Below are 70779 nucleotides of genomic sequence, written 5' to 3'. Positions count from 1 at the left end.
TCAGTTCGTTAATGTAAATGGCCATTCCTCTCAGTGCACTCCAGTTAACTATGGAGTCCCACAGGGCTCAGTCCTGGGACCGATCCTGTTTACGCTTTATATGCTACCCCTAGGAAACATAATCAGGAAACACAGCATTAATTTTCATTGTTATGCCGACGATACGCAGTTGTATTTATCTATTAAACCTGACCAGAATGAGGATATAGAGAAACTGAACGCCTGTATCAGAGACATCAAGGCCTGGATGACACTTCTTTACCTCCTCTTGAACCCAGAAAAAACTGAGGTCAACATACTCGGTCCTAAAAACCTCAGAGATGCTCTGTCTGATCAGATAGTCTCCCTGGATGGCATAAGTATAGCCCCCAATTCCACAGTTAGAAACCTTGGGGTTTTATTTGACCAGGATTTATCATTTAAGGCTCACATATCTCAGGCGTGTAGAACTGCCTTTTTTCACCTGCGGAATATTGCCAAGATCAGAAATATACTTTCTAATAGTGATGCTGAAAAACTCATCCATGCGTTTGTTACGTCTAGGCTGGATTACTGTAACTCCTTGTTAGCAGTGTGTCCTAAGAGTTCCTTAACCCTTGTGCTATCTTAGATGACCCCCCCCCCCCCCCCCTTACATTGACGTGTTCTCCCTACCATGACAAAGGTGGATAAAGGTGGAAAGATTTCATGTAATCCATGGACACCAGTGAAGATCACAAATCATTGAAGAAAAAAGGTTCAGAGCAGTGGGTTTAGCGGGTCTGGATGACCCCACTCCCAATGTTTAGTGCTTAGGATAGCACAAGGAAGAGAATTCACAAGGTTGTGAATTCTCCCAAGGTTGGGAATTCTTCACAAGGTTGTGAAGTCTCCAGCTTGTTCAGAACGCAGCAACTAGATTGTTAGCTGGAACCAGCAGAAGAGATCACATCACTCCTGTGTTAGTTTCGCTCCATTGGCTCCCGGTTGATTCTAGAATCAAGTTCAAGATTCTCCTGTTAACCTATAAGGCCTTACATGGAATGGCCCCATCCTATATCAAAGACCTCATAGTCCCTAACCATCCAAATACAACACTTTGTTCCCAAAATGCAGGACTGCTTGTGGTTCCTAGAATTAGTAAAAGTACGGTTGGAGGTGGAGCGTTTAGGCACCAAGCCCCTGTTTTATGGAATAAAAGGCCGACTCAGTCTCTACATTAAAAGTTAGACTGAAAATATTCCTCTTTGGACAGGCTTATTGTCAGACTAGATAGTAATCAGAGGATGTTTAACTTACTACTAAAATGTTTGTATTAAACTTAATACCAATAACAATAAAGTTGTTAGTAGGCTGCTAGAAGTTGAAGCTGGGATGACTATGGTGCACTGGGGTTCTGTCCTCTTTTCTCATCTACTTCTACTCTCCCTCTTTTCTCTATTCTTGATCATTTTTTATCATTCATCGTGGTAGAGTGGTGCAGCGATAGGGCGGTCGACCCATGATCGCAAAATTGCAGGTTCGATTCCCGCCTTACACACCCTTGAGTCAATGTGTCCTTGGGCAAGACACTGAACCCCACCTTGCCTCTGGTGGTGGGCGGGCGCCTGTGTTCGGCAGCAGAGCTTCCACCAGTGTGTGAATGTGTGTGTGAATGGGTGAATGGGTCTGTGACTGTAAAGCTGTTTGGGCCTTGTAGGTAGAAAAGCGCTATATAAGTATATGCCATTTAGTTCCCTCTGTTTGGTGCAGTGCGATTCATGTAATGTCCCTCTATCCCACTCCTCTCCTGGGGAGTGGGAGTGCTTCCAGATTCCAGTTGGCTCATCCGTGGTTCTCTACCTCGCCTCTACTACTGCTTCTACACCTGGCTGTGGATCGTGTCTCCGGCTCGTCTCGTGCCCCCAGCCATCCCCCCACTCCATCTGGATGAAGCTCATTTGCTGGACTTTAAATATGTAGTTGTAGATTTAGATAAGTTAATTCTTCTCTATGAGTGCTGGTGCATCGCCTGTACATCCTGGGGGAGGATCCCTCCTTCATGTGGACACCCCTGAGGTTTCTTCGTTTTTTCCGGAATCCGTTTTTTTTAGGAGTTTTCCTTACCGGGAAGGAGGGTCTAAGGGCAGGGATGTCCAGTTTAGTTTACTCTGTTCAGTTAGTTCTATTTAGTATTTTCCTATTGAATTCTATGTATTCATGATCCTTTTGATTTTATGTTTTACTTTTTCAATTACCGATACAAAGGCCATCGAGACGTCTGTTGTTGTGAATTTGGGCTATACAATTGAAATTGAATTGAATTAAATTGCCACTGGGGTCCATTTTTAGGACATATAATGTGTCGTTCCCCTGCTACGCTGATGACATTCAGATCCACCACATAATTACGTGTGCCAGCATTTAAAATCTGGAGGAGCTGAGGGTCTTGGTAATCTACAATCTTGGATGGAGCTTAACTTCCTCTGTCTGAGTTAAAACAAGATAGAGGTGTTTGTTTTTGGAAAGACTCACCTGCTGAGGGGTTGCTGTAATGCTGTTGGTCCCCTGGACCCTTCAGATGCTCCTTTCATTAGGTTTGTTGGGGTAAACCTTGACAGGCATTTAAATTTGACAAACAGGTCAGGGCTATAGTCCAGTCTAGTTTTTATCACTTAACGTTAATCAGCAAAGTCAAGCCATACCTTCCTCCTCATGCTTTGGAACAAGTGATTCATGTTTTTCATATTCTCCAGACTGGACTACTGTAACTTTCTGTACAGTGGCATTGACCAATCTCTGCTCCGCTGTCTCCAGCTGGTTCAAAATTCAGCGGCCCGCCTGTTAACAGGGACCTGACAGTGTGAGCATATCACTCCAATATTACGCTCTCTTTACTGGCTGCTTGTCTCTCTAAAGGCCTGTTCACACCGGGACGAATTTCGCCGGCGATTTTCGCCGACGTTTAACGCCTCGTGACTAAACAAAGGGCACCAACGAGAGTGTGCACACCGACGCGAAAAAACGCCAGGCGTTAAAGCGTCAAAAAAAAAAAACGCCTCGGGTTCGTTTTTTTTTTCGACGCGTCGCGTCGAAATCTACTCGACCAATGAGAATGGCGCTTTTGCTCACGTGTCTGGAGCTTCTGAAGTTACAGTAAAACACAACTTGGGGGCGCTCAAACACAAAACTGCCTTGCTGAGCACACATACCAGCGAAGAAGATAGACGCCAAGTAGCGTCTACACTGCCGCGAAGAAATAATGACGGACATTCTTAAATATCCCCTTACCAAGCACCAGTTGGAGCTACTGGTGCTTGAAATATTCATGTTTTCTTTGTTTGATTCTGACAAGCGTGTAAAAACTTGCTCTCTTCTTCTGAGTGAAAAGCGACTTTAAGAAGCGTAAAGTTGCGCAGCGCCACCTTGTGTACAGGAGTATTTCTGTTTTACATTAAGCGCCATCTAATGTCAGGGAATGAAATTGCATGTTCACTCCACTCATCGTCAGCGAAAATCGCCTGGGTGTGAACACAAAAAACGTGGCGAAAAACGCTGGCGAATAACGCCTGGCGAATATTCGTCCCGGTGTGTACGGGCCTTTAGAATCATTTTTAAGATTTTACCTCTGGTTTTTAAATGTTTAAATGGTCTGGCACCTCTGTACCTTTCAGAGCTTTTACATGTTTTTTGTCCTTTGTCCACGTCGAGTCCTAAGATCTGAAGATCCAAGGCTTTTAATGGTTCCCAGGATTGTGACTCGGGGAGACAGAGCCTTTTCAATTGGAGCTCCTAAACCCTGAAATGCCCCCCCCCCCCCCCCCTCTTTTCTGTGAGGTCTTCCAGAACCGTCAGTGATTTTAAGTCACTTTTAAAAGCTCATCTTTTTACTCAGGCTTTTAACTCCAGTGAGCAGATAGTGGGCCAGCCTGTCAATTTTTTCACTTTATTGTTGTGAAGAATAGTTAGAAACAGCCCATTGCTTTATTGCTTTTATTGTTTAAATGATTTTATTGCTTTATTGTTATTGTTTCTTTATAGTATCATATTGTTTAGTGATTTTATCTACATTTGATTTTACGTTCAGCACTTTGGTTGCGTCTGTTTTTACGAGTGCTCTACAAATAACAAAGTGATTGATTGAACCTCACATTGCTCCTGGTGGTTAAGAGCTGCCATCAGTGTGTGAAAGTGGATTTGCATAAACGGGAACTGTGACTAAAGTGCTTTGGCCCTTCTAAGACGGTAAAAAAGCAATATATAAGTGAAAACCATTTACCATCCGTCTCTAAAATCTGCATCTGCCAAGTGCTAACATGCTTGTTCTTACTAATGTTTGAAATGTTCTTTTATATATTTGAAAGGAACTGTTTAGCATTATGAATAGGGCGGTCACATGATTCCTTATTTGGGAGGGTAAGTTTGAAACTTCTGGTGGTGGACTCAAAGTGCAAGAAAGCACTTAAACATGACAAAAAAAACTACGGACTTAGGGAGGGACAGAGGAGATGACCTGACAGTGATGGAAACCAGACACGTCTTTATCCTGAGGACAATAAACAGTAACAAAAACATCTGTGGATGATCATGAACCTGAACCTGGACTGACTGTGACAGCACCACAAAAACAGACCCCCAGGAAAAAGGTTTCTTTAAATAAGCAACAAAAAAAAATCAATCTGCCGCTAGGGTAAGAAAAGTGGTCTTGGCAAGAATTTTTATTTTAAGGAGAAAATTCTAGTCTTAATCTTATTTTTTTAAATAAAATCATTTTGCTATTAAAAAATTTTCTTGGGTGGCCGTGGTGCAGAGGTAGAGCGGCTGACCTCTGATTGAAAGATTTCAGGTTAGGTTTCTGCTCACCCATGTGTCGAAGTGCAAGACACTGAACTCCACGTTGCTCCTGGTGATTACAGGTTGGCTCAGTGTTTGGCAGCAGAGCGGCCATATGTGTGTTTTTATGGCTGAATGGGACTGTAACCGTATCGCTCTGGGCCTTCTAAGAAAGTATTAAAGCACTATTATAAGTACACACAATTCACCATACAAATATTTTTATAGCAAGACAGAAAAAAAGACAATTTTTCTTGAAACACGTCTTTTTACTTTCCTAAGATTCAGTTTTTGCACAGAGAGAGAACTCAAAACAGAACATGATCAAAATACCACTAAAAAAGCAAACTGAAGCACAATCCTCCATGGATTTTGTCTAAAGGTCTCCTGTATGTCAGTCCTTTTCAGCTGATACAATTTATTGATAAACAGATGGACTATTTGGACATTGTAAAAGGTTAATGATAGGTCCTCTAATGAGCAGTCAGTTTGTTCATAAAGGAACTTTCACAAATCTTTCACAGACCTATTGTCATTTGTCATAGGTGCAGAAAAACAGCCAAAACAAAGGCTGCAGGCGTTTTTGTCCAGATGAGCAGAAACAAGTTGAAATGTCAGGAAAGCAGAGCAGCTTGTGGAGCCTTGCAGGTTCTTAGTGAGGTGACTGGCATATGGAGTCTACCACATAATTATGTGTGCCAGCAAACTCCCTTATCTTTAATGAACACTTGCTGACCGTTCAAAAGCCCCCACATCAGTGCCGGCATGGAGGGTGGCTGATTGCAGACTGAGTCAAAGCTGGCAGTCTTGCAGCCTCCTCTGAGCTGCTCCTGGAATCTGTCCTTTTCTATTAAAAGCTCTGTTTTGGAGTACTTTGAGAAGATTTTTTTTCTGTCATAAAATGTGAAAGGATCAGTCTGCCTGTTCGACTCATTAAGGGTTTCCTCAAGTCGTGCCCTGTTTTGAAAGGTGTTGCAGCTTTTCTTTGTGGTTCTACCAATTTAAGAATAATAATCCTCAATCTTTTTATCACTACGTTTAATTGTTGTGCAAAACCCTGTTTGAAATGCCTTTTTTTTCTATGGTACATCAGCTCATTAGAGTGAATTAGTGTGGAGTCAGCAAAATTAAAACCAAATTTAGGGTTCCGTTTAAGCCAGATTACAGGCAAATCTCAGAGCAGGCCTTTCTCCCGCCTACAAGGGAGCCAAGAGACTGAGGGAGAGCAGTGTTTTATCTCAATGAAGGCTGACTGGAGGGGGGGGGGTTGACTGTTGTAGGATGCAGAAAAAGCGAAGGTCACGCTGCTGGCCGGATGTAGGGGAGACCAGATGCCCCCTGAACCCACCTGAGAAGGTGTCCTGTGCAGACTCCACAGGGTCCTGGACTGCTGCTTTGTCCACATCACGCTGATGTCAGCGCTTAGTCTGCTGGCTGGACAACAAAGGACTTATAGATGTTGAAGGACAACGAATGAACCCATCGTCATATGAAGTAAAGGCAGTGTTTTGGTCCTGGTCAGCTGGCATCTGGAGAATGTTAATGTCAATAAAGATGAGATATATTGAGTGTTTTGTGCTGGCTGCTTTGAAGATCCAATTTCTAAAGCCTCTGTAATTCACAATGTTCACAGAATTCATGAACAGGTGGGTGAGGCTGATCACTGCTGTTTGACAGAAACAGCAAAGATGAAGCTGGTTGTTCTCATCAGTAACAGCAGAACATTGCAACATGGTTATTAACGGCCTTTCTCCTATTCTGTAATCCACAATGTCCTTTTTGCCAGGTCAAAAAGCTTTCTTTACAAGCGATTATACAATTTCCAGAAACAATCATGCTGTCTTTGTGACATACACATATTTGAACCTAGTTTCATTCAGGATCAGAACAAATCAGGGCCTTGGCTTCATGTTTTTATATTTGCCGCCAACTGATTGGCTGTCTCCACTTATGAATTCTCCAGATCTCTGGCACTTCTTAACCCTTGTGCTATCTTAGATGACCCCCCCCCCTTCCATTGACGTGTTCTCCCTACCATGACAAAGGTGGATAAAGGTGGAAAGATTTCATGTAATCCATGGACACCAGTGAAAATCACAAATCATTGAAGAAAAAAGGTTCAGAGCACTGTCTAGTGGGTCTAGATGACCCAACTCCCAACGGTAAAGTGCCTAGGATAGAACAAGGGTTAACCTTAAAAGATGTTCAAAGCCAACCTTGTTGTCCTATTATCTTGGCTTTGTGATGTCTGATAGATGATGAGGGGCACTGGGCTTTAAATGAGACCTGTCACTTTTACAGCTGACCTTGAGCTGTGATTTATGTCAGATAATGTTCTTAGGAGTCCCATTCTTCAAGATTCACTGTCAGTTGTGCTCAGCCATTGGTTGGAGTCAAAAAACCATCAGCAAGCTGGACACGATGCTCTGGTAAATAGATGCACCGTGACTCTGTGTCCTGCATCAGTGTAAGAGACGATTCAGTGTCTGTAACTGTGTCCATTCTCTGAATGCCCCCTGGTGTAGGAGGCAAATAACTCCCATTCCTTCATTTTTCTCAGTATTGATCTGGAAGTAGTGCTTCTGACACCAGTCCACAAACCGGAATTAGCTGACAGTCTCTGTTCCAGAGCCTTTTCTTTGGATTCAGAGTAGAGGCTGATGGGAAAGGGGGCCATGATTCTTTCCTTGGTGCTGCAGACGAGGTTGTCTGACACAGAAGCTGGTCATTTTTCATTAAGTATTTCTTAAAAAATCTTCTGATAAAAACATTGGAGGACATGATTCTCATAGTATTACCAGGCTTCTCCAGAGACCACGCTTGATGAAAAGGCTTGTTTTGTAGTCAATAAATTGTCATTTGGGAAGTACTTTTGGATCATTGTCATCGTTTGTTGAAGATTCCCGAAAGTTTTATTTGTTTTGGAAGAAAAAAACTGTCAAACACATTGATGCATGAATTAAATCACCCTGTGCAGCATTTTAACACTCATTTCACAATTAATAAGTCTAATTTCTGTTAAACTGCAGAGTTTTAATACTATCTACCAGGCTGCTTGTGTATATGCAGATATTGTTGTGTTTTTTTAAACTGAACATAACCTCCCATGTGCTTTCTTGCAGCACAAACAGTCCTCATGACTTTAGCTCTGATGAAACCAGCAAAGTCTCACACATTAATAATTACAACTGTCACACAAGGACATCTGTTTCCCAAGGCTGCATCAGCACTTCCACAGGCCGCTGATGCAGAAATGATTAGTGGTGACTCTGCACTTTTTCACCCAACAGCTACTTTTTTTGTTTTTCTCTTAGCTTTCTCTGAGCCATGCGTTAACATGTCAGACTTTTTAGGGTCTAATAACCTCACATAAACGATCTTTAAGAAATACATTTTCATCTATGGAACTGATAACCTGCCCATGAAAAAGTAACACACAAACTCTGGCTTTCAGAAAACTTTTATTTGTTTGAATAGAAGTAAACCTGGAAGTATTACATGGAATCACAGTCATGCATGCAAACAACTTCTTTGTATTGACAAGAACTAAATGGATTTTAATTGGTGGTAAATTGATTTTGTTTGGGTTTTACACTGACAACATACAGTTATAAATGTAGACCTTTGTGTTCTGATTTTCCGAATGTCTGCTCTGTGGGAGTGTTTTTACTAGAAACGGTGTCACAAGAGAAATCAGTTTACTGCTTTCCATGCTCAGCAGCACCCAGGTCTCCACACCTCAGACTCTGCAGCATCATAGATAGATAGATAGATATAAACTTTATTAATCTCCCAAAGGAGAAATTCAGGTGTCCGGTAGCAAAACACACAACCACACACAACAAACAACAGTAAAAAGACAGTTCACAAAATAATATCAGTTCATATCAGGCAGGTTCATTAAACAGCCTGATAGCTGTAGGGACAAATGAGTGCTTGTTCTTCTCAATCATCATGGTTTTCCTCCAGCTGCTCCTCTCAACGTTGAGTCTGCAGAGTTTAGGATCTAGAAGTTTTCTTGGAGGAAGATTTTTTTTTTGGTCCTGGAGAAGTCTAACTCTGGAAACAGCTTTACCTAATCCCCTATCCTGCTATGCAAACCAGGTTTCTGCTTCATAGGTTTTTCAGAAAGCAGGTTGCTTGAGAAAGTTGTAAAGATGAGATGATCCAGTCTAAAAAATAAGAAAACCTCACACTGTTCTTTTACTTTGAACTCACTCATTTGTGCTTAATGTCAGCCAAACGAACAAAGAACCACATGTTCTAAAGATCTTTGGCTTTATCATGAAAGAAATAAAAGGGTTTCAAAGATTCTTTTTTACAAAATTAATTTTTAATAATTCACAAAGTCTTTTTAAAAGAAGACCACAACAACAGAACAGTTATAAATAACAATGTAATGAAATATCAAAAGATAAACAACAATTCTCAATAAAGTGTTAAGCTGTTAACAAGCAGCTTCTAAAAATAAGCTTGAATAAAGAACTATCTACAAAAATGACTGAACTTTGTACAAAAACATTAGTTTTAAGTCTTTGAGAACAGTGGAGGAGGAGGGGCGGAGCCTGAGTTTTCTGGCCTTCTGCATGGCCTCTTGGCCTGGTGAAGGTTTCCAGGTCCAGACTCTGAAACGCAGGAAGAAAACTCTTTGAGTTGATGTAAAATGAAGAAGTGGATGTGAGCGTGAAATAGTTCAGGTGTTTGTGTGACAGAACAAGTGAAGCTTCGGGAGATTTGTGAAGGAAGCACAGCTTTCAAGAGAGGAGGAGCTTCCTGAAAAGTCTGGAGACTCCTGCTCTGATCACATCCACCACCTGATTCCTCCATCATGGGAACACAAACTGTCTTTGACTTCCTGTCTCACCTTCACCTCTGGCGTAAGGGGGAGCGGCAGCAGCAGCAGCAGCAGCAGTCCTTTTCCTCTTTCTCTTTCCCTATAAACAGTCTCCATGTAACCAAGTGTCTTTGCAGTGACTGCACACATTTGTGTGTGTGTGAGTGTGCAGAGTACACCTACATAGTTTTGAGCGCTGCTCCACCCAGGATGCCTCTGTTGGAACAGCTTTCTCTCCTGGTGGGCCTCCTGGAAGTACTTCTCCTTGTTGTCAGGAGACAGAGACGTCCACTGTGGACAGAAGACTTCCTGTCAGCTGCTGAACAAACACCTGAAGAAGATCTTTCTGAAAATCAAACATGGCCGCCGGCTCTTACCCTGTCACCCAGGACTTTGTTCAGAGCTGAGCTGTTGGTGATGTTCAGCTCTGCTTTGACCTTTGCCCTCTGCTCCTTTAAATAGAGCATGAAGGCATTGGGAGGCTTCTTAACGTATTCCTGGTTGCTTCTGCAGACAAACAGAACAGGTGAGCTGAGAGCTGACATGCTGCCTCTGTGACAATCTGACTGCAGACTGGAAGCTGCAGAGGAAACTCACGGCGAGCTGCAGCAGCTCAGAGGAGCAGGAGGCTGGTGGACCTGCTGGACTGTGGAAGGAGGATGGACCACATACATCGGGTAGATGATCAAGTGTGGAGCGTTGGCCTCCTGCAGACAAACAGAACAGATGACTCCACCTGCAGTCGCATCCTACTTCCTCCAGGTGGCATCTTTCTTGTCATTACATGTAGATGTTGCTGACCAGAGCTCAGACTGGTTGGAAGCTCTGACCAGAGTCTGCATGAGAGAACAGTGACGGACGCTGTCCTCTGCTTAGACTCTTACCTGTCCCTGCATGCTGCCAGGAGGCAGAGGATGGAACCACGATGCATTGGGGAGGTTCTGAGACCCACCAAGGCTGAGCTGAGGAGCTGGAGGTTCAGCAGGTGGTGCTTGACTCAGCTCAGCCTCGATGACCTCCATCAGCATGGAGACCACCTCCTCCCACTCCATCCCCTCAATAATCCTTCTAATATCAGTGAACAGTTCAGAGCTCGGTCCATCACTCATTCTGGATCTGTGGCAAACATTCATGCACAGCAGCTTTCAGTCTCTCACCATTTCAGTACAAATCCATCAAATGTTTGCAGGTTCAACCATTCAGTGACTTCTGAGCTCATGTGATGCTTTAATGAACATTTTCTATCATAACCATCCAGATTAAAGAGCAAAAAGCCTCAAAGTAGATTTTTGGATTCAGTGATCCACAAATGGAAGAAGTAACCAAACTTTGACTAAATTAGGAGGATTCATATTCTTTTAAGTATTTTTACTGTACAAAGTAATTGAAGCAAACAAGTTTTCCATCTGTAAACAAACATTTATGGATCTTTAATAAAAATACAAATGCAAAATAATTGGATGTTTTTGGAAAACCAAGTTGTCCTTTGGTAAAGATCTTTGGATTTTTTAGGCAGACTAGATGAACATTGGAGTAAAATCAGAGTTGGCGTCTTTACACTAAAGTTAGTTTCTCCTAATCAGAGAAAGTTCAGCACTCCTGATTTAAAACCTCTTTAAACAAAGATAAACATTGAAAAAAAGACATAATTAAAACAATAAAGACGGCCCAGAAGTTACTCAGGTCTGGAAATGATTTAAACTCATGTTTCTACCTAATTTCTCTCAATGAAGATGAAGATGAAGATGAAGGTGAAGGTGAAGGTAAAGATGCCAGCAACACAACTCTGACGATGTTTGGACTTCTGGCACCGCTTTAAGTATTTTATATGTCTAGAACCTTTTTGAAGAAAAACAATCAAGAAAAACAGCAACACCTACTTTAGAACTTTTCTGAGTGTTGCCTAGGCAACCAATATTAATATCTTTTAAATGTAGGTGCGTTCTGCATCAAAAAGGCGTACTGTCGCCCCCTAGTGGATTAAAAAATACGTAATAATGTATTGTCTGTGTGTATTTATATTATATATCTATTTAAAATTGACAACACATAAGCCACTCTTCAGCTAAGAATTTCCAATGAAAATCACCAAGATATGTTTCAGATTTACCACATTAACATGTTTTTCTTGTTGTTTGCATTTCTCCAAACTGTTCTGCAATCAAAAGGCCACATTTCTTTATTATTTAATTTGATCCTCCCAATCTAAGTCATTGAAACTTTATCAATGACTTTGGAAAAAGAGGATGTGAGCCAGACTAAAGTACCTGGCAGAACATGCTGATCTTTTAAACAGGTATTATAGTACTTTAAAAGGGAGACACCTTAGGAATACAACAAAGTAGTTCTGCAGAAACTCTGAGTCTATGATGTATGTGTGGGATAAGCTCACATCACAAGTTCAAACTTGGTACATTCTCTTAAATGAAATCCTATAATGGAAAAGTTATTGCAAAGTTTACATGTTACAGAGTAAAATTCACATTTTCTGGGGTCACCAGATGTGCATCAGTGTCTGTTACCTAGCAACCACTAAGCTAATGATGTCAGGCACAGTATCAATTTAGAAATCCATTAACGGTAAATCTAAAGTTTTTAAACTATTCAGAGGGGCAAACAGGTATTTATTCAGCCACATAATGTGCAGGTTCTCCCACTTAGAAATGGAACAGAAGCCTGCAATTATCATCATGCGTACACATAATGAGAGATTGAATGAAAAAAGAAATTCATGAAATCATATTGTCTGTTTTTAATTACTTTATTTGCAACTTAAGGTGCAAAATAAGTCTGTCAGAAGTCAGAGCTGAAAGTCAAAGACAGCTTTATTTGTCAAATATACTAAATTACTAAATATACTAAATTTGTCAAATATTCAAAATATACTAAATTTCCCCATTGTGGGATTGATAAAGACATCTATCTATCTATCTGTCTGTCTGTCTCTCTGTCTGTCTGTCTGTCTATCTATCTATCTATCTATCTATCTATCTATCTATCTATCTATCTATCTATCTATCTATCTATCTATCTATCTATCTATCTATCTATCTATCTATCTATCTATCTATCTATCTATCTATCTATCTATCTATCTATCTATCTATCTATCTATCTATCTATCTACACATGACATACAGCACAGATGAAATGTCTTTCAACCCACAATAATAGTAACAGCAGTCTAAATAGGTCAGTGCAAAAGTTGCAATGAGATGGTTCAAAGTGACAGTTTAAAGTGACTGCAGTGCTAAGATACAGTAAGTAGACGAGTGGGTTATGGCAGTCTTTGGTGAAGATGATGTTCTGATGCAGGCGGAAACGTTTTCTTCATAGTTTCAAAGTTCATAGCAGTGGAGTGGAGGGGGCATAGGGGGTAGGACAGGGAGGGAGTTGAGTTTCCTTATCGCCTGTTGAAGGAAACTCTCCTACTGGTTCTGGCCTGCAGACTTGGCAGTCTCCTCCCTGATGGCAGGAGGCGGAAGTGTCTCTGGGATGGATGTGATGGTTCACCTGTAATCCTGATGGCTTTGCGGGTGAGGCGAGAGTGATAAATGTCCTAGAGGCCAGTGAGAGACACCAAAGATGCAGAGACTTCCGGCAGGATGCGGTGCAGGCTCTGTACCACACAGTGGCACCACTGTAGAAGGTCTGCAGAATGAGGGAGGAACTCCGGCCCTCTTCAGTTTGCAGAGGAAGTACAGGCGTTGTTGGGCTTTCTTGGCCAGTGACAGAGTGCTGTGGTTCCAGCTCTGTCTCCCTCTGACGGGAACTGTCTCCTGAGTCCTAACCACACTTCCTGGATGCTGCACAGCAGACTTAAGCACTGCACTGAGCTGAGCTCAGTGGAAAGAATTGTTCGTGCCGCTCTGCCTTCATTACCGAGCGTTGTGTTTGGATTGGATCTGATCCTTTTTGTTCTGACCCTGACTCTGTTTGCCGGTCGACTCCCCCGACTCACCTGGATCTTGACTACCCTGTCTCACCTCTGATGATCTCATGCCTGTCATTGTCTAGAGCTGTGATGTTCTTGGGACTGTTGCTGGGCAACACAGACTTTCAACTCCCTCCCAAAATTTGACTGGCTAGACCACTCCAGGACTTGAAATGGTTCTTATGAAGCTGCAGCTTTGTTGCCCGGGCGATGTGTTCATTGGGGATCATTGTCAGGCTGGAAGAATTAGCCATGTTTCATCTTCAATGCTCTTGCTGATAGAAGGAGGATTACACTCAAAATCTCGCAATACACTGCCTTGTTGTTTCTTTCCTTTACACATACAAGTCATCCAAGTCCCTTTGCAGAAAAGCATGATGCTTTCACCCCTATGCCTTACCAAAAAGTTTTATTTTGGTATCATTTGACCTTGCAGTATTCTCTGATCTTTTTCTGGATCATCCAAATGCTGTCAGCAAACTTCAGATGGGCCTGGACGTGTAATGGGCCAAGCGAGGAGAGACATTTAGCAGTGCAGGGTTGGAGTCCATGGTGGCGTAGTGTAACTGATGGTAACCTTTAATATTTTGGTCCCACCTCTCTGCAGATCATTCTGGCCCATCTGCGTGGTTGTAGGATTTATTCTGACCATTCTTGTGTTCATTTTGATCCTGCAGGGTGAGATCTGGTGTAGACACCCAGATGGAGGGAGACAGTGGTCAGTGGTCTTGTTTCTATTTACAGTTTTTCTCAGTCGCTTTAGTACAATTCTCAGATCAGAATTGAAGTTTGCAAATACGTGTGTGCATTTCTCAAAACAATTTGTACAAACAGCAAAACACTATGGATTTCTTGCAAAAGCCTGTAACGTGCTCAAAATCTTTAGTTCATCTCTCAAAAGTAAGTCTTTATGTCATTGAACATGTCAGTGCCATCAGAATGTCAAGTCCTTGTGTCATTGTCTACGAACAAGATAGTCAAATGAATTAGTCATGTTGTCAATATAACTGTGTACTTTAGAGGGAGGTTCTGATGTAAACTATGGCTAAAGTTTGGATGACAATTATTGTAAAATGTAAGTTACACCTTTGTTTGATTGCAAGAGACTAGATAAGATTCACATTTACACTTTTATTGTTCATATTGTAATTTGTTGACAGACCATGTCATACCAACATAGAAAAAACCCACTGCAAACAGTAACACAAAGGGGAAAAAAGATAGGACAATATTCTGTACAACAGCACAGGCAGTGCAGTAGGAATTGGTGTGGTCTTCCTACACCTCTTGTCGTTCCTGTATGTTAGGCCACAAATTCTCATCCACATCACAGAGAATATCCTCTGTTGCGATGCAGCGTGGAAAGAATCTTTTAGAGTGTCTTATCCAGCCTCTGCAGGCGTCTGCTGTGATGTCATCACACGCTGCATCCATGGCAGCCAGGAGGGTCATTTGTGTATGTGGCTGACGATCATAAACTTTCCATCTCCATCCTGAGAAAAAGTCCTCAATAGGGTTAAGGAATGGAGAGTAGGGTGAAATAAACTCCATCCGCATCCTGTTGTGGGCTGCAAACCCTTGCCTGATGATGTTGGAGTGATGAACTCACATTGTCCCAAACCATCACACACGATGGCAGGTGATCTCCACTATGACCCCTCTCTTCTTCAGAGATTAGATCTCTGTAGAGAACTTCTAGAAAGGTTATAAGATGTTCTGTGTTGTATGTACCTATTATGGGAATATGAGTAAGCACACCATTGTCACAGATGGCAGCACCCATGGTTATGTTCCCGCCCCGTTGGCCTGGCACATCAACTGTAGCCCTGTGGCCGATGATATTTCGGCCACGCCTTCTGCCTTTTGTTAGGTTGAAGCCAGCCTCATCCATGTAGATGAAGCTGTGCGGTTGTTCACTTGGTTCAAGTTCCATCATACGCTAAAAACAGAAGACACAAAATGAGTTTTATGAATTACAAGAATTTACATTTTGGCCAAGATAGAGTTACATCAAATGTATAAATCACATATTGTATTACTTTTCTACAGCCATAGCAAATGTGTAAAGATTTGTGTAATGTGTAAAAACACGCTTACTGTAATGTATATCGTTGTATGATATACATATTGTTTACTGTGCAGTACATTTGCTGCATGTCCATGCATGTTTTTTTTTTTTTTTTAACTTGTCCTGTCCAACAGCTGGGCAGACAGATGAGAGCTGAGGGCCTCTTGTGTTGGACATATTTTACTTTAACAAGAGGGGTTATTAATCTTCAGACAAACCAAAAGTATGTCTGAATAAACCCCTTTTGTAATTGAGGCCAAACTTTATTAATTTCAATCATGTCTGAAAATCTTTGGTGTTGGACCGGACGGAAAAGGAAAGAGGGGAAGAAGAGAGAGGGACGTTAGAGAGAGGGGGGGTAGGGGGATAAGACCATGAAGCAGCATAAAGCAACAAGTTTACTGGTTGTTAATCATTATGGTAAGGTTCAAATGTAGAAAAAAATAATAAATAAAAAAAAATAAAAGGGGCGGAGCCTGTCCACACACACACTCAAATGTTATAAACACACCTGCTAGCTGCAAAAATGTCCACCTGTCGACATGTACACAAAACAGATAGTGTTCAAACGCATACTTATGCCTTCAAACCAACTAGTGTGAAATATTTCAGTCATTCAGTCATGCAAACTGTTAGTGCAAAGGTGAGCTAACACCAGTGCTCAGGTGAGTGTTTATGTTCTTCTAAAATGGATGGTGGAACGTGAAAAGAAGGAGGGAGAGTGCCCAGCCATCCCCACCCCAAGACCCCCACCGCAGCAGCAGCGGCAGCCGGAATCCCCCCAACGCCACACGGGAACCGGCAGGGAACAACCGCCGCCCGGGCGACCAAGCCCGCCACCCAGGCCAGGGCCAGCAGGGCCGCCGCAAGGCCCCCAGAGCCAGAGGCCAGGGACGCATGTTTTACCTGTACATACTGGTAGCGTAGTCCCTTCACTCTTTCACAATTTCTTTCAAATGGAACAGTGTAAAGCTGCTTCATTTTCATCTGGTGTCCTTGCAGCACTCTGTCAATGGTTGAGATGCTGACTGTTTGGATATTGGGTGGGTGGGTTCTGGCCCTTGTCCCTAAGTGCTGGGCCTCACCAAATTTCCAACTGTGGTCGAGCCTGGTCGGGCCATGTTTACAACACCACTCGTGGGCCACCCTTTTCCCCAGGGTGCCCTGGCTCGTACCTGGGGTTGGGGCGGGGGGATGCCCAGAACTCCTGGGTGGTGATGGGGTGCTCGTCTGGGGCTGTGGGCACCCCTCTCGGGTGGGGCCCTACGTTGGGGCCTCCCGGCGCGGCGGGGGGGCTGCCCTCCTGGTTGGGCTGGGGCGGCGCTTTCCTTCCCCCCGTGCCTCCCTGCTCTCTGGCTCTGGGGGCCTTGCGGCGGTCCTGCTGGCCCTAGCCTGGGTGGCGGATGTGATCTCCCGGGGGGCGATTGTTCTCTGCCTGCTGCCGTGTGGCGTTGGGGGGTTCTGGCTGCCACTGCTGGTGCGGCGGGGGTCTTGGTGTGGGGATGGCTGGGCACTCTCCCTCCTTTTTTTTTCACATTCCATCATCCATTTTGGACATAAACACTCACTTAAGCACAGGTGTTAGCTCACCTTTGCACTAATAGTTTGTATGATTGAATGAAATATTTCACACTAGTTGATTTGAAGACATAAGTATATGTGTGTGAACACTATCTGTTTTGTGTACATGTTGACATGTGGACATTTTTGCAGCTAGCAGGTATGTCTGTAACACTTGAGTGTGTGTGTGGAAAGGCCCCGCCCTTTGAGATTTGTATTACATCTGTACCTTACCGTAATGATAAACATTCAGCAACCTTTTGCTTTATGCTGCTTCATGGTTTTATCCCCTCCTCCTCCTATGATCACCCTCCTATCCCCCCCTTTAGATCCTCTCTCTTCTTCCATCCTTTCCTTTTTTCGTCTGGTCCAACACAAAAGATTTTCAAATATAACTAAAATGAATAAAGTTTGATTCCAAAAGGGATTTTCCAAAAGAATCTTCAGACATACCTCTGCTTTGTCTGAAGATTCATAACCCCTGTTGTTAAAGTAAAATATGTCCAACACAAGAGGCCCTCAGTTCTCATCTGTCTGCCCAGCTGTTGGACAGGACAAGTTAAGAAAAAAAAAAAAGAACATTAAGTCCGATGGGGCACCAGCTCACAGCTGTCCAATGAAATGTCTTTCCACATGTATTTACCGGTCTTTCTCATTGCTGTTTCCACTGTAATAGTTTTTCTTTCAAGAGTCTCAGTGCAGAAAGATCCTTCATTGAAGTGTTAGGGCTCACTGCTTTCTAGCCTACAGAGGAGATGTTGACTAAATGCGATAGAAAGAGTCTGGGTTCTTTATAAAAAAATGGTCAGAAAAAGGATGTTTACTTGCGAACTGATTTCAAATGTGAGAGCTGGGGAGACAAGAGGCTACTGCTGAGTCATGATTGCAATTGGTGAAAGCACACTAAAGAGAACTTGCAGTAATGGCTCCAGAAAAGAAGGGGGGAGACAGAGGAGCAAGATTGTTCTCTTCATGGCTCTTTCATCCTTTCCATGCCAGATGGTGCAGCTTTCAGCATGCACACCACAAAAGAAAAATTGTTTCAGTCAACAACTGGCTAAATGAAATATTTTCATTTTTTTCAAATGGTACTGACATATTTTTTTGTACCCATTATAGATCCTGGATTTGCAGGTGATAGACGGTTCCAGGTGTGAAGCTTCACCTCCAGCATCATGGGGAATCAAGGGTATGTACTGATCTGTCACCATGGTGCTCATTACTGAAGAACCAGCTAATTATTCTCAAGTTAAAGGGAAGAATGTTCTGCTGCTCACAATATAAGTACAAATGTTTAATGAGTCCATAACTATGTATTAAGTATTCAATTTTCAGGTCTTGACCACAATAAGATGCTGTGCAGGTGCACATCTTTGCCAGATTCAGGTCATGGAGATAAGCCACATTGAAAGTATTTTCTGACAGCTTTGTGAGTTTTTCAGTCAGCTGGCAGAGTCTCAATATTGTCTCTATCATTTGGACTTGAATTATGGGCTGTAAAGGGTCATTGTTTGACTAACGTTGGGTAAATTATGTTCAAATGTGTGTGTTTGTTAAATCCTTGGGGAATCCGATGGTGATCTTGGCCTGTTGATAAAAACTTGCAACATCGTGACATCATCAGCAAATGTTCAGATTTTATTCAGAATATTCTTTGAAACATGCAAATGGCAAAGTAGAACTCAAACAACTCTATTACAGGCTGTTTTTTTGCTCAAGAATGTAGCTGATTAGGCTGGAGATGTGGGTTTGGTCTTCTGGTTTGGTATTTTCCTATAGTGCAGACCTCAGATGGAGTGAAAAAGGTAAACTGAGAATTAAATCTACATCACACTGATCTTTCAGCTGCTCCGAGTCCCAGACTTTCTCCCACTGCCCCTGCAGTTCAGAGGAGGTCCGTCGATGCAGACACACACTCCCTGTGAGGCGTGATCCTTCTCGCTTCCCATACATTTTCAAATGCCTCTGTAGCTCCACAGCTTTATGGGCTCGTTCACAATGAAGTGACACCTCGGCTTTGGAATATCACCAGATAGAGAGGGTTGGCATGTGTAAACAAATGTGAAAACAAGATGACAATGAGCTCCCATTCAGACAAAGGTCTTTATCACCAAACAGTCTGTCTAACCAGGGTTCAACTTTCTGGAACAGCACACTCACTAAAGATATAGAAAATAACAAGTTTTCATCATCTTTAAAAGACGATTAAATCAGGGGCTTCTGAAATCTCAAATGTAATCCCAAATGACCAGGAACCAGAACATTTTAGTACTGATTTTAAAATATCACCATTGGTTTAGCTTTTACTGTATTTCTTTTTGAATTTTGTATATTGATTTTTACCTCTGTTCCACATTCTCTTTTATATCCTTATTTATAGTTTCTTACTCTTAAAATCAGTTTTATTTCTTTAATAACATCGACCTGCCGAGGGACTGCAGATGGAAATTAACCTGTGGCTCAATTTTCATTAATATGCAATGTCCCTTTCTCAATAAATACATCTGTATGTTTAAATATCTACTTTCTACAGTGTTATGCCCCACTTATGTGTTTCTCTTTGAAAAGACATGTTGTCATTGTTAATAAAGTTAATTCATAAAGTTAATTTAAGTTAGTGAGGTCACTTCCTGTAGAAGCCAGAAAGGGAAGGAAAGGCACATGGATCACAGGTTCTCTTCATCCAATGCCATCTGCAGTTAAGATTGACACACAAATGTCGTAAGTGTGATTTATTGTTTAATTACATGTTAAATTGAAGTATTGCTACTTATTACAAGGAAGTTGGAATCTGTACATTGATTTTTATTATTTCCTTTGTATTTTAGTTTTTACTCCCTGTTCACTGAAAGAGTCCAGTAAAACGGCTAAACTTTACTACGAAGACTCATCTCATTCTTTGAAAGGAGTTAAGCTTGGTGTTAAGTCTAAGGATTCACACGTCCTGATGAGAGCACTATATACAGTGTAGCTATCTAATTTCTAGGTCCTTGAAAAGTTTGTGAAAAACAAAATCTCCTGGAAAGTTTTGGAAAAGTCATCAAATTTCAATATTTTAGATTCAAAAACATAAAATATAATGGTTTAACATGAGACTCCATTTTAAATTGTGTCAGAAGTTCAACCTCAGTCTATGGGTGATGGGAGTTTCTGTTGCTGGAAAGCAGATTGAGTTCAGTTCAGCGTGTGGAGCTTTCAGCTTTGCTCTGGTGAAATGTAGCTTCAACAACGAGTGTCTTTTTAAGGAGAAGTATCAACTGTGGCTCCTGAAAGACCCTGAAACACATTTTCCCCCAGAAACCTGCAAAATGCAAACTTTGCTCCAAGTCATCAGCAGCATGAGAGAAGCAGAAGCAGGACGGCTGCTGAACGCTGCAGAAACCTCAGAGAAAACTGCTAATGAAGACATTACTATGGAAGCTCAATGCATTCAAGATTTACAAAATATGGGTGATCTTTTCAAATCTGTTCCGTGATTTTTGTTCTAATATTTTTATGAACTCCAAACAGACTGGATGGACTCTGACCTCATCTGTTCATGAAAACTAGAAGATGAGCTGCAATTAAAAGTAAAATGGCCACAAAGTGTCCGTGTCACAGACAGGAAGCGTTTAGTTTATGTGCTGGTATCCCCAGTCTGTTCTTCCTACTGACTTTATCCACAAATATTACAGAAAACAGTGAGGAAGTATTAAACATTACCAAGTATGAACTGTTTCTTTACGTATTTTGTTTGTGAGTCGATCCTGACAACAATAACGGCCACAAAGCAGCAGACAACAAAATGCAGACAATGACTTACAAGGAATAAAGGTTGACAGTCTCTAGTCAGAGGACGCTGCAGGTGTGTGGAAGATGTGGCAGACATGAATAAAGAAGGCAAACGTGAAATGGAGCTGTAAAGATGGAAGGTCTCTGCAAACTGCAGCTTTGTCAAACTCAGAGCACAAAGAAATCCCGGTAGCTCTATGATGCGAGTGCACATATGGCTCAAGATAATGTCTGCATCTCTACTCCAGAGATCCAGCTGCTCCTCTGTGTTTGAAATATCACCTGTCAGCACAAATTTAGACGGATCCTCAAGCAGCTGAAATTTGAATTTTCAGATCAGCTGCACAGCAGTAATCAGCCACCAACCCTCCATCCACCATCATCTGTCAGGAAGTACAAGCAGCAGCAGTGTAGCTATTAATTCCCTTCATTTCCTGAACTGTTTAGTTCTAAAAATTACCATCTGGCTTGCAAATCAATGACTAGCATGACAAATCTACCAATGTGTCCCCCTATTTTCACAGATGAACAAGTATGTATTCCCCTTCTAAAGATTTTCACTTGTGCTGTGGGAAGTTTTCATGTAAACACGGAGAGCAGCAGGTTTGTCACAATCTTTCATTTTTTTGTATAACCATATAACCTCTTTCTTTGGGGTTGTTGGTTGAATAGGATTAGCCACATAAAGCATTTTCGATGTATCTTCAAAGTTGCAATGACCCAACACCCCGTTTGTAAATAATGACAGGTGTACCGGTACTCCTTTTCTTCCAAACTGTGAAAGATAAACAAGGAAATGCGGGTCAGACAAACTTTAAGAATAAGAAAGCACGTTGTGTAACAAAACACGCCGTCAATGTTCAAACATAATGTTAGAAAAAGGTTGTTATCATTAAGTATGTAACTTTACTCCGAATAATACATAGTTTGACACTTGTACCACACTATACACATTCCAGAAAGATAATATTCTGCACACAACGTCCATTTGTGTTACAGCAAAAGCACATGTATGATCCTGCCTTCAATAGTCACTTATTGAAGATGGTTACATTGATTGGTTTATAATTATATTACTTCACTTGATCCAAAAATGGATTCATGATTTTTCCTAATGAAACATAATTTGCAAGTATTTTTAACTTTTGATCAATTTATGCTATGAAGTTTTTTTGAAACAGTGTTATGTCTAATTTACTGATATAGTATAATTTTTTTAATCATATACATGATTTATCTAATTAACATAATCTGCATATATTTTATATAACTGATCTGCCTTTTTCTATGTTGATTTCTAAAATAGTTATTTTTTACATAGTAATTTAAGTAATTCTTCTTTGTCATGTGCTTTATTGATACTTCAGGTTTCTTCATTCTGTCTGATAAAAGCTAGGAACCAGATAATGATAAATTATATAATAAAATGGTTACAGTAGAACTGGGGTGGGATTATATAAGGTCGCTTCCTTCCACTCCCTTTCATGCAATATTTATTAATGTGTCTAATCATCCTAAGTTTGATTAGTTATTGTATGAATGTATAACTGATAATTGTATTGTTTTTTTGTATTATTCTTGTTTGATTGCTTGAAATAAACCATTTCAAATAAAAAAAATCAAAATATTTCAAGATAACAATTCTCCCCCCAATTATACATTCATAAAATATATTTCAGTTCATGTTACTCAACAGGAGCATCTGTTGATGCTTCAAACTGCAACCTGGTGTGATACTGGGGAGAAACATGACCTAAAAACTTCATTTAACCTGAACTCCGCAAACATGACCTAACCCACATCAAAGTTTAAGGAGAAGGAATAACACGTCCTCTTTGTTACAAAGTTTGGTTGTGTACTGCAATGGTTCTACTCTATTTTTAGATTCCTGTACTGAGAGGCAGGTGGAGCTACTTCACTGTAATATTTCTTACTGGACTATTAATGTCCCAGGAATCTAACTCCAGCAGCACAGCTCCCAGAGGACAAGAGAATAAAAACATTTACTACACAAACAGGTTTTCATTGTAAATAAAGCTGAAAAAATATAACTGATGGAGTTTCTTAGTTTACAGCCCCTCTAACCATCACTGGAACATTGATGCACATTCACACAGCAGCGGGGCCATGCTGGAGGCAGGGAGGGCGGGGTGTGTTGCCCAGGAAACTGCGACGGTTGGGTGGGGGAGCAGCGATCGCGGCGTGAATCCTTCAATCATAGGCTGACCTGCTTACCCCTTGTGCTATCCTAGGCACTTTAACGTTGGGAGTCGGGTCATCTAGACCAGTGTTTTTCAACCAGTGTGCGGTGTGCCGCGGCACACTGGTGTGCCGTGGGAGATGGTCAAGTGCGCCGTGGAGAAATTGCCCTCATTCACTGATCTAAAAACATTTTCCATCTCCAGGATTTCAGCTCTTTGTTCATCCAAACAGGCCCTGATAAAACACTGAGTAGTTAGGAATATAAAAGATCTTAAAATTACTTTTTCTTTGTGTTTATTTAATTCTATTAAAGACATTTTGATAAGAATCACGGTACCGCGATTTAGCTGCAACTATAACTGTGTAAGGAAAAGTCCCGCCCCTTTAACTGTCTCCGCCAATCATTCTTGAAGGGTTAATCACATGTCATCAGTCTGACCAATCAGAAGTGGTTAAAGTCTTCACTTCCTTGTTCTTAATTCTGCTGATAAAGTCGCTCGTTCTAACAAAAATACCAGCTAAAGCTCGTCTTTAGACGTTCATCTCTTAGAAAAAAACAGCCGCAACTTCCTGCTTTTTCTGCCACTATTATCACAAAAATCCACGTGAGATTGCGCGGGGGGGGGGGGGGGGGGGTCGATCAATACAGACCATGAATTTCTGCTTTTTTTATTTTTATTTTGGATGCTGGTGTGCCGCGGGATTTTTGTCAGGGTTAAAGTGTGCCGTGGCTCAAAAAAGGTTGAAAAACACTGATCTAGACCCACTAGACAGTGCTCTGAACCTTTTTTCTTCAATGATTTGTGATCTTCACTGGTGTCCATGGATTACATGAAATCTTTCCACCTTTATCCACCTTTGTCATGGTAGGGAGAACACCTCAAGGTAAGGGGGGGGGGGGGTCATCTAAGATAGCACAAGGGTTAACCCGAGCCACGGCTGCCCCACTGGTCTAAAGAAATTATAGCTCAAATCTGAAGGCGCTTACTTTACAGAGGCTTGTAAGGAGACCGTTTCAATGCTTTAAATGCTCGCTGCGGTTTACACTAGCATAAAAAAATGCCTATTATTTTCACATTTATGGTGGCACTTTCATGGTTGCACCCCTCTTCACTTGCACCTCATGTCTGCCTTGTAAAACTGTACCCAGTTAGTGCGGTCACATGAATTATTAATTTTAACTAGAAGGAGCTGCATCTACAGAGGACAATGCAGGGTTGAATGCTATATTGCTGAATGAAATGAAACTTAAAGGGTAATATTTGGCAAAAAAAAACAAAAATACAATGAAGAAATGAAGTTGGCCAAAAATAAAAACGTTCTATGGCGGACAGCTTTGAGTGGCAAATCTGCATGGGTTCTTCAGGTGATTTACGAGGTAAGACCGCCGGGGACTCTGTGAGATGGATAGAGGATGGAGACTGGTTAGCAATAAGCGGAGTACTAGGCTGAGAGGTGCGCTCGAGTCTACTTTCACGGAGGCGAGTATTAGATCGTACAGCAGCGTTGACTAAATCTTCAAAAACTGTAGCTTCTGGCTGAGTGCACATATGATCGTTGATGTGGTCATTCAATGATTGGTAAAAAACACCTCTGAGTGCAGGGTCCGTCCACCCCGCTTCCAACGAATCTTTCGAGGGGGAGTTGAGGAATATAATTGACCGCCAGGAAGGCTTGGGCCCATCGCAGAGCTTTACTCCTGAAGGAGTTGACGATTAGCATTATTTTGCTGAGATCTGAGTGGTAGAAACGTGGAGAAAGTTGGAAAAGGAGTTGACATTGTAACAGAAACCCCCCACACGCTTCAACATCACCGTGAAACGGCTCAGGTTGTAACCGGAAATTTTCCGGGGTAGAAGCGGAAGTAAACAGATCGCTGGGGGACAGGAGTGAAGCTGGAGCTGTGGTGTTTAAGGTCTGAAGAGTCCGTGTGATTTCCTGGATTCAGGAAATAAGGTCCTCCTGAACAGAAGTGATGCGAGAGAGTACATTGGAGTGGAGTCCCAAGAAAATACTTTGTTTTTGCAAAGCATGGCGAAGGACTTCCGGGTCAGCTAATTCGGGGTTCTGGCCAGTCCGTTCTGTCATGACTAGAACGCGGGGCAGACCCAGATGCTGAAACCCAGAGGCTGAGACTGATAGATGAGAGGTAAGTAAGAAGTTTATTAGAGTTCTTGTTGGTTCCTGGCGAGGCTGTGGGTAACGTGGCTGCGGCTCTTGATTGAAGACTCTGGTACCGTTCGTGTGGAACTCCAAGAGCGAGGGACCAGACAGAGTTCGTGGCTTGAGTTCTTGGTGCGTGGCGTGGCTGGAGATCTTGATGAACACAGAGACTGTGGCTCACATTCACAGGTGGCGTCAGCAAAGGAAAGCTGTGACTTCTGCTGCTCGAGGTGGTAAGGTTCAGGTGACACTCTTGGCATGAGGTGAAAACCTGAAGTGCAGAAAACAGACAAAGTTTGCTCAGGACGAGACCAGTAGCCAGACGTAGTGAGCTTCTGGAGACTAAGCACCATCAGGGTTAACGGACTGGCGAAGATTGATGAAGCTGGATCCCCCTATGTAGCAGGTGGCTTGATGAGTTGAGTAGTCACAGCTGAGAAGAATGAGCAGCAGAGCTGGAGGGGGAGGAGTCTGACAGGCCACCACGACAGAACATTTGAATAGTTGAATGGTTGAAATAGATGAAAAACTGTAGGAGTTAAGCACCAAAAAATGGCGGAAGATACTAGAATAAAGAAAGAGAAGGTTGGATGCTTTAACCCTTGTGCTATCTTAGATGACCCCCCCCCCCCCTTACATTGACGTGTTCTTCCTACCATGACAAAGGTGGATAAAGGTGGAAAGATTTCATGTAATCCATGGACACCAGTGAAGATCACAAATCATTGAAGAAAAAAGGTTCAGAGCGCTGTCTAGTGGGTCTAGATCAGTGTTTTTCAACCAGTGTGCCGCGGCACACTAGTGTGCCGTGGGAGATGGTCAAGTGTGCCGTGGAAAATTGCCCTCATTTACTGATCTAAAAACATTTCCCATCTCCAGGATTTCAGCTCTGTGTTCATCCAAGCAGGTCCTGATAAAACACTGAGTTAGGAATATAAAAGATCTTAAAATTACTTTTCTTTGTGTTTATTTAATTCTATTAAAGACATTTTGACAAGAATGACGGAACAGCGATTTACCTGCAGCTATAACTGTGTAAGGAAAAGTCCCGCCCCTTTAACTGTCTCCGCCAATCATTCTTGAAGGCTTAATCACATGTCATCAGTCTGACCAATCAGAAGTGGTTAAGTTAAGTTGTTGCAATGACAATAAAGACAACTCCGTCTTTCATCTACCATCGATCTGTTCCTCAAACTGAATTTTTCTCGACGCCCCACTGGATGACCTGTCACTGTCATTTAAGTCATTGTAGCTGTCAAGTACAATCCTGTATCATGTAATATTAATACTTTTAGAGACTTATTCACAAGGTCAGTAGATTAATTCCTGCTTCAGACAAGCTATCCATCACCAGCTGAACATCTCCACTGTCCCGAATAAAAGGCTAAGATTTTCCGCGCTGGTGCTCAGGATTACGCCTGGCTGTGACTGATGTGAAAGGAGGGCTTCTCCATTCAGATCAGTGCTAAGATGTTCTCATTAGTATTTGACCGAAGCAGGTGATCAGGTTCTGTGCAACAAGTCAGTGATCCAGCAGCAGGCTGCTTGACAGACTGAGTCTGCACCTCTCTGCTCCTCTTATTGAGTTGGGGGATTGTCGGGGCTTTCTCTCCTGGGGGTGGGGTATCTCTGCAGCAGCTGTGATCCTGCTGTTGCACCAGCAGCTGTTTTTACTTAATGTGATAAGGGATCATCTCAGAGGTGAGCAGCCTCTGGTTCCGTCCTCTTCACATGTCCTCCACCAAATTTCATTAGTGAGAGGCTAAAAACAAAACCTTTCTTGCTTGATTGTGTTATTCATTCCAGTGACTGTGTCACATCAGCATAAAAGACACCCCCAATTCTTTGAGTAACCTCATTACATTCAATTCATCTTCATTCAATCAAACTTAATTCAATTCAGTGCAGTTTATTTATGAAGCAGCCATTAACAATGGAGGTTGTTTCAACCTGTTATCCAACAACTACCAGAAAAATCAAAGCAAGAATGAAACTATAATGATTATTTTAGGATAATATAAGGCCAATAACTTAAAACTGTTTTAATTCCATTTAGTAAAACCAGTAAAACTAGCTCATCTTGTTTGAAATTTAATAACAACCTATTCATTTAAATGACTAACACATTGGTCATAGAGTTTTAGTGCCATTCCCTGCACTGAACATATACTGGACTAGGACAACTGTGGAGAAGAACAACTGTTTTTATATGAATGAATAGGACCAGCCCATTTCCCATACAACAGGGGGGAGACATTTGCTGAGTAACGGCCTAGTCACATGCACACATACGGTGGTTGGCCCATACGGGTGCATGTGTTCCCTTTAGGCTCATACTGCCACCTTAAGGGACCTCATGACGACTGTAGGTGTAGTAATTACATAATGAAGTATTTGTGAGGATATTAAAAGTTACACACGCTTATGACGTACAGGTGACGCTGTCATGTGCGGCCCTCCAGTCGTTGGTAAGGCACAAATAGTGGTATTTTTTCTGACGCCACCCATATGCTGCATCCAAGGGGTGTGCAAGTGAGGCGTAAGTACCAGTAAAAAGGCTTTAGGACCCCAATAGGATGCCCCCACAAACTACGGTACATACCGATAGTTTAATATCCTAAATTCTAACTGTCAGTCTGCAGGTAAGGGAAGAGCAAAGAACGCCTTGAACAGCACCAAGGCTCCCAGCGCAGAGTTTGGGGGGGGTTTAAAAAATATAAAAACTGTACAATATGCCTGTATCTCACCTACTTTACCGTTACATGTTCAAAAAGTGTTTATTGCAACCTGATGCCGGCAGCATGCCCATAGAAAAAATGCGCGTGTATATTATTGGGAGGTCCACGACTTTGATATTTCCTGTGGCCAGATGCGTCCCCCGTAGATGTTTGCCATTTTTTGCTTGCAGACAGCCCATGTCTACCCTTTAGGGCAGTTATGACCAATGCTAAAGTCATGCATGCTTATTCTATTCTACAGGTATGCTGCCAGCATCAGATTGTAGTGAACACTTATACAACACGCAAAGAAGAAAAGTAGGTGAGATGCAGGTGTGTCTTACAGAATTTTTCCTTTTTTAACCCCCCAAAATCCTGCGCACTGTGCAGGTAGCCTGTTAGGTCTGTTCCAAGACAAAGGAGGCTTTCAGAGATGAGGAAGTTAGACAATCAGATGGTACATATCACACGCAGATGTACTGCATGCAGCACATGCCATTTGCACGCGGTCAATAAGGAACCAGTACACGCATTTCACTGATGGCTAGTGTAGTGTAAAGACACCATGCGACAGCATTAGCCGTATGTTATATCTAGGGGATAACGACCGACGGAGTGTGCATTATCAGAAATTAACGCACGCTGTGGAAGCCATCACGTTGGATGGTTACTTCAACGAAACGCGTTAATTTCTAATAAAGCACTCTTCGTCTGCCTTTATCCCGCTTATACCAGGGTGACCTGCAAAAGAAATACATTGTTTTGAGTGCTTTATTCTTGTTTTATTTTAGGTTTGGATAGCTTTTTTCACAAAAAGCAGACTATTTGTTACATTATTACACGGCAACATGAGCTGCCTGAGCCAGCACCAACCTCGACTGCAGCGACAAAAGAAGCAATATCTATGCTGGTCGTCACGACGGGTTAAATAAAGCATCAGTTCAGAGAGAAAGTTCACCTCTTACTGCTTGTTTTTGTCCAGATGATGAAGGTAAAGTTTGTTTTAAAGAAGCCAGCGCATTGATACAGAACATTTAAGCTAGGTGACAGAAACTTCTGTCTTAGGTGTGTGTTATCATGGTATAAGTGTGTGTAACTTCCATTCTCCTCACAAATACTTCATGGTACACTTACGATACGCACAAAAGTCGCACATTTCATTTTTATGACGTCCCTTAAAGACCCACATTGACCAAATTGTGTTTTTTTGTGTTTTTACCATGTTCTTTTAACATTTTCCTCATTATGGCATAAATGGTAAATGGCGTATACCTATATAGCTTTTTCCACCTTCTTCATAGGCTCAAAGGGCTTTACAGTCACAAACCCATTCAGACTCATATTCACACACTGATGGCGGCTCCGCTGCCAAAAACACTGGCGCCAGCCTTCCACCAGGGGCACTTCGACGCATGGGCAGGCAAGGTGGGGGTTGACCCTGCAATCTTCCAATCAGAGGTAGCATTATGGAGGACATATTACGATTTTCATAACCTGTTGACTTCTGTCAAATGTAGAAGCAAATCTGGCTTGCCTCTTAAAGGTAAAATATCCATTAAAAGGGAAATAACCCTGCAACCATTTTTTTTTTTTTGGTCAACCTATGTTTCTTCAGGGCAACATCAACTCTGCAGGCATGCATCTGCCAAAATTCAGGTAACCGTCCAGCAGCTGTGTCCCAAACCTGCATCCTTACCGGGCATTTATTTAATCCTTTAATTCTGCAACAATAGAATCAACAGAAACAAACCTGCAACAAAAACAATGATACCAGCCTATCCACATTTTGGTTAACAAAAATGTAGTAGCAGGGAAAAAGTAGAACTAAGGGGAAGCTGAAGACTCTGGGATCTGCAGTTAGAGGACATAAATAATGTACCGCAGGTTTAATATCACAAACGGAAGTCCGGGGTAGCAGAGCTTAAGGCTGAAAGTTGACATTTTTTTCTTTCTCATAGAGATGGATGCCTCAATATAAACACACATATATGTGAATAACTCAGCAATGTAATTCTATCTGTTCTCTCTCTACTGTGTCTCTAGATGAATGCTCAGATTGTCTTTGACCTTTTACTTTCCAAAAAAAGAAACAGACGCAGCTTTTTGTGGGCACAAATGTACATTCCTGTACCCTGGCTTTCTCAAATATTAAGGTTGAGATATTTTTATATATGTAAATCTTTGACCTTAAAGATCCTTTCGACTTATTAGCTATGCAACAAAATGTTATTTTTTACAAATAAAAGGAATTTTTGTGCCAACTGAGACAGAACTCTCATTTACAGGTTGACCTTGAACTTAATTTTCTTTGAACACCCATTTTTTACCCATATTTTTATGTTATTATGTTTTTATTGAACTATGTATTTATTTAAGTGTTGATTTAAAGTCATTTGACTTATTTTCACAGCCTTTTTAATGAGGATTAACAGAAAAACACAGTGGCTTTAAATATTAGATTTAAATAGATTTTAGAAAAGGTGTAAATGTGCATACCTATTACTATGTTTGAATTAAATGAATGATTCACCTCTTTGTATCAATGGCATTTTTAGAAATTACACTGTAGAGGCCGATGTTGATTTATGATGACTAATTTGTAGAAACTGTGGTCTTTAACCCTTTAAGTCTTCTAATTCCCAAGGTAATATTTAATAAAACACCATAATTAACAATAATTCCAAATTACAATCCTTTTTGACAATTAACTGATAACTCTAAAGCTTCTTGAGATGCAGAAGTTTGATTTAAAAAAGCCACCTTGGTCCTGCATGTGTGGAGTCCCTGCAAAGCTCCTCCTGTCCCTTCTGCATGCTGTTGGTGCTGCTCCTGCATCCTTGAGTCTGTTCTTGACCTCCTTGGTCATGTGGAATAACAGGCAGTGTGAAAGGGTTAGTGCTGGATCCAGTGATGGAAGCAGGGTGGAGAACAGCAGCAGCCGTACATCACACGAGGCAGCCATGTGTCAGAGAAGCTCCGTCAGTGTGATGAGTCCTCCCAGTCCCATTGGACAAATAGACAGAGACAGGATGATCTGTGACGACTGATTTTAGTTTTATATTTTTTTAATTGCAAATATTTCTTGCTTTATTTTATATTTTCCTTTTAATGCCATTTTTCTTTTATTCGTGTATTTGTTTTATATTACCATAATCTCTTTTCACGATGATGCTTAAGTTTAGTTCAGGTTTCTTTGCTAATAATAAAGTGATAATCTATTGAAGTTATTACTTTTTCCAGTCAAGCAGTAAATGGAAGCATGAAAAAAACAAGCAAAATAAAACCTCATTTGTATTTTTAATAGACTGTCTCTCAACTGAACATCTTTCAGTGATGTGCAAAGGCACTTTTTTATTAAGCTCATATATTTCATGTTCCAGCATTTGGCTACTAATTACAGTTGTTATCGTGCTTGTAAACAGCAGCACAGTGAGTAATTTAATTGCTGACTAAAAAAAGCACAGTCAGCAGCTCTGTAAGCTCCATTGCTCACTGAGGTTTCTCCCTCAGTACTATTTAGTGCCTCAGTTCTAACGGATTCCTCATGTCAGGAGAGAAGACCCATGTTACCTATGAAATGAATCCAATTCCTGGTAGGAAGAACACATTAAAGTGTAAGGATGGGGTCATAGGATAGCACAAGGGTTACATTTCTTTTAGTATTCATTGTGTGTGGGGTCATGGGTCACATGTGTTAAGGGTGGGTTGGGTTTTTATTGTTACCCTGTGTATGTTTTTTGTTTTAAATGATATAGCACTTGGAGTTGCTTGCAGTTTTTATAAATAAAGTTTGATATGATGTGATTTAGAAATAGGCTTTAAAGTCCCCCTCTGATGAAGATCATGCTTTTTGAGTTTTTGACATGTACGTAGGGCATTTTTCTTATTTCATTTTTGCATTTCTGAGTATCTCTCCTTTTAAATTGCTGTCAATCAAGCTGTCACAAAGGTGCTCAGTTTGAATTAATGAGCTGTTGTGATGTCACAACGGCACATGTGCATTGCACAAGCTGCCTGATCTGCCCCGTCCAGCGTGCACAAGCTCAGGTTCAAGGAGAAGAGAAGATGGCACATTGCTGCATTCCCCTCATGCATATCTGGTGCATCCATGGCTGGATTTTGTTGTCTGCCGCACATATTTAAACTTAAAGTTAAAGTCCCAAATGTGTTCTCCACATTTGTGTTCTCGCTCTGACGGAGATGGAAGGCATGCTGCCCCGCATTAACTAGAGCAGTGTTTTTCAACCAGTGTGCCGTGGGAGATGGTCAGGTGTGCCGTGGGAAATTGCCCTCATTAACTGATCTAAAGACATTTTCCATCTCCAGGATTTCAGCTCTGTGTTCATCCAAACAGGCCCTGATTAAACACTGAGTAGTTAGGAATATGAAAGATAATAAAATACTTTTTTCTTTGCGTTTATTTGATTCTATCAAAGACACTTTGTTAAGAATGACGGTACCGCGATTTAGCCGTAGCTTCAGCTGTCTTCTGAAAAGTCCCGCCCCTTTAACTGTCTCCACCAATCATTCTTGGAGGCTTAATCACATGTCATCAGTCTGACCAATCAGAAGTGGTTAAAGTCTTCACTTTCCTTGTCCCGATTTAGCTCATAAAGTCTCTCAGTTCTAACAAAAATACCAGCAAAAGCTCGTCTTTAGCGTTGTAGCTTTCCACAGAGTCCGGTGTCAGACCGTGGAACAAGTGAGCAAAACAATGAAGCTCAGAGACGAGTCTGTCTGCGTTGGGCGGCTGTTTGCTCTACATCTCCCATGATGCATTGGGTTAAAGTGACAGCGTCTCAGCGCACAATGAGTCTGTCCTCTTAACGTCTTAAACAACAACGAACACACATCAAATAGTTTTTAATCTTCTAACTTAGCTTTTATTACATCTTTTAGAAAAAAACAGCTGCAACTTCCAGCTTTTTCTGCCACAATTATCAAAAAATGTGTGTGAGATTGCGAAGGGGCTGTAGATCAATACAGACTATTAGTTTTTCCTTTTTTTATTTTTGGATGCTGGTGTGCCGCAGGATTTTTCTCAAGGTTAAAGTGTGCTGGGACTCAAATAAGGTTGAAAAACACTGAAAAACACCCTTTTTTATTATTGCCTCGACAAAAATAAGAAAAATATCATAAATTTCAAGAGGCCTGAGCAGGCTGGCTCCACAGCTGCACCAGTCGCTCAAATCGCGTTTGTGTCATTGACTTAGCAATTTACCCCAAAGGGCCAGTTTGTAAATCTTCAAATCTTCAACTCGGGGATCTTCTTTGGCAATTTTCCCTCACAATTAGAAAGATGGTGCCCTGAGGATAATTTTATAACATTTTGAATTTAATGAAATAAATTATTTTTTTGAGGTTACATTTTCCCCATATTTCTCCTATTGTAATCTTTAAATTCTTCAGTGAGTCGGTTTAGCTCGTGCTGGTTTTGCGGCGCCTTTCGTCCGTGAAACCAGGGTTCGAATCCAGGCTGCTCCCTGTTCCCTTCTCTATCTCTGTGCCGGTCCCAAGCCTGGTTGCTTTGAGAGGGTTGTGTCAGGAAGGGCATCTGGCGTAAAACATTGCCAAGTTTACCATGCGACTTGTTCGCTGTGGCAACCCCTGATGGGAAAAGACAGAGAATCTTTAAATTCTTCACTACCACAGTACACACAAGCTCAAAATCATAACTGTTTTAGAGTAATTATTTTTATCGAGCAACAATTCAAAAGTAAAATTTAGTGTTTGTGTGTTTATTTCTACCAAAGGTTTGTTTATTTCAGTGACTATTGTTGCTTTTTCTTTCAAAACAGATGGGTACCCACTGTTTTCTCCATGTGTGTAGCTCAGTATGAAGCACATGTTGAGGATGTTCCCTGTTGGACATGATCACCTGTATCTTTTGTCTCATAACCTTCTCCAGCACACCCCCAAGAGACTCCACTCCACCTCAACCCAGCGCTCCTCGTCTGTATGTCCAGCTTTTTTCTGACAACAATCCCAACAGACAAAGACCAGGAAGAGATCTGGTGCCACCTACTGGACGAAGAGGAAAAACTGTTGATCCCCTTCATGATGATTGCATAATAGATAGTACCACGTGATATATAAAAACCACATCCTTCTAAAGTGAGGAAGATACACATTTATAAAAATAGAAGATACAGAATATAAAATTGAACTGTCAATTTTCTTCAGTGATAACATGCTCCTTTTTTTATTATTTTTATCCAGTTTGTATTTGTTTTGTTGAAACCTTGTCAGGATCTCAGGGTTGCTGAAGCCTATCCCAGCTAGTGTTGGGCAGAGGCGGAGTACACTCTGGACAATGTGCAGAGCCACACACTCACATAAGGGTCCGTTTAGAATCTTCAATTAGCCTATTATGGCTACGCTACGTTCACACTGCAGGCTGAAACGACCCTATTCTGATTTTTCTGCACCTATGTGACCTGTATCTGATGTTTTCATGACAGTCTGAACGACACAGATCAGATCTTTTCAAATGCGACCTCCGTCTGAACGGCCAGGCCACATGAATCCGAACCGTACGTCATCAATACGCTACCAAAATCATAATTCTGCATTGAAGTAGGCGGAAACGAGAACATAAACATCAATCATGGCAGACGATGCTGCTGAGACCAGTCAGTGGAAGGGAAGCGAGGTCACCGATTTGATTCATATTTGGGGCGACAGCTCCATTCAGGCCAAACTCAAGGGCTTTTATGGCAACCTGGCGATTTTTGAAAAGATTTCCAGCGAAATGGCCGAGCGTGGTGTTGAACCTTTCCCGTGATGACTTTTTCTGCCCTTTCCAACCGTGGTCAGAAGCGCGGGGGACCGAAGGCAGATCCTCCTTCGAGGTTTACTTCCCCGTTCTGACCCTCAGATTCTCCATGGCGGGTTAATAAATGGTAAATGCCATAGACTTAAATAGCGCTTTCTACCTTCTTTCGAAGGCCTCTGCTGGTCGCCAGTGGCCACCTTCCCAGTCGGGCGGTTGGTTCCTGCCGCCTCCCCCAGTTTGTCCTTGCTAGGGCTGGCAGGCAGGTTGCCCGGGTGTGCAGTGCGGGCTGGCGATAGGTTATCCCTGCCTGCCTCTGGGAGTGGTAGCTGGTGGGGGCTCAGAACTCCTGAGCGGGGGCGTGCCTCTCATCTGGGCACCGGCGTAGGTCTTGAGTGGTCAGGGCAATGGGTCTGAACCTGGAAAAAGGCTTGGGGTAGGACGGGTCCCTGGCCTGGCGGGGGCTCTGGCTCTGCACGCTCTCTCTTCCTCCTTTTTCTTGGCCGGGGGGCTGCCAGATCTTGCCCTCCGTCTCCGTGGTGGGGTCCGGTGCGTGAGAGGGTGGTTGCTCCCTGGTGTTAATCTGACGGGGGGGCTCTTGGATGCCTGGATCGGCCGAGTTGCTGCGCTGTCTGCCCCTGGCTGTGGGGTGGGGGGGCCTCCTGCCTTTGCTGGAGCATTCAGTGTGATGAAGGTTCACTCTCAGAAGCACACATTCCTTCAACCCACCTGCTTATTCACTGTAGCCCAAATATGGGCATGGGTATTGTTTTTACAGCCCCCTTCAAGAATATTGGTTATGCAAATCTTGTGTGTAGCTGACTGTGTGCATAAGTCTTGTGAGATAAATCTTCCATCACTAATGTCTGAATATTCTTCAAACCTGTAAATAGCTCTGTGCAGACTGTGTGTTACTGTGTGTAGCTGAGTGTGTGTGAGAACTAAGTCATACAATTGACTTATAATACTCTTATGTTATGACAGTGATATCGACTGCCACCCCCACATTTCCCTGATCTTCACCTCTTACCCCCCATCTCTAACATCCCTCTCTCTCTCTCTCTCTCTTCTTTTTTTACCGTCCAACAAGGAAAACATATAAACGTGATTATTATAAATAAAGCTTAGCCTCAAACACAAACAGGGTTTATACAAATATACACTCAGTCTGTCTGTAGATCCATAAACCTTTATTGTAACAGTAAAATCTATCCAACACAAGAGGCCTTCAGCTCTGATCTGCCTGCTCAGCCGTTGGACAGAACAAGTTAAATCCCATTTTTTTTAAACGGGAGAGCAGTTACAGATCTGATAATAAAAAAATGTAATGTTATTATTTCCTATAAATATTGTCATGACACTCTTGTCATGTGATCCAGAATCAATTTCATTTTTTCAAAGCATTTCAACACATCAGAGGAAATCTCTGTTCCTCTAAAATAAATAAATAGTCCTAGGATTATGGTGCTTGGCCTACAGTGAGCAACGCAGAACTCAGTGTGAGTGTGGCCGGATCACTTCTATAGGCATTGGTTATGTGCTGCTGAAGTGAGGCTGAGGTCGGCTTTTGTTTCCTGGGCTTGCTGCAGGCTGAAGACACAGTCCTGAAGATTGATGGAGGGCCATGCTGTTCAAACAGCAGGCACTGCTGAGACAGAAGCTCTTCGTACTGGGCAGTCTTGCTATTGGAAGTGTTCTCTACTTGGTGGCCCGGGTCGGGACTTTGGATAGGTGAGTCATCTGTGTCACATTCTGAAACATACTGATGCCTTTCTTAAAAGCATTCTTAATAAATTAATTATTTAATGTATAATAGAATAGAATAGAATAGAATAGAATAGAATAGAATAGAATAGAATAGAATAGAATAGAATAGAATAGAAATAGTTTTCAGTACAACCCAAACTAAATCCAACAGACAACAGAAATACACTGTACAGTTAGAGGTTGCCAATATGACATTTCTAACATTTAAATCATAAATTCTTTGTCAGAGTTCTTGTTGTGAAGTTATTAGCTATTCAGTTCCAAACTGATTGCATAACCTGAAAAAAAATGAACAAAGTTAAAATCTTCAATCATGACAACCAGGTTTTTCACAGTCAAATGAACCCTGACGTTTTCCTGGATAAAGAATAAAGGAAAGAAATGATTGTTATCAGTGTCTGAGTGTTAACATTAGCTGGTCCAAAAAGGACAAATAAACAAATTGAGCTCAATCATTTGTTCAGAAGCTGAGAACACATCAACTTCCATTACTCTGTGTATGTGCAGACACTGAAATGAGCAAAAAAATAGTTCTTTACACAAGCAATGTGAATCTTCTTTATTCCTTTCAGGCTCCAGCCCATTTGTCCAATTGAGAGTAAATTTTCCACCCCTGGACCGGAGCAGATTCCTCTCCGCACACTGCAGTTTAAGCGTGGCGTGCTCCATGAACGGGGCAATGTCACCAAAGAGCAAATTCGTCCACACAACTTGGTTCAACAGCTACCTCGAGCCATTATTATTGGGGTTCGTAAAGGCGGAACTCGCGCGCTGCTGGAAATGCTTAACTTACATCCTGCCGTGGTCAAAGCCTCACAGGAGATACACTTCTTTGACAACGACAAAAACTATGCCCGTGGCATCGAGTGGTACAGAGGAAAAATGCCCTACTCCTTCCCCCATCAGATCACTATTGAGAAAAGTCCTGCGTATTTCATCACAGAGGAAGTTCCTGAGCGCATCTTCAAGATGAACTCCTCCATCAAGCTGTTGATCATCGTACGGGAGCCCACCACTAGAGCGGTGTCTGATTACACGCAGGTGTTGGAGGGAAAAGAGCGCAAAAACAAAACTTACCACAAGTTTGAGAAATTAGCTGTTGATTCCAACACTTGTGAGGTGAACACAAAGTACAAAGCTGTCCGGACCAGCATCTACACCAAACACTTGGAGCGCTGGCTGAAGTATTTTCCTGTGGAACAGTTCCACATTGTTGATGGGGATCGCCTCATAACAGACCCACTGCCGGAGCTGCAGCTGGTAGAGCACTTCCTCAACCTCCCGTCCAGGATCAGCCAGTACAACCTGTACTTCAATGTCACCAGGGGGTTTTACTGTCTGCGGTTCAACATTGTCTTCAGCAAGTGCCTAGCAGGCAGCAAGGGTCGCATCCATCCTGAGGTGGACCCAGCTGTGGTGACTAAACTGCAGAAGTTCTTTCATCCCTTCAATCAGAAATTTTATCAGATTACTGGCAGAACATTCAACTGGCCTTGATGAGTCACAAAGTCCTGCAATGAGATTATTTAGTGGAATCTTGTTTTCATTTTTCTAAGTGTTAATTGAACTATGAGTTGATCTTACTGAAAAAAATGATCAAATTGAAAGTTCCTTTAGCAAAATCATTTTTCACTGAAGAGAATTAAAATAAAAATAGCTAAAAGCACTCATTCATGCACATCCAGAAACAAACGATTTCTGTGACTAAATCGAGTGTTTATTTTTTAAAGGAATTCATGCTGGTGTAATTAGCTTTAAGACTGACGCTTTTTTTCAGATAACACACTTCAGAATAATGAAAGAAATGAATGAGAGAAGAAATGAATGGATGGATGAGTGAATTCTTAAATAAATGAATGAGTGAAGAAATGAATAAGTGAATTCAGATGAGTGAATGAATGAACAAACAAATTCTTTGTCACATTGTTTATATGATCCAAACTGCATGTCCTACCCATGACATCCAAATGTTATAATTTCATAGCTCACTGTTGTGTAAGTTCTTTTGGTTCATGCTCTTCAATCACAGGATTTTTAAATACATTTGTTAAACAACCTTTTTTTTTATTATTCTTTGTCCAAAGGGCTTTAGAGTTTCAAGAATAAAGATCTGGTGTTTTAGGTTTTCAGTATTTACTGTAGCTTTGACACTTTCTGGGGATTAAACAGAAGTTTGCTGTTTCTAAAAGCTGTTTCATCTAATTCTAGCAAAAGCAAAAAAAAAAGCTACAAGAAGCTGTAAGAAAATCTGGAGCTGGCCTTAGACGTCTGTCAGACCACTTCTATTCTGTGTCCATGTGCAAATATTCACTGTAATACATGTGTTGTTAAAAAATAAGTGGATTAAAGAACATGGAAACCTTTCTGGAATTATTTGTGTTTTGGTTTCCTCTTGTACATCCTGTTGATGATCTCACCTTAATGTACCACTAAGCTCTGCGGATAAGTGATTGGATCAGGTCCTGTACCTCAACAGTCATTTTGAATCATTAAATGGCTAAACACTCCATTTTTTTAAGTAATATGTGCTGTGCTTCAAATATCAGAGTGGATTAGACGTTCAATGAAGTGTATTAATAATCAGTCAGTGGTTGGATCCCCGCTCCCCCCAGCCAACTGTTGTTGTGTCCATGGGCAACCTTACCCTGCCTGCTTCTAGTGTGGCTCCACTGGTGTGTGAATGCGTAGGAATGTCCCGGGGATAGTCAGAGGGGCCGTAGGCAGCAAGACCTCTGTCAGTCTGTCCCAGGGCAGCTATGGCCATTCAGTGAGGAGTGACTGAATAATGGATACATGTTGTAAGCACTTTGAGTGTTTGGAAACATCCAATCCATTTTTATTGAAACATCCTTATTCACATTTTATGAAAGCTTGGTTTAAGAAAACCAAGAGCGATAAATGAACATGTATTCCTCATGGTTTCTAATCTTTTATGTATTTTCTAAGATTTTTTTTTTTCTGGAAAGTACTACCACAGTGGCAAAAGAGATTTCATGAGCTACAGCTTGACTGACAAGTCAAGTGCAAAATGTTCTGCTCCTGGTTAACATCTGTATTATTTCCAACAAAGAAGAAACTTGCTGATGGAATAAAGTATCTTTTAGCCCAAATTGCCTGATTGGATGAATAATCTCCAGTTTGACTGTAGATGCTGAGAAGAGAAAGCTAAAGCCTTAGTCCCAACTGCTCTTAGGGGTGGGCACGGGCTGTCTGCAGATGAAAAAGGGCCAAATCTGTATGAGACAAGCAGGCGGCCCGCACGAAATTTCAAGATTGTAGACCACTCAGTGAATGTTCATGCTCAGTTTTTCTACGGGCTGGTGCGGGCGGCAGGTCGTCAGGTACTTTAACAACACACAACGGCAGGCACAGGTGAAGTATGTAAGACACAGGCATTTCATGTTGATTTTTCATTTTTTCCGCCCCCCTGAGCAAGAACACCCATACCTCATCAGTTTGTAACTTCCATTATCCTAACAAATACTTCACCATGTACTTACGAAATGCAAAACAATAACCTTTAAGGTGGTTGTGCAAGCCTCAAGGGAACTACAAGACATCTTAAGGAGCAGCCACTCCTCTCTACGACTCTTGACGGGCCAGAAAACCCAAAAACTGTAGACTTTAGACGGCTCGTAGACTGGATCAGGTCTGTGTGCGATTGGAAGAATTTCTGACCAATCGGCATCAAACTTTATGCCCATGTCTGTGATTAACTGGCTTTTGTGACACATAGAGAATTGTTTTGATTGGACATATTTTTAGGTTTCAAGAGTAAAACTGTTTTGTTTGCACTTATTTTTGAGTCTCAAGTGCATTTTTATGTTTCAAGTGCAAAATATTTTTGAGCACACAAAATATTTCAAGTATTTCAAGTACGCTTGGAATAATGGGACACATAAATCACTCCATAGACGAGGACAAGGCCAGAGCAGAGGACCAAGTGGTGTAAGTAAAAAAAAAAGGGCTTTGTGGCTTTGAGGGAGGAGTTGAAGAAGCAGAGGTGAAGAACAAATTTAAATAAGGTTCAACAGTGCAAAGCAAAGTCCAGATAAAGGAGATTTTCACGTGCCTGAAGCATGAATTGAGTGTGAAGTGGGGCTGTGCGACTCTGAGTCTGTCAGAAGGAAGAGGCTCAAACTGGGGTAGAAGGTTGCAGAGTCTTGTACTAAAATGATCTCCTGGTGGCATGGCTAGACTACCACAGACAGAACTGGCAATCCACATATCATGTGTTGATGCCCTGCCCCAAAGACGCAAAACAAAAGAACAAGGACAAAGAAACTTAAAGTGGGGCGCAGGGGCGGAGCCCAACCTTGCCCCGCCCAGCCCACGTAGCCCCTCCCACTCAGCGACGCCGTGCAGATGTTCTCCATCCAGCTCTTGTCTTTCTGTTAACGCGAATTGAGCCTCACCTGTGGAGCTAAAGGAGCTTGTAGCATGGCGTACACGGTTGCAGGTGGAACTAAGAAGAAGGTCTGCTACTACTACGACGGTAAGAGCTGCTGTGTGGCGCACGAGCCAGGCTAACGCTAGCTGTTAGCATCGAGCATGTGCTAGCATCGGTCAGTTACGGTCGGAACTCATTTCTCCGGGGCTAAAGTCTTTTCTGCTTCATTGAAACGGTGTAAAGCCAACATCTGAGGGGGGCACTGTACGTTAAGTAGCCGGCGCCTCACGTCTGTCTCCACCCCTCGTTGTGTGAGTTACGGCTACGTACGTCAGTCTTGTTTGAGACCCAGGCAGTTCAGCCGGCGTTCTGTTGTGATCTTTCAAGATCCCACCGAGGAGAACCCACATCCGGGAACGTATGAGGAGAAAAGCTTTTAACGTCTTTAACGAGGTTGCCGTCCCACAATGCAACCATCCACAGAACACACGACTGGCAGCCTCTACTGCTTCCAGACGAGCACGCGCGGCCTGGCTCACCTACACGTCACGTGACCGTCTGCAGAAGCCCCGGGTGGCTCTAAACCTGCGTTCAGGTCCAAACACAAGCGTGTCCGATCGCTTTAAGTTATTATTTTTTTTTAAATCAAAAACCTGTGTTGTTTTCTGGGACATAGTTTCTGCAGAGCATTAACCTCTGAGTTGTGGGTGGGACTGTTGATGCAGAGCACCCCCCCCCCCCCCCCCCGTTTACACTCTACTCTACCACTAGCTTACAGCCCCTCACAACCCCATCCTCACATTAGCAGTGCAACAAAAAAGATGGCCAATATCAGATCTATCCCGATTCCAGCTCAGACGAGGAAAACAAAGACGTTCATGGATCCATTAGTCTGCAGGTGGATGCCTTAAGGCCCGTACACACCGGGACGAATATTCGCCAGGCGTTATTCGCCAGCGTTTTTCGCCACGTTTTTTGTGTTCACACCCAGGCGATTTTCGCTGACGATGAGTGGAGTGAACATGCAATTTCATTCCCTGACATTAGATGGCGCTTAATGTAAAACTGAAATACTCCTGTACACAAGGTGGCGCTGCGCAACTTTACGCTTCTTAAAGTCGCTTTTCACTCAGAAGAAGAGAGCAAGTTTTTACACGCTTGTCAGAATCAAACAAAGAAAACATGAATATTTCAAGCACCAGTAGCTCCAACTGGTGCTTGGTTCGGGGATGTTTTAGAATGTCCGTCATTATTGCTTCGCGGCTGTGTAGACGCTACTTGGCGTCTATCTTCTTCGCTGGTATGTGTGCTCAGCAAGGCAGTTTTGTGTTTGAGCGCCCCCAAGTTGTGTTTTACTGTAACTTCAGAAGCTCCAGACACGTGAGCAAAAGCGCCGTTCTCATTGGTCGAGTAGATTTCGTCGGAAAAAAAAAACGAACCCGAGGCGTTTTTTTTTGGACGCTTTAACGCCTGGCGTTTTTTCGCGTCGATGTGCACACTCTCGTTGGTGCCCTTTGTTTAGTCACGAGGCGTTAAACGTCGGCGAAAATCGCCGGCGAAATTCGTCCCGGTGTGAACAGGCCTTTAGAGTGGAACAGAACAGGGAGCTTGGGGCTTGCTTATAGCTATTCCCAACTGCATATTTTTTATCCGCTCCTGACTCACAACAGTTTGAACAAAGAAATACTCGGAAATTCAATTTTCTGTTTAATTTTCTTCATATTCAGAATAATGCTGCCAGAACGTGTTAAAAACACCATGTTCATTTAAGCAATTCACTTCACCTTTTTCTGCGGTCACATTTAGCTTAGAGCAGTCCCACGTGCACTAATGACGTGCACATCACTTTGAAATGACTAGATTACTGATGCAGATGTAGATCTTCGTGAACATAAGTGTCATAAAAGTTCAGCCCATTAGAACTGGCACTTGTTTAGAGCGGTTTCATATTTTAATAATCTGACTGAAATCATAATGTAAAGAATAAACTGACATTATGAGATGTCAGAGTACATTTTGGTTGGGAGGGTCCAGTTTGTTGGACAGGGATCAGTCCCGTTTTCTGTCTGCTGTAAACTGTTCCTGGTTTGTTTACTGAGCAGTAATAAATAACGGTGAGGATGTGAGTCATCGTTCTGAAGCTTCGGTTGTTCCACAGATCAGTGCTCTGAGTTGTCTTCCTCTGTCGTTTGCTGCTCATGTTCTCTGTTGGAACAACACAGATGCCAACAGTTGAATCAGAAAAGCTGGTGGAGCTAATGTTGGCAATCTGCATCATTGATTTTGTGTTTTTCTTGTGTCTAGGTGATGTTGGAAACTACTATTATGGACAAGGACACCCCATGAAGCCACATCGGATCCGCATGACTCACAACCTCCTCCTGAACTATGGCCTCTACAGAAAAATGGAGATCTATGTATGTTTTCCTGTGCTCTGTTGCTGTGAGGAGCGTGTCTCCATGTGACCTGATCCTCAGCAGACTTCAGACATTAGGAAACGTCGATTTAGCTTGGCGGTTTGCTCTTAGTTCTGTGTTCGCTCCTGCTTTCATTCAGTTCTGGTTTCTTCCCTTCCACCTTTCTCCTGGTTTCAGAGGCCACACAAAGCCACCGCAGACGAGATGACCAAATACCACAGTGACGACTACATCAAGTTCCTCAGATCCATACGGCCAGACAACATGTCCGAGTTCAGCAAGCAGATGCAGCGCTGTGAGTGGGCTCTGTTGACGTTCAGACAAACTTAAGGAAGCATTTTGTACAGGATACAAGTCAAGTGAAGTGGATTGTCAGTGAAGCTACAATCCGTCAAATGTTTCCAACGCTGGACGTGGGACCACCTACTTTTATTGAGGCATCTGATTGGTCACTTTATAAGTGATAAACCTGAACTATAGACTGCATAACCTAGAGAATTGCATAACCTGAACTATAGAATGATGTAAAAACAAAAGGGATGACGTCATCAGAAAAAGTATGGTTCTTCTGACCAATAGAATGACTGAGGAACAGCTGTTTATTTCTCTATAAAAGTCGATTTTGGATTTTGCGATTTTGGCTTTTTGGAACCAGCAGGTACTTCCTGTTTGGAATGCCATGGGGAGGAGGGCCACTCAGTCCAGTTTTCTTATATAGTCAATGGCTCATACCAAACGCGATTTGCAAGTCATGGCATCTAGTTTACATGTTAAGTCAATCTACAGATTTGGTTAGAAGGCCCGTGGCTCATTTTAAGTGTCAGGGGGGTGCAGTTCTTTAGTGGTGGGGCATTTTAGACAGTGGGGCTACACAGTGTGGCAACATTTCACAGTGCAGCACCATGTTTCCAGAGTTTAACTATGGCAAAGAGTTTGTGTTGCTTCAACCAATCAGGGACTCAGCTTTGGCCCGTGACGTCTTGATGAGGTGATCAGTGGGTGGAGTCTAAAACAGACATGAAGGAGAACCTGATCATTCTCTTCGTGAACTTCACACTTTCCTTATTATCATTGAGACAATAATAAAACGATTCTACAAGTAGTATACAGTAAACCCTTGTTTTTCGCGGGGGTTACGTTCCAAAAAAACCTGTAATAGGCAAAATCCGTGAAGTAGAAACCTTTATTTTATTTTAAATATTATTATACAATTAAATACTTATACATTATTATACATTGAAAAGAAAGAACAAACCATTTTACAGGCTCAAGCATTTGTTTCACAAATAAAAGTACTTTATAAAAGTTTTTTTTTCAACAAATAACGTCTGTACTGTTCTGTCAAATAATAATTTGAATCATCGATGTGAACAGAAGGCTTCAAATCGCGGAGATTAGCCCCGCCCACCGCGACCCGAGAGTAATTGAATTAAACGGGAGAAAATTTAAAATGATAATAAAAAAAAATACAAAGTACAGTGGGACAAATAGTGAGTCAGGTGTATTTCACTGCTATTCAGACTGAGCCGCTGCATCCTGACTCCGCTCTGCAGTGTTTTCTTCTTTTGAAGCCCGCGGTGCAGCTGTGTTTGTTCAGGAGAAGAACACAGTGATAGGCAGTTGTTGCTCTTTTTTCTATGGGTTTTAGAGATACTCGAAATTGCAAGAGAATTTGCACGTACATAATGTAAATTTGGCAAGCTGTTTTATGTACGTGTACAAATTAAACTGCAACGTTATTGACGCACAGGAAGAGAAGAATTAGAGTGACTTTTTAGCCAATCAGAATGCAGAACACAATGCACGATGCAAATCCGTGAAGAAGTGAAACCGTGAAAAGTAAACCGCGTTATAGTCCCTCCTGGGACTAATGAGGGACAGCAAGTCATCACACTGGGTCACAGAGACAGAAGTACCGCTGAAAGCATCTGTCATTCAGATGCAGCTCCTGCAGCAGACGGTGAAGCTCTCCATACTGGGGGAGTCTCTGAATGATCTCAGACATGGACACATGATTACTGATGATTTTGTAGAGCTCTTTGAAATAAATAAACCTGAAACTAAATCACTTCTGCTTGAAACACAAAGCTATTGAAGCAAGCTTTGTTTTTTTTGTTTTTAGGAAGCCCAGGTTATGACTTTTCATTGGTGTAATCTTTTTCAGTCAACGTTGGGGAGGACTGTCCTGTGTTCGATGGCCTGTTTGAGTTCTGTCAGCTGTCAGCCGGCGGTTCTGCTGGTGAGTCCACACAAACCACATCGTGCTTGTGGGACGTTACTAGTTAGAGACTAGTGTTACCTCAATTCCTCAAAGCTCAAAGCTGAGCTCTGCATCAGACCTGAACCCTGACCCCCTGCCCTGGTCTCTTTGGACAGCTGGGGCTGTGAAGCTGAACAGGCAGCAGACGGACATTGCCGTGAACTGGGCGGGGGGACTCCACCACGCCAAGAAGTCTGAGGCTTCGGGCTTCTGCTACGTGAACGACATTGTGTTGGCCATCCTGGAGCTCCTCAAGTCAGAGGAATTCTCATGAACTTCTCATCCACGGCTTTTCGTTTTCGGCAGATGAATGACCCTGGGTCTTGTCACCAGGTACCACCAGAGGGTGCTTTACATCGACATTGACATCCACCATGGAGATGGAGTGGAGGAGGCCTTCTACACCACTGACAGGGTCATGACGGTGTCTTTCCATAAATACGGAGAGTACTTCCCTGGAACTGGAGACCTCAGGGTGAGCAGTGATCACAAACAGACTGATGCCTGAGTGGAGATGGTTCGATCTTCCTCATGAAGGGTTTGTTGGTGTCTCCTGTGGTCCTCAGGATATTGGAGCTGGAAAAGGCAAATACTACGCTGTAAACTTTCCCCTGCGGGATGGGATTGATGACGAGTCATACGAGCAAATCTTCAAACCCGTAAGACACAGCCACACTGGAAATGATGAAGAACCTGTCAGTGGTGGCCTCATGTGCTGTTTGGGCCTGCAGGTGATGTCAAAGGTGATGGAGATGTACCAGCCCAGTGCTGTGGTTCTGCAGTGCGGTTCAGACTCCCTGTCAGGAGACCGCCTCGGATGCTTCAACCTCACCATCCGCGGTACAACGCAGCCCCACGCTACCTGCATGAGTGACACCGGCAGGACGGCCCTAACGCGTTGTTGTTGCAGGTCATGCCAAATGCGTGGAGTACATCAAGTCCTTCAACCTCCCGTTGCTCATGCTGGGGGGAGGAGGATATACCATTCGCAATGTGGCGCGCTGCTGGACTTACGAGACTGCTGTGGCTCTGGACACGGAAATCCCAGACGGTTGGTCTCTTGTTGTGTCAGAGAGCTTCAGCTGCTGTGACCTGCATGCATTCATGCAGGTACGCATGTGAACCAGCAGGGGGTGCAAACGTTCCGTGTAAAACGAAGGAGCGTTGTTCCCAGAGGACAGCTGCTTTTGTTGCAGGTGCTTCTGCGGACGAATCAACAATAGAACCAAAACGTTTAAAGCTGGTAGCTATAATTCAGATTGTATTTTGACTTCAGTTAACACAACAGTCTTTTCCCATGATGCTTTTGGGCCTCTGAGCTCCTCATTCTGTGCAGCTGCTGGAAGCATCAGTTTGTCTGCTTTCCATGCAGAGATCTCCTGCATCTGACTCTTTCTTTGACTCCTTCAGAACTGCCTTACAACGACTACTTTGAGTACTTTGGACCCGACTTCAAGCTGCACATCAGCCCCTCCAACATGACCAACCAGAACACACAGGAGTACCTGGATAAGATCAAGTACGTTTGTCTGGAATTACCGGGCCTTTGCTTCTGTGTCGGTATTGATGAAATAACCAGAAAAGCAGCACTGATATGCAACACGATGGTGAAGTGTTTGCACGATCAATGTAAACCAGCTGGTTCTGACCCGGACAACAGTGGCTTTGCTAACGTGAAGTGTTGCATTGTGGCACAAAGCTGCTCTGGAGTTACACTCATTGCATAAACAGTTGTAGAGTTATGATAACGTGGTAAGAACGTTTGTTCTTTTGCACTTGTTGGTGACTGCTCTGACATCAAAGTGTTCAGGCCCTTACTTGTATTTTTAAAATGGCAGAGTGAAAATCATTTGGATAACGGAGTCGAGGCTCTCATCAGCTTCAGTTGTCCTGCTGTGACTATTTTTTATTCTTTTTACAAGCAAACGGCTCCTGATTGTCTGATTTCACTACCAGTCTACAGCAGCACTCAGACGATCTAGTAATCCTTGGCACCGGGTTGAGCGGCCATCTCATTTAGCCGTTTTTCAGTTGAACTGAAACCAAACGGTTTGTCTTTGTGTGATGAAGTAGTTGTTTAAACGCCTCTTGGGAGTCAGACTGACGGCCCGTGTGTGTGTTCAGGCAGCGCCTGTTCGAGAACCTGCGGATGCTTCCTCACGCTCCAGGAGTTCAGATGCAGGCCATCCCAGAGGACGCCGTCCCAGACGATCCGCTGGACGAGGACAAGGAGGATCCCGACAAACGCCTGTCTAGTAAGACTGCTCGCACTTCCCGCCCTCCACAAACCTCCCGTGATCGCCCACGTCCCCGCTGCTGCATCAGCGTGTTGCTGTGTGTCCACAGTTCGGGCCACGGATAAGAGGATAGTCTGCGAGGAGGAGTTCTCCGATTCAGAGGACGAAGGGGAGGGAGGCCGGAGGAACGTGGCCAGCCACAAGAAGGGAGGCAAGCGGCCCCGCCTGGAGGAGGAAAAGAAGGAGGGAGAGGAGAAGAAAGCTGGTTGGTAACGGGGCAGATGGGAAGGAAAGAAGCTGGATGGAATCTGAAGCGTCTGACGTTTCTACTTCCATCCATAGATGTAAAGGAAGAGGAGAAGACGAAGGACAGCAACTCAGAGAAAACGGATTCCAAAAGGTGAAGTGTCAGCAGCTCCTGTGGAGGACTCCATCCTGTGATGGTCTCACGTTGTTTGAGCTTCCTGTTCGGACTCCACCCTCACATCCACCTGTCACCTTCCTCTGCAGTGTGAAGACGGAGCAGAGCAGCAGCGCCTGAACCCGGTTCTCCGCCGTGCAGCTCGTCACGGAGAGGCATTTTATTTATTGAGACTCCATGGTTGGACTCCAAGTCCCTTCCAACAACCACTTTGCATTTTTTCCAGAACCATGTGTTTCCAATGTGCTTGATCTTCTGAAGGAAACTTGAGCTCTTTTTGTTTTTAGCAAAACTCTGCAGGTGAAACTCCAATAGAAGTTGTTAATTTTTGATAATTTGCCTTTGTTAATAAAACTTTTTATACTGTTTCCTGAGCAGATTCTTTTGGGGGATTTGTGTAGTAAAACTGTTCAGACACTAGAGGTCACCAAGAGTTTTTGATTTCCATAATTATTACATTCTGAGGTAGAATCACATACAGGAATCATTTGGTCAGCATGAAATCCAGAACTACTTGTGGCTTTTTTAACTTTTAGTTTCGAATTTTGTTCAAAAAGTGGTTAAACATTTGACCCACATAGAAGTTTTATTCTCCAGAGGAGTAGTCTGTCGACAAAATGTTTTAAGAAATCCAGATTCAACTTAAAACGACCCCACCTGAATGATTCTGGGCTTTAAAAACAGGCTGACATGCTGTAAAGATCATGGATGTGCTCTGACATGTGGGCAGAGAGGACAGGCGGGTGGGTTCTGTGCTGGTTTGGGACAGGAAAGATGAGAATGAGGCAACATTGACTTCACTCAGCTCCCGCCGCACAGGTTAACGTGTCACACCTGGATAGGATGACGGTGGGAACAAAATCAAATAGGATCCAGATTTGTTTCAGCCTGTTTCTGCCGTCAGAAGCAGCCGCTGTGCTTCAGGGGGCTGGTAACACTTTTCCCACCAAGTCGCTGCAATCTGCATGTCAGGTACGTAGGTCTAATTCCATATCGTTTATTTTCAGTAATCTTTTGTACAAAACATTGCATTTCATGAACAGCAGCTCGACAGCTGCTGCAGCCACAGAGCAACAGTTTCATGAGAAAATAAGACAAGTTCTGCTCTGGCTCTGCAGCTTCTGTGTGCAGCTGGATAACAGTTAATATCGCTGACATGCATCCCTGCAGCATATTTGTGACAGTTTGACATTTGACCTAGTTCTACAGAAACACTTGACTCAGTTCCTACTTAAAATTCGGCAATGCGGCTTCTGTCCAAACTCTTAAGAGCCGTGAACCGTGTCTGAATGTTTGGATCTTCGTACAGCAACGAAGAGCAGGCATGTCCAAAGTAAAGTGCAGCCCACATAAGTTTCCACCGGCCTGCAGGCTCCTGTGGTAAATCAATAATATGCGCCCCTCCAGCACTTTCTAAAAACTGTGATTGTCTAAATTAAAAACTGCTGTAAACCTGTTACTGGACCCTACTGTCACACTTTTCCTGTTCATTTTTTAAAATTTCAAAAATAAATATGAAACTTGAAAGCAGGAGCCTTCAGGACAAGTAGAGAATTGGAGCATTTTTTAGTGAAATCCAAAACGTTGTGTCTCTGGTTTGTACGTTTGAATAAGATAACCATTCATTTCTTGATCATGATTTGAATTTAGTAGTTTACCGTGAGCATTTATTAGTATTTGTCTCATTTTAAACACTTCAAACACAAAAGGGGGTTCCTTCTGTGATTGTATGAATTTATTTAAAGATTTTTCAAATAAAGTAGATTTTAGTATTTACTTTTATGTACTTTTTACATTTTGGGAAATCATTTTAAGTATTTCTTCTGTTCTTCTGTGTATTTTTGTCAGCGCAGATCTTTTCTATACTTCATCTGATTTCTGCCATTCAGGTATCAAAATGTTCTGCAAGTCAAGGACTTTATTGCTCTCTTCTGCAACTAGTGGTTCTTCTGCAATTCAACAAAGTTGCTGCAACATTTGTACTAGCAACACACTGGGAAGGCTCTTCTGCAATCCTAACTTCTGCATACTTTGTGCTATTTTAAAAACTCAAACATGCATTTGTTCTGCTGTCTGTGGACTTTCAGCTGTCTTTAAATAATTTGGCAAATATTTACACTTTTTTTATAAATTTCAAATATAATTTAAGTCTATGGGGATTCCACTTTTTCTTCACTGTTTTTGAAATGTATCTCCTCCTAAAATATCAGAGTAACTGACACCATTCAAACTTTAAAAGGTAGTGGAGGGATTGGGCTGTACAAGTGTTTAGTTTTGGATATTTCAAACAGCTTTTGAACTACAGCCGTTTGAAATGAGACATTTTTGACCCCTCATCATATTTTAGCATCAGTGTGCTCGGTTGGTTGGTTGGGTGTGGGACTGGCACGTGGGAAACCTGCGGTTGCTTTCCGGGGGGTGCAATGAGTTTCATCCAGTGTGGGTCCTCAGGGAAAGACCCTTCCAGCTACTCAACTATGTAGCCACAACGTCTCCCTGTGCCGGTCCCCAGCCCGGATTGTAATTAATAATTTTGTTAAAATAATGTATTTTGATGCCTTTTGCACTATATAAAGAAATGAAAAGTATCTTGTTGTTATATAGAATTTGCATAAAATAATTCATTTGCATTTAATGCCAAAGTTTGAATGTCAGGCTAGCCCTCACACATTTCCATCTCACCAAATCTGGCCCCCTATGCTAACCTTTTGGACCCCCCTGACATGGACCTTTCATTTGAGTGTGTGCAGAAAAAACAGGAGATGCAGCTCAAATTTTATTCAGATTTATTCCTTTTTTTTTTTGCTTTTAGTGAAAACCCAAACACCTGAAGCAGGAGGATGTAACATTCCACCTCTAAGCGGAATCTGTCAAAGCCTCTGCACTATTTACAAAAGAAGAGAAACAAAAAAAGTTACATGATGCTACAGCAACATTTGCATCCGACAGATCTGAGTCCAGTGGACAGAAAAGTCCCAGTCAGTCAGTGAGAGCTCCTCTCTGTGTGGCTGTTTGAGTGTCTCTGCTGGTATTTGACAGAAGAATGACGGCTGCAAACTTCGTAGCTCCTAGAGATCCAGATCTGTCTTTGTACAATAATCACAGTTAAAAACAAGGTTCCTATACATACTTACATTTTCATCAAAGTCAGAAAACCAACAATAAACAATAAACGCCTATTTGAATCACAGCCAATGAGAAGTGAGGAGTTCCTGTGGGCAGGTGTGCTGTCCTGCACAGCACTCTGGGCCACGTCCTGGACTCTGAAGGCTTAGTGTTGTGGATCCCGCAGAGTTTCTGTTCTTCCTCCATTGACAGCGGAAGGCCCGCCCGTTTCATCCCCGCCGGCGTGCCATTTCCAATGTTGTGTCAAAAAAGAAAAATTAATACTGATGCAAAAATGTGTGGCAAATGTGGAAGTTTTGGATCTGAAGCCGCCCGCCGTCCCGGCCCAAAGGACCGGGGTGGGTTTTGTAAGGTGGAGGAGAAATCAGAGATGAAGAGAAGAAAAAACTTTAAAACCTCCTGGTTTTCAGGTGAATTCTTTGACACAAACAGGGAAGTCTTTTCTGATTTTTGGGATAATTCCTTCTTCTTCTTTTGCCATTTATTGATCTGCCTCAGGCACAGAGGCTGGAGCTTCTGATGCTGCTTCCTGCGAGGGTTCCTCTGCTTTTGGTGCTTCCTCCTCTTTGGGACCCTCTTCTACTTTGGGGGGCTCCTCCACTTTGGGGGCCTCCTCCACTTTAGGAGCCTCCTCCACTTTGGGGGCCTCCTCTATTTTAGGAGCCTCCTCCACTTTGGGGGCCTCCTCTGCTTTGGGGGCCTCCTCCACTTTGGGGGCCTCCTCAACCTTTGGAGCCTCCTCTGCTTTGGGGGCCTCCTCAACACGTTTCTCCTCACTCTCTGGCTCATCTGCAGGCTTCTCCCTTTCAGCTGCCTCCTCCTTGGCAGGTTCTGTGCCCCCCTCTGCTGGCTTGTCCTCCGCAGGTTTTTCTTGGTTGTCAGTCTTGGTCCCCTCTGCAGATGCTCCTGCCGCCTCCTCCTCGTTTTCAGCACCGTCGCCTGTCTCCTTTTTGGTCTTTTTGAAGGAAAAGCCACTCAGCTTAAAAGACTTCTTGAAGGAAAATCGTTTCTTTTTCTTTTTCGGGGTCTCATTGCTGGTGGAGGGAGTTGCACTGTTGTCCGCCTTGGCTCCTGCCTCCCCCTCCGCCTTCTCCCCACCTGCAACCCCTGTCTCAGCAGGGGTGGCCTCTGCCTTCCCTGGCTCCTCTTTGGGGCTGTCTTCGGCCGGCGCAGCCCCGTTGGCCTGAGGCGCCTCTTTCCCCTCCTCTGCTGCAGCAGGAGAAGCGTCCCCGTTCACTCTGACGTGGCCGTTTTCCTAAAACAAAAGAGGAAACAGGATGAGATCGTCTCACGGCACGAGCAGTGCCACGGACGGACGGCAGGAGCAGTAGAGACCGGTGGATCATGAGCATCCACTAAAGCTGACCCCTCACTACTGAGTGCTGCACAATGCGGAGCCTGCGTGCCCAAACCCCCGCAGACTGGACAAACAAAGCCCCGACTCCCCGTCTGGTAGGAAAAAGCTCCGCGCGCTCCGTGCGCAGACGCGCTCTGCTGTCTGTGACGCACGGACCGCCGCGCGGCTACATCCACACTTTCTGCTCAGGTGAAGAGACAAAAAGCAGCCGCGCGGAGGCTCCAGCCAGACCCAGCAAAGCTGCAGAACCTGCACCGGTACTGGAACGGGCGCAGAACCGCGAGCGGAGCTGCTGCAGGCGGCTTTGGATCCAAGCGGAATCAACTGTTGCGCATTCAGAGCACAAAACGCATCGAATGGAGGCAGAGCGCAGCGCCGCCACACAACAGAGCCCCCCTCCCACTCACCCCTCCTCCACCTAACACACACCACCCCCCACATAGATGCAGAGATGAGCCGAAAAATCTTCCTCTACCTGTCCGTTGGCCTTGGAGGGGGACGCAGCAGCCTCTCCGGCTTTCTCCACTCCCGTCTCCACGCCCCCGGGGGTCTTGGACTCTTGCGCTCCCATAACTTTCGGCTCCAACCAGGAGATCCACGGGACAAAAAGACTCGCGAGCCTCTCTTTCTTTATTGAAATGCAAAGCTCCGCGCTGCCGCCTCCCCCCGCGCTGGCGTCTGTCTTCCCGAACACAGAGAAAGTTCAGAGGAAAACCAAAGCAGAGTCCAGCTGGAGTGGCGGGAAGCTTCAGGCTGAGTCAGCGGGACACCGAAAATCCCCGTCGGGCTCCGCGGCGCTGCAAACGGGCTGCAGAGGCAGGAATTCCGCTCGTCAAAAGATGCGGAGTCCAACGCCCAAGAGAGGAGATGAATGAGCGCGGCGAGCGAGGACGCGGCTCAGCCAATCACAGCCGCCGCAGGGCGCCGGGGCGGAGCTTAAGCAAGGGTTGTTGTGCTGCGTTTACTGACCGTTGGAAAACGCGATGTTTTTAACCCGTTTGCCCCTAATGACCTGGAACCCGTTAATCCGGTTTTGAAGCAACTCTGAAGTTCGGCTGAAGTTAAAATCGGTTGATCAGAGACTGAGTTTCGACAAAAAAAAGGCTTGTGCTTCATTAGACCCCCCCCCCCAACTTTGAACAAGAAGTTTATTTTAGAAGTATACTTGATTATAAGTATACATATACGTAAATATAGCAAGTAGGCCAATAGTATATATAGACCACATATGTGGAATATGTTCTAATTGAAGACTTTTTCAGACAAAGTTTGAACAAAGTATACTGCCTAGTTTACAACATAGACTAAGTATAGTTGTAGTATACTTCTACTTTTTGCTAAGAGAAGCTGAACTTTACTAGTTACCTTATTCAGTGATGGTTTTTATACACTAGCTTCAAACACACAAAGTTTATCTGATTAAGATGGGATGTTAACACACAAATGCGAGAAGAAAAATAACACATTTATTTTTATCTTGTAATTATGTTTATTTAGACAGAGTAAGAAAAAAAATCTTATTTTCAATTTTGGCAAAAGGCTCAACCTTTGGAGAAGGAAAAATGAAAAGAGTCACAGAAGACAAATAGAGAGAACGACAGCGTTAAAATCACTGAAGAGATTCTGAATTTGTTTTCCGCATATTTTTATTGTGCTGTCATACCTTCTTTTTCATCACTAGCGGTCTGCTTTGCTCCTCAGCTACCTGTTTTTCCAGGTGTTTCCACACAGGTGTGTTAATCAAGATGAGCAAACTCCAGAGCGTTTGCTCGTCCAAATCTTCATACCTGCACTTTTCTGCTTAACTGCACCAGAGAAAAATCCCAGTCCTGCTGTAAAGATTTATGATCAAATGATTTATAGTTTCTCTCTTTTGAAAGACAACAGTCGAAGCATTTCACAGCTTCCTTAGACACAGCAAGAAAACACGAAACCTTTTGTGTCAGTTTACCTGTTCTCACTTCCTGATGGGGAAACAACACTTCACCAGGTGGCTGGGGGTGGGGGGTTCCACTCCTGAAAATGGGTTAAGGGTTGGAGTAGTTATGTAATGATCTGCCTGTATATGCTGCTTCATGTTGTTTCTATTGCCTGGATTTGAGGAAACGTAAACTTATGGAGACAAAGAAGAAATAGATGAAAGTGCAGTCGATGGGGCATTTGTGGAACTTTTCCAACAACTGCAGCTTCTGTCTCTGGCTCAGGGTGTGCAGGTTGATTGGTGGGGGCGGAGAGGAAAACCTGCTTCTGCCTTGTTGACGACTAAATGTACCCTGTGTGGGTTTTCAAACTGGTTTCTCAGCCCCACATTTGCGATGCAAATGCATGGAAGAGAAATGTAGCCGTCCTCATCTCACAAAGTTCAGAGCTATCAGAGCTGATCTGCACAGGTGGACTTCCTGGAGAAGTTTCAGATTGCTGATAGGAAATGTTATCAAGTTCAATGCAAAGCAGCATAATGGTGCTGTCCTCACCTGCATGATGACCACTAAGAGGATTTGCCAGCTGAACAAACCTTTCTCAGCTGCCTGCTGCTATTATGCACAAGATGCTCTCAAATGTAACAATAAATAGTGAAACTGACTCAAAATAATGAATCAAATACCAGTTTGATTTAGCAAAAACTTAACATTCCCTCAAACCTTTTTCTATGATCAGTTATGTTCAAGAGAAACTAAAGAAAAAAATCAACCTCCTGCTTGAAAAAAACCCAACAAGAGTTTCTCCCTTTTACCTAACTGTTAAATGTGAACAAATAATGATGAGACCTGACAGTAGATGCTGCTTTTGTTATTCTGGACTGAAAACAGAAGTTGTTACTTTTGCAGAAACAAAACTAAACCACGCAGAATCAAAACAGTTCAGCGGAACAAGCCATTCGCTCAAAAGCCGACGTTCCTCATCACGGACCAGAAGATGCTCTTTAGAAGCATCATTAAATGTTTTACCAAACCAAACAATCAAACACTAAAATATAAGTAATTTTAATTTAGGTAACATGACTTATTAGTCATGTTAATGTTTATTAATCACATTGTAACCTCCCATCAGTGAAGACTTGTTCTTTAAGGAGGCAACTACAAAAAACGATAGAATTTTTCATGAAACAAATATATTGACTGAAAATATGCTGCTAATCGGCATTTAGTAACGGATCCTCAGTGTATTTAGTTCATGCGTGTCAGGTCAAATGCTTTGTTCCCCTATTAGTTCAAAGTGTTGCCATAGTTATGTTTATTTATTAAATGTTGATGCTTCTGCCACAAGCCTGTCTCCTGCATTTGGTTCCTTCACTCACGACGTTCTGACATATATATTATAACAATACATTACAAGTTTTTTTGAAAGGCCCAGTCCTATAAAATTGTTGTTTTTAACATGTTCTTGTGAATTCTTTAATTGTGGAGGTCAAATATAAAGTAAATGAAGCTCTAAATTGCATTTCTGAGTACCGGGGATTTCTTTATTCAAATGATTGTGAATCAGGAGCAGACGGTGTGACTGGTAGACAAATAGATCCATGAACGTCTTTGTTTTCCTGGTCTGAGCTGGAATCTGGATCTAAACTGTACGACTGGATAGATCTGATATTGATGTCCATTTTTGTTGCACCGCCAATGGCACCATAGGGTTGTGAGGGGCTGCAAGTTAGCAGGGGGGAGTGTAAATAAAAACTCTAACAGTCCCGCCCACAACTCAGAGGTGAATTTCTGATGAACTCCTGCCGCTCTGCAGAAACTATGTCCTAGAAAACGACCCAGGTTTTTGATTTTGGCTAAAAACAGTATATTCCTAATCAAAAAACCACTGTGGACACTTTGAAAATAGGTCAGAGTGGAACTTAAAAAGATCAAGATGAACTACCATGTTTGATCAGACACACTAAAAAGCCTTAAATTAAAAAAAAAAAGCTGACATTGTGCCTCATAATCCAGAGCGCTTTATATATGGATTCCTTCATGTTGTGTTTATAATGTCAAAGCGTTTTTAAGAGCTACACAGCACTTTGTCAAAATGTCATTCTATTCTTTTTAAGAGTTGCAAACAACGTTGGGTGCCGTTGTGAACATGCCAACATGGCTAACACATAGCAGTGTACAAACTGTTTGTTTACATGTTACTAACAAGGTTGGGAGTTAGTGTAGTCGTAGTAACCTTTGTCTTATTGGTGTCAGTCTGTTTTTTTAGGAATTGCAAAAAAAGGTTTGGTAGCTACAGGTGTTGGGAAAACACTAATTGACAAACAAGTTCTAGAGTTACTGCATGCAAGAATGACAAATGACATCCTGACAAATCTCTACGGTCCTTAAGTAACTGGATGCAGCAACAACTGCAAAAGAGATGAAGTCATGAGTAAACTGTAAGGTAAGACAGACGAGGTAGCTGAAGGGAAGAAACCAAGAACCAGGAGAAAGGGACGTCCCATCAATGCATTCACAGGCCAAATGTCCCCAAATGATCAGATTGGTGCTACCACTCTGCATTCTAACGTGCTAGGATGAAGGATTTTGGGTTAAAGCAGAAATCAACCACCACAGTACACAAAAGATCTGACAAATATCATACCTACCAGTGGAAAAACGATGTCAAATGTTTAAAGACTCTTTCTTCTATATTCCTGAGAAGTTTGTCATATTGTAGATTGTCACGTGACATAACAGGTGGGATTTGGTTTCTGACTTATTACAATAGTAAGGAGTCCACATGGCAATGGGTGTAAACTGGAGAAGTTTCAGGGCAAACAAGTTAAGGTTTTTGTTGTGATAATGGGGGGGGGGGGGGGGTATTCTGTTTCACATGGGGCCCTAGACTGTACGGATGAAGACAATGCCCAAGTTCTGATAAGTATTGTGGAGCATGAGAAGGTTTTTTGCAACGGGTGGAATAACAAGAACCCAGGTGCAGATAAGAATCAGGCTGAGACTCTATATGCACTAAGCAGTAGGGGTGTGTATTGGCAATACAATACATATCACGACACACGTCACCATATATAGCCCGATATATCCTAAGACAGAACCAGAGACAATATTTCACTTTTTAAAAGAGGATGACTTAAAAAAAACTTTGTCTAAATATTAATACAACCTACACATGAATAAAATGGAAAAAAAGTAATTTTATTTAAAGATCAGAATGTTAAGCACAGTGACTGTATCTCATATACAAGATGTTTTTCCCAAGCACAATCCTCATCCTTTCCTTTGGGTAAAAAAATAAAAATTTTTATCAAAACTCAACTCTTCTGATTTCCATAACAAAACTAATTTTCAGTATAAGACAAAAAAAGAATAAATGCTTATTAACTGGTAAGTTACTAAAAGTATGGCCGAGAGCATAAAGGGATGTTTATTTCCAATCCTGCTAAATGTAGCCGAACCGGTACTCTGAAAACGGTTCAGGAACCTCACCACTTCTTTACAGAAACATGTAAGTGTGACGAAGCCACGTGGCAGTGGGAATGACACCACTGGTATTTGGCTAAAATTCTTTGTTTCCATGACAGTCTTCACCGCAGTGCTGCCGCTTGGTTTTCACACATGCGGAAGTAAACATGTAGTTGACTGCTCATCACCCAGACAACAGTCTTTTGTGTATATCACTCGGATCCATCAGGTCGCTGAATTACAATCTTTTGCTGTGAAATACTGCCAAACGTTAGCTCACTTCAACTTCAGCATTTTGACTGAAGCTCAGCGCGCTGCGCATCTGCATGGGTTTACTTGTTCTTGAATGCGACGAAGCATCGAAATCCACATTTTTATATGGTACTGGTAGCAACTTGGCACAGTTTTGGTTTGGTACCTATCCCAAGTTAAAATCTGTACACTGGGCTCTGTAACAACCAAAACTGCGAGGCTAATAAATGAACATCGGTAACACTTTATATTAAGATTCCTTAACAAGCTTTGTTAACACATTAACAAGCATTATAAATTAATTTATAGGGTGTTAGTAAGACATTTATTAGTACAAGAAGTCTAATAAGGTTTATTAAATTACTTAGTTAACACATTTACAAGCATTATTATTGGGATGTTTTCAAGATGCTAATGATGCATTTACTGATATTATAGGTGCTTAACAAATGTGTCAGTGTTAATAAGCTTAATAAGATTTATTAACAACCTTTGTTAACAAATTAAGAAGTATTATTATTGTTTGGGGTTCTAGTAAGATATTTATTAGCATTATAGATGCCTGACACAAGCCTTAGGGTTCAAAAGCTTAATAAGTTTTATTAACTAACGTAACAAATTAATAGGCTTTATTAATGTGTCAGATGCTAGTAAGATATTTATTAGCATTATAGATGTCTTGCAAATACCTGAAAGTGTTAATAAGATTTATTAACATCTAAAGTCAGACCATTGTCTTCTAAATCCATATTACTAAACTGCTTATTAGCTTTACAAATGTATTAATTAACTTTGTTTATAGTTTATTAATTGTTTTGCAGCACCTCATCTAAAGTGTGGACGTTTTTTACCACAAAAAACCACAAAGCATAAAGATTGTAAAAAGAACTTTATGACATTAAAACAGACTAAACATACACAAATCGTTCTGTAAAAGATATATAATAATTTAATTCAGACAAATAATTTTTTTAAAAACATATATACTGGTGTTGGATGACTAGCATCATAGCTAATAGGATAAAGTATTAGCATCTATCCTGAGTGAAACATTCATTGCAAATCCCATCACCAGGAGACAGTTCTCTGCATTCAATGCCAACTGCATTCAACCACTGTTGCCTTGCTTCAAAGTCCACAAGAAAGTTGCACAAGCCAGTCATTTTTGAAGACCGAAGACAATAAACCTACAGGAGCCATGCTAAAGCTAACACGCTAACCTGCCCATCTATGAATAAAGATGGGCAGGTTAACTAATGTCACCATTGGCTAATGAATCTGTCAATCAAACTCATCAGCAAAACAGGCGTGCTCACTTTCAGCCAATTGAATGGCCTCTTAGACTTTGCTTTCACACAGGTGACGAAAAAAGCCCCGCCCATCTTTGATTCTGTACCGGTCGGTCGTTAGCGTGTCAGACAAATAAAAGTTTTTTTTAAACCCGAAGAAACCCGCTAAACTTACTTCAATGAATGGAAAACCGGATCATCAATAATCCACACCTCGATCTCAGGAAAACAGTCTTTTTTTTTTCTTCGTCACCTCAGTCCCACTGATGTTTCTATTGTTGTTTTGTTGTTGTTTTCGTTTTCCCTTCTATCTCTTTTTTTCTTTCCTTTACTCCCCCCCCCTCTCCCCCCTCATTATATGTAAATCACCTGGAAGCAACTCATCCTCGGTAAGTATTTATTTATGCACGGAACGGGCGCGCGCACACACAAGCGCACACAGGGGCGTGCACATGCGATCCCGCACACACACGCCGACATACTGCAATCACCTCACACAGGCTCTCATAGGACGCACGCGACACGCAGCTCACATAGCCAGAAAACGTTCACGCGCACAGCGCTTCTCAATGCGGGCACGCGCACACGGACTGGTACACAAGCACTACTTAGCTTTACACCTTTTCAGTCAGAGCAGTTATGAACAGTCTTAACATCGTTAGCTGGAATGTGCGTGGACTTGGCTCTGAGCCAAAGAGACTGAAAGTGTTAAATCACCTGGATGGTCTAAAAGCAGATATAGCTTTACTGCAGGAGACCCATTTATCGGATTCTTTGAATCACCTTATGTGCTGCTTACAATTTCCAGTTATATACTCTGCCAGTTACAACTCCAAACAACGAGGAGTTGCTGTTTTAATTAATAAAAATCTTAATTTTACTCATAAGGATACAGTTACTGACCCAGAAGGCAGATTTGTAATCATTAACATATCCATTCAGAATAAGGACTTTTGTATAGTGAGTATTTATGGTCCTAATGTTGACGACTCTTCCTTCTTTCACAGATTCTTCACCTCACTCTCAGTTCACTCTGACTCCACAATCATTATAGGAGGAGACTTCAACCTTGTTTTGGACCCTGAACTTGACAGACTCAGCACAGCAGCAAATCAGCGTACATGGCGATCTGCAAGTATTCTAAAGCAGTACATGAATGATCTGGGTCTCTGCGACACGTGGCGCTCATGTCATCCAAGCACTAAGGGGTTCACCTTTTTTTCTCCAGTTCACTATTCACACTCCCGTTTAGACTATTTATTAATCAGTAACTCTCTTTTAAAAAATATTCAAAGCTCCAATATCCATCCAATTATTATCAGTGATCATGCACCAGTCTCTGTAAACATTTCTAGGGAAAAATCCACACCCTCTGGTACAACCTGGAGGTTTAATACGTCTCTGTTAAAGGACCAGGAATTTCTTGAATTCTTTAAAAAAGAGTGGGCAACCTTCTTAGACTTCAACAATACTCCAGACATCCCACCGTGCGTTCTTTGGGAAACAGCAAAGGCAGTCATGAGAGGGAAAATCATTTCTTATTCAACGCACAAAAAACGCAAAGAGAAAGCAGATTTATTAGAATTAGAAAATAAAATCAAAACCCTGGAGACTGCTTATGCTGCTTCTGCACAGGAACACATTCTGGGAGATCTGAAAAATTTAAAGCTGCAGTTAAATGACATCATTAATAAACTGAAGGAAAGAGAATCGTCCGTTTTTGGGTTCTTTCCATCCATGCGTGTTCGATAGTCGAGAGTGGTAAAACAAACAAGGATATTTCAACCGGTTTAAAAATACACAGAGTTTATTTCCCTGACAATAGTTCTAAAGCACAGTTTAAAACATTAATGCAGATATATCTGGATTCTCAAGTAAAGATCTACTGACGCACAAGTTACATGCGAATTACTCGTAGATTTTCCTAAGAACAATGGAAAACTTTGAAAACAGTCTTTTTAAGATGTGTTTGAATCTCCGCCTTCCGGAAAGATCATGGTCGCTGGTCCTCCGCCCCTGGTCGCTCTGATTCGTCAGCTGATAGCCCGCCTGCTTCCACCGGCCAATAGCTGAAGGTTGCAAAGTCCAGATCTGCTCCGCCTTTCCAGGGGTGGGGGCCATTCACCGGCGCACACAATCCATGATCAAAAGGAGTCCTCCTCTGGTCCAAAGTAAATCATACCAGCCAAACGAATACTCCATCGCCGGCACGAGATCAGAGGTCAGCTTCATCCTCCACATGAGAACACGAACCTGAACACTTTCCCAAGGATAAGGTGTTCAACCCAGATAGTAGAAATGTAGTCCATGACATATTTATTGCGTCTCTGGAAACTCCTAGATTTGCACAAAGAAGTCCTAGTTGCTGCTGCAACTACAAAGCACAAGTGAAGGTCACTGGAGAATAAGTCCTGTTGAGTTCAAAATGAGTTCACTTCACACTAAAGATAAAGCTGTAACATAATAAAGAATAAGATATTAAAACATACTTTTTCTACATTTCCCTCTCTTGATCACACAAAGTGTGATCACCTAAAAGACTTAACACTACAACACTCAAAAACAACAAAACATTACAAACCTAACCTAACCTGACAGCTGTGGTCTAAAGCCCGCACAATCTGGAACACAAAATATTTCAAAGGAGTTAGGCGTCCATGCATGAACGTGCAAGCGAAAACTGTCGGAGCATCAGTTAAACATTCAGTGTTCAGTCTGACAGGAAAAGTCTTGCGACGGCTCCGTGCTCCTGCGACAACCACCCCGAAGGATGCCCATGCTTACAAGATCGACCTAACCCCTTGGCACAATGTCATTAAGTAAAGTTACATAGTACAAAAACTAAAGTGGTAAACAAGGTAAATAAAACAAATTCAAAGTCTAATTCAGTGTAAGTCAAAGTCAAATAGTAAAAAAAAAAGCATAACCGTAAAAAAGATAACAGTTCCTGTAAAGCAAAAGAACACCTGGAATTAAGGGGGAGGAAAGCGAGACATGTTAAGGCAGAACAAAATCCCACAGATGACTAAAAGAAAAACAGAATTGTTAAACAGAACAGCAAGCGTAATTCAGGAAATTACTTCCATCTCCTCCATGGGGTCCCATTGGAGGGACTGTGATACATTGTTCTACCTAAATAAGAATAGCAATACGTAAAATGCAACAAAATCCAAAAGATCCTTCAGGGCCTCGAACACTCGCGTCCTTCTGTATGTCCCACAAGCTCTGACCAGCTTGGACCAGGCATCCTATGAACTTCTCAATAAACCTGGTAATTAGAGATCTGATACAGAGGATACAACAGAACACCGTGAAAGAGCTTGGAGTGTCCACACATACGTACCTTCTCCCCAAGATGAATCTGCTGTGGATCTAAATATTGATTAGCGTTAGGGTCAGGAACTCTAAAATAAAAAGCAATAACCAAAAACCATATCAGAAAAACAAAACACAAGACACAAGAATCATGTTACGCCTGCGGAGGGGAGAGCAGCAAATGTGATGGGAAAAAGTCCATCAGTGTTTCTCTTCTCAAAGGTCTGCTTCTCCTCATGCTGTCATTAAGAACACAAGTGGGGAAGAAAAAAATTCAAGACAAAAAGAAAAGTTCATTAGAGACAGTCGTATAACTGCCTTATCAACCCAGGACAGTGTCGTAAAACTTCCTCATCCGTGCCGAGGATGAGTGAACGAGAGGAACACACACACAAAGCTGTAGAAAAAGTGAAAAAGGTCAATCTGAGTTACCATTTAAACATCCCTTCTAAACAAATACATTTAAATGATAATAATAAAACAATTTGACGATGATAATAAAACAATTTCCTTAAGACTCCCTAATGTCCATCTCCCTCTCTTGGAGTGGAAACATTGCAGAGTCAAACAGAGATAAGGCACAAACACAAAACCAGATAATATTGAAAGGAAAAATATAAATTGAATAAAAATTGAACATAAAATAGAAGAACAACAAACAGATCAGTGCACCGTTCAGATTAACAGGCGTCCTGTCCACGGTCCTGGGAAAAGCAAGATCACAAGGTGAAGAAATGAAACCACTTATTGTCGTTGCCTTGCAGCCGTGAGGTCTGTCACCCTTGTCGTTTAGCATTGACCTTAAGGGGTAGTAGGTTCCACAAAACAAAGAAGAAAATGTCTTCCATAACCACAAAGACTCAAGAAAACCATCATTTCTCTTACTGTCTCTGGACATTTATTCTGCAAAACAGACTTTCTATGCTCCGTAGACATTGAAGAACCTGTGCTGGAAACAGTTGTACCTAAAAATGGGACTTTCCTTCTGCAACGTTGCAAATTCCTGTTAGACACTTCAAAACCCAAATCAAACAACGTCAAAAGAAGATCTTTCATTACTTGCAGGCAGATTTCAGCAGTCGGTGCTGTTGGCAGAAGATAATCAACCTACATCAAAAACACAACCCTCTAATAGCATAATATCCTGTCGGAGAAACTTTAAACAGTGATTGAAAATGCCAGGAGAATTTTTTAAATCCTTGTGGCAAGCGTGTGTACTGCAAACTGAAACCTTTATACTGAAACACGAATAGATGTCTGCTGTTCTCATGTAATGGAATGCAAAAGAAGGCACTTGCTAAAGCAATAGCAGTGAACCACACACAAACCACACACATTGTGGGGCTAAAGTTGACAGCATGCTATGTAGATCAGGCACAGGGAGGACTGGAGTAATGATGACTTCACTAACAGCCCTTAAATCATGTGCCATGCGATAAGTTTTATTATCTGCTTGTAAAACCGGTCTCAAACGAGTAAACCGTGAAAAATATGAATGCTCAATTACACCAGAGTTCCACAAACCAATCAGAATTTCCTTCATCTGCATCCTTCACTCAGCTGCACTGAGATCTAAAAACATTTGTGCTCTTGCAGTTACCTGAATCTCCACCGGGGAAACGGTGAAGCATGAACAAACATCAAATGAACCTGTTGACCATGAAGCATCAGAGAGCGTTTTTAACATCACCTCTGCATCTTCATGATCTGTCTTCTATCTGCTGCGATGACTGACTATGTAGAAATGCTCCAGAACTGAGGAGGTAGTACTTGAAGACAAAGTTATCCTGTACATATTTATTGAGGGAGAGAAGTGAACACCTGAAAATCCCAGTTTAGACAGATGTTTGTTTACATCCCTCTCAGTTATGGGTCTGAGTTGCCGAACTTCATGACCAGGGGAGTGCTAATTCTATGTGCGATACAGGTGTGACTAACTTCCGGTATCATGGCAAATGTGAGTGTGTGAATAAAAAATAAACTATACACCCTCTTGACCAATTTATATGTCAGTGTAGTTTAAATACCACGTATGGCTGTCTACCTGATGAAATGCTTCCCGGTACAGTTGATCATCCTCTCTGTCATAATAGAATGTGCAGTTCAGGTCATCGGAGGCGGAAAAATATTGCTTCTAGGACAGGACTCATGGCATCCAAACCCGAAATACATGGACACACCTGGCGTTTCAGGGCCCTCTGGATCCAGCAGGTGTCAGCAGCAGGGGTTGGCTGTGGGGTGTGGCATGGCATCCAGTCTGAAAGAATGCTGGCTCCTGTTTTGACAAAAACGTTCCGTCCCAACAGATTCACAGGCGTGTGTGGTGAATGCACAAATGAATGTTCCACCATCTGGTCAAAAGTCAGTTGGATGGTCTTTTGCCGGGTTTGAGGAGTCATATGTTCATTTGTCAGAGCTGATGGAGGCAACCGGGAGTTTATAGAGGAACACATTGCACCAGTGTCCATTCATGGAGTTACCTCTGAGCTTGAAAGGGACCATGGCTCCTACATCACCAAGTGGTATTGTCCGACTTGCCACCTGTGGTCCTCGCCACGGTGGAGGAGCTTGGAGCGGTTGTGGGTGCTGTTCATGTCCTCTGCTCCTGGTCTGTGCATTCTGCTGTTGGGTACCTTGTTGTGGGCAGTCGTTGCCATATGTCCTGAGCGCCACAGATGCCATTTCCAGCTGCTGCTGGGGGGTCCCTGGGTGGCCCACGCCTTCCAGGAGGGGATACCCGTCCTCCCGTCCCGGCCTCCGATACCTGAACATTGCTACAGGTCCTGAGGGTATTTAAACTCATCATGTTATGTGCTTTTTTTTTTTTTAAACACCTTCATTATCCAGAGTGGATTGTTCCTGCAGTGTAAATGACTGTTTTTCAGTTGTTCAACTCCTCCCTTTGTCCTTTTTCTTCAAATGTGCTCTGCAGTGATGAATCAGATGTATTTTAAATCGACTCTTATCACCTCGCAGACGCTCCGATGCATTCTCCATGCATGCAGTCATGGCTTCATTTGATTAGCGGAGCTGACCTGAGGGTCAGTCACTCCTAACACGGCTCCTTCCTGTGAAGCCAGAGAACTGAGAAATGCTCTTTTTGTCACTCACCCAATGAAGCAGAGGGGGTTTTCTGTGTAAAGATTTATGAGGTCTCAGGACGGCCCTGCACCTTTCCTGCAACATTAAAGCTATGTGCTGCTTGGAAAAAACATGTTGTTACTGCAGATGTTGTTAAAGCAGATTTGTTACTGTCATGCTTTCTTTTCACCATCACCAACTCTATGGATGCTAAAGTTGGTTAATCAATGATGAAAATCAGCAAAGGAAAAAAACCTTAAACTTTTCTCTGAACTATATGACGGATGTGGAGCAAAATCTTTGAAAAATACATTGTTTTAGATGCATACTGGCAGCTAATCATTCACTTTTAATCCAGAAACAAAGACAATTTGTTTTGACTTACCATTAAGGACTTGCTGTCCTACAAAAAGAATTCTGAGAAGTGCTAAAAGCAACAAAATTCCACAATTTAGGCTTTTCCTTATTTAACTAAAAACACAATTCACACTCTAAACCACAACAGGTTCGTTAAAACACAGACAATCAATACGCAGACAATAAATTTTAACCGTTTTCTCAAAACCACACCAAAAGACATAACACAACAAATTAGGCACCTTACAGATAAACAAGATAAACCATTTCACTGAAATGAATCGTTTATCACTAGCATTAACATTCATGTTCTCCCTTCTTCTGTTCTACTAAAACCAGCACCTTACCTTACCATACCTTTCTGTGTCCACAGACCCTCTATCACTTCCAATGCCGTTCATTTCTACTTTAATTCACTGCTTTGTCCTTTCCCCATTCTGTACAACATCCACTTACACTGTCTTCAAACTATAATTACATCAAAACATGGGATCTGCTGCAAACTATCTTTAAACACCAATAAATCCTTTAACACCAACACTAAGTAATCTGAGAAATATCAAAACATATAAACATATAAACTAAATTAAACATTGCAAACATTCTTTTTAAGGGAGTCCGGATCTAAACCAACAAATACTTACAATTAGTGTCAATAGCATTACTTTTTAGCAAAACTTAACTAAATCATGGTAATTAGGAATTACAAAATAAAGTAGAGACATTTATTCAAAATAAGAAAACCGAAATAATTGCAAAATCATTTTACACAAAATATATTGGACCGATATTACCTTACTGTGTTTTAGAAAGATTTGCCCAACTTTAGGCAAATTCCAGAGAAAGTTAGGCTACGTTCGACAGAGGCAGAACAGAGACCGTTGCTGCAGGCTGCAGCTGCAGTCAAGCTGCTGTTGTGGCTTAAACTTCCATCGGAAGCGCTGCTCATAGACTCCTTTCTACTTAAAAATCTTTTTCGTCGAACTAAGACCACTGAAATTTGTTTTTATCGACGTCTTACAACCGAGGTCATGACCACGCTCAATAACTACAATGTCAGTTGTTATTTTACCACAAATTAGATCGCAAACTCTTAAGCTTTGTTCCATGAAAGTTTAGCGCAGGTTGAACATATCGGTCTCCATGGACGCCGTCACGCCGACCACATGGTACAAACAAAGCCAATCAGAGCTGTCGACGCATTCGAAAGAAACTAAAACGTCCCGTTATTGGCTAATTCTAAACAAGATGGCCACGTCCATAGAGAAAACATTTCACACAGAAACATGGAAAATAAAGCCAAAATTCGCTGCTTTCAAACAGTTTTTCATCCCATACTTTCCAAAATCTCATGCATACATTTCATTCATAAGCAGTCACGTCTCCAAAATCTCATACATTCAGTCCGTTCATCAGCGATCACGTCTGTATTGTCATCAGTCAGTCGTCAAGTCATGTTGTTGTTTTTGTCCTGACAAAATGCACAATTTTCCTCATCTTCTGTCAAATTCAGCGCTCATGTTTATTTTGAATCCTTCTTTGGTTTCTCTCCGCGTATAAAAAAATAATTTGTAGAGGCCGAAGCCTCCTTGGTGTTTCCGAAAATCCTAGACGCGCAAAATTAGTTCCTATAATAACTCTGTTTTTCGTAAGGGATTTCTTAACAGGTTGAACAGACACAAACCTAGTCAATTTGCTGCTTTCCAAATATCACAAGCTCCCAATTTGCCAACGTTCAATTTTGTACAGGCCGAACAGACGAAAAACCTGCATAATTATAATTGTCCAATTTTTCAAAATCTTTTACTGCCGCCCAAAGTGTATATTTTGCCACCGTTCAATCCGCTGTTCTAGGGAGGGTGAACCCAACACTTATTTACTGGGGTGCGCTCGCCCGTTCGTTCGTATTAGGGTACACTGTGCCACCCATACAATCGACTTCTCCTTTAATTTGAGATCATCAATACGCAGACTTTACAAAAGGCTCTGCTCACCATGATTATGAATGAGGCCTCTGAAGAAGTCGACCGCATGGCAGGAAGCATCCCCAGACTTTACGTCGAAAGTCTCAGAAATCTCGTAATAAGCCACTATGATGTGGTCCAACCGGTCTGGTCCGCGTTTCCTATTCACCCCCGACTTCACGTCTCGAGGTCACCAAATTGAAGGAAAGAGAATCGTCCGTTTTTGGGTTCTTTCCATCCATGCGTGTTCGATAGTCGAGAGTGGTAAAACAAACAAGGATATTTCAACCGGTTTAAAAATACACAGAGTTTATTTCCCTGACAATAGTTCTAAAGCACAGTTTAAAACATTAATGCAGATATATCTGGATTCTCAAGTAAAGATCTACTGACGCACAAGTTACATGCGAATTACTCGTAGATTTTCCTAAGAACAATGGAAAACTTTGAAAACAGTCTTTTTAAGATGTGTTTGAATCTCCGCCTTCCGGAAAGATCATGGTCGCTGGTCCTCCGCCCCTGGTCGCTCTGATTCGTCAGCTGATAGCCCGCCTGCTTCCACCGGCCAATAGCTGAAGGTTGCAAAGTCCAGATCTGCTCCGCCTTTCCAGGGGTGGGGGCCATTCACCGGCGCACACAATCCATGATCAAAAGGAGTCCTCCTCTGGTCCAAAGTAAATCATACCAGCCAAACGAATACTCCATCGCCGGCACGAGATCAGAGGTCAGCTTCATCCTCCACATGAGAACACGAACCTGAACACTTTCCCAAGGATAAGGTGTTCAACCCAGATAGTAGAAATGTAGTCCATGACATATTTATTGCGTCTCTGGAAACTCCTAGATTTGCACAAAGAAGTCCTAGTTGCTGCTGCAACTACAAAGCACAAGTGAAGGTCACTGGAGAATAAGTCCTGTTGAGTTCAAAATGAGTTCACTTCACACTAAAGATAAAGCTGTAACATAATAAAGAATAAGATATTAAAACATACATTTTCTACAAAACAAACACAATTTCAAATACAAAGGCTACGACTTGAAAGATTTGAAAACTCTAATAAATCTGGCAAATTTCTGGCTAATCAGCTTAAAATTAATAGAGAAAAATCTTCAATCACCTCTATTATGGACCAAACAGGAAATGTCACCCATGACCCGGTCAAAATTAATAACGCATTTGAAAACTTTTATAAAAACCTGTACACACCGCAGATCAATCCGTCAGAGCAAAGTATTGACTCATTTCTTAATAATGTAAACCTACCCAGGCTAAATGAGGATCAAATCACAAACTTAGATTCTCCGCTCTCGCCGTCTGAACTTCATGAAGCTCTGTTACTTATGCCCAATGGTAAAGCACCAGGGCCTGACGGCTTTCCTGCTGAGTTTTATAAAGAATTCTGGGAACAACTGGCACCAACATTTTATAAAACTGTCACATCTATTAATGAGAGCCAATCAATGCCACCTAACATGAACTCAGCCAACATAATTCTTCTTCTAAAACCAGACAAAGATCCAACTAGTCCTTCAAGCTATCGCCCTATTTCTCTAATCAATGCAGATGTAAAAATTATCTGCAAAGCACTAGCACAGAGAATAGAAAAAATCACTCCTCACATAATTCACTTCGACCAGACTGGATTCATCAAAGGCAGACACTCGGATGATAATGTCCGTAGACTAGTTAATATAATAGACTTTGCCACCATTAAAAACCAGGAAATGACGGTACTATCGCTGGATGCTGAAAAAGCCTTTGACAGAGTTAATTGGAAGTTCCTTATTGCTGCCCTCCATAAGTTTGGTTTTGGAGAAGCATTCATCAATTGGATCAAAATATTATATCACAACCCCAATGCATCAGTTAGAACTAATAAACAGACTTCAAACAGGTTTTTTCTTGGAAGAGGAACCAGACAGGGCTGCCCACTCTCTCCTTCTCTTTTTGCTATATTCATTGAGCCTTTAGCTGCAGCAATAAGACAGAATGAGAGCATTATAGGAATAAAAACCAAACACAGCCATCATAAAATTAGTCTTTATGCGGATGACATATTACTGTTTTTAAGGAATTTACATTCTGTAAATGAAACAGCAATGATCATAAATGAATTCTCCTCCATATCAGACTATTCCATTAATTGGAATAAGTCTGTTTTATTACCACTCAACAGGAATATGGAACAAAGACTCACAATTCCAGTTAAAACAGGAAATATCAAATATCTGGGTATCTACTTTTCCCCCAAACTATCAGAACTGGTGCAGCTAAACCACACCCCATTACTGAAAAGCATACAGGACGATCTAACACGCTGGACCAACCTGCCTTTGTCCCTTATGG

General features: G+C 42.2%; 4 protein-coding genes and 1 long non-coding RNA gene across 7 annotated transcripts; 2 read left to right on the top strand and 3 right to left on the bottom strand.

Moving 5' to 3' along the window:
- Positions 1-9105: 9105 nt before the first annotated feature.
- Positions 9106-11450, bottom strand: LOC110017687 (transcription factor 7-like 1-A). Of its 2 annotated transcripts, XM_023953062.2 has the most exons (7): positions 11340-11450; positions 10510-10741; positions 10223-10332; positions 10003-10132; positions 9809-9916; positions 9656-9725; positions 9106-9416 (listed from the first exon to the last, which is right to left on the bottom strand). In XM_023953062.2, the coding sequence occupies exons 2-7, from the start codon at positions 10732-10734 to the stop codon at positions 9319-9321; spliced, it is 741 nt and encodes a 246-aa protein (XP_023808830.1). In that variant the 5' UTR covers positions 10735-10741; positions 11340-11450; the 3' UTR covers positions 9106-9318. The 2 variants fall into 2 exon arrangements, with proteins under 2 accessions (XP_023808830.1, XP_078799264.1); XM_078943138.1 differs by lacking the exon at positions 9656-9725.
- A 24535-nt stretch (positions 11451-35985) lies between these two features.
- LOC144990199 (uncharacterized) lies at positions 35986-41436 on the bottom strand. The gene is made up of 3 exons (XR_013654197.1): positions 41300-41436; positions 39224-39357; positions 35986-38024 (listed from the first exon to the last, which is right to left on the bottom strand). It is a non-coding gene; the product is annotated as an uncharacterized LOC144990199 (long non-coding RNA).
- On the top strand, positions 36404-38949 carry LOC101165781 (heparan sulfate glucosamine 3-O-sulfotransferase 5). Its single transcript, XM_004083915.5, has 2 exons — positions 36404-36543; positions 37152-38949. The coding sequence occupies exons 1-2, from the start codon at positions 36437-36439 to the stop codon at positions 38074-38076; spliced, it is 1032 nt and encodes a 343-aa protein (XP_004083963.1). The 5' UTR covers positions 36404-36436; the 3' UTR covers positions 38077-38949.
- On the top strand, positions 40838-48672 carry LOC101166025 (histone deacetylase 2). 2 transcript variants are annotated; one of them, XM_004083916.5, is made up of 14 exons: positions 40838-41074; positions 43274-43386; positions 43564-43681; positions 45551-45625; positions 45763-45901; positions 45980-46121; positions 46213-46305; positions 46378-46486; positions 46557-46697; positions 47057-47165; positions 47771-47901; positions 47993-48148; positions 48226-48283; positions 48394-48672. In XM_004083916.5, the coding sequence occupies exons 1-14, from the start codon at positions 41020-41022 to the stop codon at positions 48422-48424; spliced, it is 1470 nt and encodes a 489-aa protein (XP_004083964.1). In that variant the 5' UTR covers positions 40838-41019; the 3' UTR covers positions 48425-48672. The 2 variants fall into 2 exon arrangements, with proteins under 2 accessions (XP_004083964.1, XP_078799263.1); XM_078943137.1 differs by lacking the exon at positions 40838-41074 and adding an exon at positions 41375-41564.
- Positions 48673-51073: 2401 nt separating this feature from the next.
- marcksa (myristoylated alanine-rich protein kinase C substrate a) lies at positions 51074-53700 on the bottom strand. Its single transcript, XM_004083917.5, has 2 exons — positions 53263-53700; positions 51074-52685 (listed from the first exon to the last, which is right to left on the bottom strand). Exons 1-2 carry the CDS (start codon positions 53356-53358, stop codon positions 51912-51914), a joined length of 870 nt encoding a protein of 289 aa, XP_004083965.1. The 5' UTR covers positions 53359-53700; the 3' UTR covers positions 51074-51911.
- Between the last annotated feature and the right edge of the window lie 17079 nt (positions 53701-70779).

The sequence above is a fragment of the Oryzias latipes genome, chromosome 24 (genome assembly GCF_053564925.1).
Source record: "Oryzias latipes strain Hd-rR chromosome 24, Olatipes_Hd-rR_3.1".
Taxonomy (NCBI): domain Eukaryota; kingdom Metazoa; phylum Chordata; class Actinopteri; order Beloniformes; family Adrianichthyidae; genus Oryzias; species Oryzias latipes.
This window is presented reverse-complemented; position numbering and strand designations above follow the sequence as displayed.

Excerpts from the sequence above, each read along its gene's own strand:
- marcksa (XM_004083917.5), bottom strand. The coding sequence starts at position 53,358 with ATGGGAGCGCAAGAGTCCAAGACCCCCGGGGGCGTGGAGACGGGAGTG. Across the intron at positions 52,686-53,262 it reads CCTCCAAGGCCAACGGACAG|GAAAACGGCCACGTCAGAGT; the intron begins GTAGAGGAAGAT and ends CTTTTGTTTTAG.
- LOC110017687 (XM_078943138.1), bottom strand. The coding sequence starts at position 10,734 with ATGAGTGATGGACCGAGCTCTGAACTGTTCACTGATATTAGAAGGATT. Across the intron at positions 10,133-10,222 it reads CTGAGCTGCTGCAGCTCGCC|AAGCAACCAGGAATACGTTA; the intron begins GTGAGTTTCCTC and ends GTTTGTCTGCAG. Across the intron at positions 9,417-9,808 it reads GGAGCAGCGCTCAAAACTAT|AGTCTGGACCTGGAAACCTT; the intron begins GTAGGTGTACTC and ends CCTGCGTTTCAG.
- LOC101166025 (XM_078943137.1), top strand. The coding sequence starts at position 41,390 with ATGAGGAGAAAAGCTTTTAACGTCTTTAACGAGGTTGCCGTCCCACAA. Across the intron at positions 46,122-46,212 it reads CTGGAACTGGAGACCTCAGG|GATATTGGAGCTGGAAAAGG; the intron begins GTGAGCAGTGAT and ends TGTGGTCCTCAG. Across the intron at positions 48,149-48,225 it reads GGGAGAGGAGAAGAAAGCTG|ATGTAAAGGAAGAGGAGAAG; the intron begins GTTGGTAACGGG and ends TTCCATCCATAG.
- LOC101165781 (XM_004083915.5), top strand. The coding sequence starts at position 36,437 with ATGCTGTTCAAACAGCAGGCACTGCTGAGACAGAAGCTCTTCGTACTG. Across the intron at positions 36,544-37,151 it reads CGGGTCGGGACTTTGGATAG|GCTCCAGCCCATTTGTCCAA; the intron begins GTGAGTCATCTG and ends TATTCCTTTCAG.